The 72,089-nt window shown below is 45.1% G+C and overlaps 1 protein-coding gene, 2 long non-coding RNA genes, 1 other non-coding gene and 1 pseudogene across 4 annotated transcripts; 1 reads left to right on the top strand and 4 right to left on the bottom strand.

Moving 5' to 3' along the window:
* Positions 1-16,034: 16,034 nt before the first annotated feature.
* Positions 16,035-24,772, bottom strand: LOC135392407 (uncharacterized; annotated as a pseudogene).
* Positions 24,773-24,842: 70 nt separating this feature from the next.
* On the bottom strand, positions 24,843-25,483 carry LOC135393123 (uncharacterized). Its single transcript, XR_010422466.1, has 3 exons — positions 25,408-25,483; positions 25,218-25,334; positions 24,843-24,879 (listed from the first exon to the last, which is right to left on the bottom strand). It is a non-coding gene; the product is annotated as an uncharacterized LOC135393123 (long non-coding RNA).
* An 8,791-nt stretch (positions 25,484-34,274) lies between these two features.
* On the bottom strand, positions 34,275-34,347 carry Trnaa-ggc (transfer RNA alanine (anticodon GGC)). Its single transcript has one exon. It is a non-coding gene; the product is annotated as a tRNA-Ala (tRNA).
* An 836-nt stretch (positions 34,348-35,183) lies between these two features.
* LOC135393122 (uncharacterized) lies at positions 35,184-49,363 on the top strand. The gene is made up of 3 exons (XM_064623665.1): positions 35,184-35,415; positions 48,048-48,371; positions 49,142-49,363. Exons 1-3 carry the CDS (start codon positions 35,275-35,277, stop codon positions 49,322-49,324), a joined length of 648 nt encoding a protein of 215 aa, XP_064479735.1. The 5' UTR covers positions 35,184-35,274; the 3' UTR covers positions 49,325-49,363.
* A 12,050-nt stretch (positions 49,364-61,413) lies between these two features.
* Positions 61,414-67,127, bottom strand: LOC135393121 (uncharacterized). Its single transcript, XR_010422465.1, has 2 exons — positions 63,705-67,127; positions 61,414-62,421 (listed from the first exon to the last, which is right to left on the bottom strand). It is a non-coding gene; the product is annotated as an uncharacterized LOC135393121 (long non-coding RNA).
* Positions 67,128-72,089: the final 4,962 nt, after the last annotated feature.

Raw genomic sequence — 72,089 nt, 5'->3', positions numbered from 1 at the left:
CCGTATAACAATTGAAAAACAATATGCGTCAATATATGCGTAAAGAGCTAATACTCCAAGGCAGAGCTTCAGTTTATCCGTCAAGACGAAATCGTATGCGTCAGGATATAAGAGTAAATCATGTCCTCCGTCCCATTTACGCATAAAACTCCGCCCTTTACGCTTACAGCGAGCGCGTTTACGGGTACTAGGAATAAAACAGAGCTTGACGGATACTGCGTCTGCGATTTTGTCGAACTTTACGCTTAGTAAGGGTAAGATTGGACGTAAGCGTAAATTTATCTGTTTCGTTTATGAGAGTGTACCACTGTTCCACAGAAGGCTGAGATGTAGTCGATCAGCATTAGTATCCACTGCATTGTTTTCTTGTGATCAGGGTATTGTACTAGAGATTACGCTGCCTTGCAAGAGTTACCTACATTTTTTAGAAGAATGTGCGCGGACACTCGTTTGAACGTGACGCACATAACACCAGATTCCAAACAAAAATATTTCATATTCTTGAGCACGAGCTCTCTGGAAATAATTGCATTGTGGTTTGCTTCATGTATTAAAGACAAAAATTAAATTTATGAAATTAATATTACATTTATGAAAAAGCCACAGTTGCTTCGCGGCGCTAACACGGAATCAAACAAATCAAACCAACATTTATTAAATTACAGATGACTAATTGTTCTGTATGTTCGATGGGTAACGCGAAAGTACCGCCTTGTTGTATTCACGATAGGAACACCCCAGTGCAGATTATTTCTCATGCAATCCCAAAATTCGCGGTCCCCCCCCCCCCCCCGCAGGCGCACTCCGTCACTATGCTCAGCCGCTATGCGGGAAGCGACCTTACAGGATGTGAATTCAATGGGAGACAGCGTTTATGCCAATTAACAGCAAAACAGAATAAAATTTTTAAGATGTCATCCTCTAATAGAGAAGAACACCATGTAAAGAACCCCTGGAGACATGAAAGGCGCCAGCGGAATATAAGCCTTGTGCACCCTGGCCGAATGAATTTTAATGCATTGCGCCTATGAGGATTCCGTCTATCACATCGCCCATGTTTAGACTACGATTTTTCGACAAACGCAGTCAAATTCTGGAAATGTCATCGCCTATTTTCGTTCAGTACGTCCTCCAGGCCACATACCAGCCACGGGACGATGTGTGAGTGTTAATCATGATGCACCCAGGGCCTTCAAAGTTGCGACTCAGACAGGGTTCCCCTCCTAGGCGCTCGGCGGACTAAGTCCCAGTATTATCGTAATACGCATGCGCTGAGACTGTACGGCCGGTCTGAAGGAGTTCGAAACCAGAACGGTCATTTTTTCCAGAACTCGAAGGGGCTGACAGAACAGACAACTTTATTTTGAGTGAGTCATACGCAAATGGTACCGTTTTGTATTTTATATCGCTTTTATACAACTTGATAAAACTGTCCATTTCGAGTGCCGTTTTGGAAATGATTTTGTCAAAGGCGACCTTTCAGGGTGCAACAGGAGAACAAGATACGGGGTTCGAACCCCGTGATCTTACTTTCACATATACATATTACATAATCAGCTTAGGATATCTTTATTATCATCGTTATATCAAATGATATTAAGCCCCGAACTTGATGAAATTCGCCATTTGGCCGTTTTCGAAGCGATTTTGTCAAACGCGACCTCTCAGGGAGCAACAGGGGAAGATACGGGGTTCTAATCCCATGATCTTACTTTCACGTATACATATTACAAAATCAGCTTAGGACATCTTTAATATTATCTTTATATCAAATGATATTAAGCCCCGAAGTTGACTAAATTGGCCATTTGGCCATTTCGAGTGCCGGTTTGGAAGCGATTTTGTCAAACGCGACCTCTCAGGGTGCAATAGGGGAACAAGGTACGGGGTTCACACCCCGTGATCTTACTTTCACATATACATATTACAAAATTAGCTTAGGACATCTTTAATATTAACGGAAGGTATCAGCTTTTAGTCCGTTGCGCAACTCGTATCAGCAGCGAAGAGGAACGACAATTTCTTCTTTGTCATTGTTATTGCGGCTCGCACTATCATCAATGCGCATAGAAGCCAAGATGCGGTACCCGACGTGATAAGATGTCTGCGTGATTTCGAGTGGAGCGAACCATAGGGTGGTATATCTATATGGATACATATCTATGGGTAGATGCATTGGTGGCCAAGCTGTATCGGGAAATCTCATGAATTACAGGGGAGTGGTTGGAAAAATTCAGGGGGAGTGTACACCTCCCTGGGGAGTGGGGGTAATGACCCTGGAAAGGACCGCAATGATAGCAAAGTACCTTAGCGTAAACAGCTGAGCGGTATAGTTATTTGGCATTCGCATATACAATTCGTCAATGAAAAACTTCACTTGACACACCAACAGAAACAAATGAGCTTCTTTTCCAAATGAGACACTGAAAATTTGAAAGGCGTTGCAAGTTCTTCGTACATAGTTCTTCACGAACGATTATCCCAACGTTCAGGAGCACTGAAATTGTCGGTTTACACACTGTATTGTTGATTTTGCTTGCATTTTCACCGGAAAAAGAAGACAAAAATCAGGAAAAGAGAAATAATTAAAAATTTTCACACAATGACCCTCGTACATAACTGCTCCATCTATTTTTTTTTTTTTTTTCATGTTTTTCTCTGCGCCTTTCTGTGCTCCGTTTATAGTTTTTCGCGCATGATATCCGGAGAGGCTGCTGCTATGCTGTAAGCCCGTAAACTTAATGTAATAATTAAGATGATCTTATTCTCTGCACTTGTCTCCACTATTTCTTCTCAGTTATCATATTACTTACAGTGTAGTTTATCAAAATGCACGTCCAGACCAGATCGCTATAACTACTTGTTGAGGTTCATGAGTCACAAGAACTGCTCAAATGTGAATGTACTTCCTAACGTCGACAGGAGCAGCACTACATCGAGCAAGGGTAAAAACAATGCCTGAAAACCTGGTTTCATTCTAAATTCTTCATTATTGGTGTGTGCGTGTGTGTGTGGGGGGGGGGGGCAGCTTCATTCTATTTAGTGGTCAAGAGCCCTCGGGACACAGAATAGCTCACTGCAAGCCATACACATGCGGCCCGCGTGTGTGAGAGCCCTGATTGCCCTGATCTAAGCATTGCTTCATCTTAAGCGAGAAATAAATACTGTACTCGAGGGCGCGTAGCACTTGTTTAGCGTTATCTCCAAATCTGGCATTTAGTTCTGCTCCAAAATCTCTGTTCCAAAGAAGTCGCGTGTGATGAAATCATTGCCACTCGCAGACGCCACCACTCGCATCGCTACAGCACTCGCAGACGCCAAATTGTCCATATCTTCCATTTCATTTAGTAATAACTCTGGATATAAACGTGATATCGAAGATGTCATCACTTAATTACGTAGTCTGTATATCCATGCTTAATAGCCATGAGTCCGCGGCCCATACCTGTTTTCCTAGCTAGAGCCTGCGAAGTAGCGTTTGGTCAAATCATTCATTTTCAAGCGACCAAAGAACAAACAGAAGACAAGGTCACACACAAGTCGCTCTGTTGTTGTTTCGCGTTTGTTGTTTGGTCGCTTGTGGATTTACACCAACCAGCCCAATCTATATACTTCAGACATTTTGCCAAATCGTCGCCCAAGTGGCACTCACTGGCGCCAATTTGTCAGTTTCCTCTATTTTAGCTCGTAATAACTCTTGATACCAATTTGATACTGACGGCATCATCATAAAATAACGTAGTCTGTGTGTAGTCTGCGGACCGTAGCTGCTGTCCTTGTTGCACTCTTAGAACTCGCATTTAGTCAATTTGTCGTCCAGAAGGCTATCACAGGCGCCAACCTGCCAATTTCATCCGGCAGTTTCCCGATATCTGGAAAGTCTCATGCTCGTTCCCACAGTTATACATCACTTCTTATTCTTTATCTTACGTGAATGCTCCCGGGCGTGTTATCGGTGTTGTTATCAGGTCAGGGCACGAAAAGGCAATTGTTCGCTTCAGATATATCCTCCTCTCCCTGCCCAGATCTGTTCCTCCTCACGTACTCACGCACCACCCTGTAAACTTAGCTTCCTTGCATAGTCCTCTGCTATCAGGTCAAGCCGGGTTTCAGAGGGGGTGTCCCTGAATGCTGCTTTTGCAAACCATATAAACATGAAGATATCACGCCCTACTATACTTATCGCTTATCGACACCTGACAAGTTCGCCGACGAGAAACTAACCTTATCCCTTACAACGACACCCTCACACAACACCATCTTTTTTATCCACAGTTTCGGTGAAAGGCATTTAAACCCCAAAAACAGTCTTCTTTCTGACGAGACACAACACTCTTGTCCTAATGGACAAGAGGCTTCGGATGCGCCCTCAAAGCTATTTTGCCACTTTTGGACACCATAGGGCTTCGAACCCTATTTTGTGAAAGGGCTCATTATTTCATTCCCCACATCACCATCAGCAATGCGGTAGAGTATCGCCCCTGGAGATGATTCATCGTCTTAAGAATAAAGTTGTTGTTGCATCCTCGTTGTACTAGGCAAAACGCGGCTGTGTTGCCATCTAGGTTGGCTATGTACTTTCTACCCACCACCTCCATCGTCACTATGGGGTCAGCTTTATATACTAAGAAATGAGTAGAAAATGAAATTGCTTTCTTTTAATACTGCGTTCTACTTGTGTTCTCACACTGTTCTTCTATTTTTGAATTATTTTACAATTTACTAATTACTTACAACTTACTACTCTTTACTATTTACTTCAAGTCATGTTTAATAAAATATTTTTGCATGTACAAATGTGTATGCCTATTGCTTGCATGTGTGAGCGCGACAAGAAAAGTATGCTGTGTTAAGGGGAATCATAGGGAGAGGAAATGCTCTTCCAAGGAGTAGACCTCCTCGCTCGGGATGTAATGTATGTGAAACTGGCCGGATAGGGAATAAGATGGGCAGTCAATAACGTTTTGGTTGATGGTTGGTACTTTGCATGTTGATATATGCCCACGGGCGATAACATTTTGGTTGAGGGTTATGTACTTTGCATGTTGATGTATGCCCGAATGCGAGAAGGAAAGCTCTTTGGACGGAAGGAAACGCGCGGCCCCCCAAACCCGTGGACGGTCTGGCGTTGAGGCTGCTCCTCCTTGGCGCTGAGTATCTTGCTCCAAATATCTATCTAAATCAGACCATACACGCAATAGCTCTGGTTCTCTGAATCTTCCTATCCGTACTACTAGTACAACAAAGCCAACAACAAACAACACAAGGTTTATTACGTACATTGGACACAACGAAGCAGCAATGAGTCGCAAACAGCCACTCCGAGACCAAAAGCCACTGAACCCTGCCGCGCTTATTCTATTAACATCACCGAGTTCACTGATGCGCCCTTCTAGATTACGCGCGGCCTCTCTACCCATACGCAGTTAACGCCATCTTTCGACGCGTGGTGCCACCCGGTCAACCACATATGTCTTACGGATGTCCTGTTATTGTCCCAGAACAAACTGCCTGAATCGATGTCCATGTCCTATACCTCCTTATAACCTCCTTATATATGTCATCTCCTTAGGATACCCTTAAAGGATATCTAATGTCCCAAAATTATACAATGAACTACGGACGTCGGATGGGCAGATGACGTCGTGTGGGCATCTGTGTCAGTACACTTCGCAGTGAAATTCGATGAGAATTAGAGCTGCGACTTCAATAAGCATTAATCCGGTGTATCTACTTGTGATCCCAAAATGCAGTTCATTACCGCGACGCGTTTTTGACTGGGGTGGGAGATAGTGCACGAAATCGAGAGCAGCTCACGGCTGGCGACAGTGGGCAGGCGGCGGCGGCCGTGGCGGTTGGTTTTGATCAGTTTGCCCGTCGATGAGTGCGTCAGCTACACAAGTTGGTACTTGCGCTTGTTTCAGTTAAACTATCGCTGAAGCAGCAACGTGTACGACAGGTAAGCTATGCACAAACAGAACGGCTAGCAGAAGCAGCTCATATATATTCGTCTTCCGCAACAGATCAGGGAGCAATCCGCCTTTTAAAAAAGAGCTGGCGCCACCGCGCGGCTAACTCGCAAAATAAAATGACAGGCATGAGTGTAGCGCGTGAGCATGCTCTCTTCGTATCCACGATGGCCATGGAAGGTTATTCTCGTTCTGATATCAAGACGGTTGAGCCCCAGGAAGGAACATCGTCTACTTAGGACACTCACTGTTTCATTACAAGCTGGAGGAAGATCGTAAGCAGTTTTCTGTGGCGCAGCAGCGAGCAAATACAGGACTTCTTGCGTGCGCCGAATCTGCTACCTTCACGTCAAGCGAAGAAGCGATTTCCACTTACGAAGGGAGGAACACAGTTGCAACATTCATGCCAGTGAGCTGTGAAATAAGTTTTGTGCAACTTTTTAAAGTACGTCTCTTTTTATGCCTGTTACTGCTGAGTAAATACATAAACTCATTGCCGTTAAGATGTGAAGAAATGACGTTGACCGTGCAGGACGATTTTTATGGTGCTGTGCTGCTAGGATATACAATTATCTATACGGTTTATCAACGTTGGGGGAAAAGAAACGTTGTTCGACCTTCTGCAGTTTTGCATGGTTGTTGTTGTGCCGGGCAGTTTTCAATAAAAAGAAAGAAAAAAAGGGTACGGAGCAGAAGGGGGACGGAACAAAAGTGCGTATGTTCCGTGTCAGTAGGCGAGAAATTGTTGTGTCATGTGTCTATGTGTTATGTTATGTTATGTTATGTTATGTTATGTATGTTATGTTATGTTATGCTATGTGTGTCATGTGTTATTGTCATGTGTCTATGTTCACGTGATGTCGTCTGAGATATCATAACATGTATGTACCGCCAGGAAATAAAAGTTCCGCAGTCCGAACTGCCTTTGTGCTGCTGAATTAATGCTGGTGAGTGGTAGGCAAGCGGCATACACGGTTCAGGCGGGAGACGCGATCGCACTTTCAGGTTGAATGGTTTCGGTTGTGGTTAACTTCACACTGCCGAGCAGCATTTTTCTCCCTGCGGAGTGGGACCACAGGCACAAGTGATGGAACCTGGCAGCGACCTTTTCCCAGGTGCTTACGCGGCTGTAATCGACGGCTGGAATGCGAACTTCGCACAGGGTCCCTGCCCCAGCAAGGAGCAGGTGTTGAGTTTTCTACACACACTTGGAAACGCAACGGCACGGCAGCTTCAAAGGGGATTTCTTTTCAAGGAAGGAGGACTACTGAGTAATGTACACTACAATGGAATCTCCCAAGCGAGTGCAACGGGACTATTTAAAGCTGTTTGTGTCCCCTCCATGAGAAAGGGACTGTACCCGGCGTACGCTGCCGTCAACAAGGATGACCACACCATTGTTGGAGCGTACTGTCACTGTGCTATTGGGTAAGCCCCTCAACCATTCACGTCTTCAAAAGATCCGTGTAAAAGATGTCCCGTATGCTGACCGATATAAGGCATGTGACGAGTACATGCAGTATAGTGATCGACCTTTTTTGTTGTTGTTCTCGTCAGACCCTCGGAGACCTGCCATCACGTTGCTGGGCTTCTCCTGACGCTCGCGGACCAGAAAGGCGGCATTTCCACCACAGATGTGCTGTGCGAAAGGGCTGTACCAACAGAAGGTGAGAAACTGCTCGTCCACATGTATTGTCCATTCTTGAGCTCCTACCTCTCTGTTTTTGTGCTTGGAATGCCTTGTTCATGATTGTATGTGTGGTAAAGCATATATGTTGACTTGCAGCAAAACGATCGCCTCTGCAGAAAATTACATTCCGCAAGCTCACCATAAACAAGCCAGCACCGAGATTGAAGAAAAAACGAATCTACAGCCCCTGCGATACTCTGTCTACTGGAACCAAGAACTTGGTCAGTACCTTGAAATCTACCTTTCCAAATTGTCTCTGGCTTCGGTATAACGATCCTGATGACAGAGGAATAGGACATACAGGCATCAGTGCTGGGGAGCATGAGATTTCAGTGCAGCGTACCGACAAACACAAGGACATAATAAGACACTGTGACAGCCACTGGAGTGACAAGAGCGTAGCCCAGGTTAAAACCTGTCTCAAAGGTCATCTCCTGGAACGTGTTTTCGGACTTAGGTGCGTGACATTAGCTGCGTGCACGTTCCCTGCATGTACCTGTTCATGAACATTGATCGTGGTTGAATCATATGCAATTCATGGTTATGACCCCACAGCTCTTGCAATAGGTCAAAGTGGATGTAAATTGCAATGCGTGTTAGCACACATGGCTTTTTTAGCAAAATGAAGAAAGCTTCAAAAATATGGTGCACTGCTCATCGAACACGCAGACTGCACACTGTTTCCACTGGGAGGGTTCAATGCCCCTACCTGAAACCATACGTTTGGTAGCGCATTTGGGAAATGGAAAAGAGAAAAAAGCCTTCCTCTCCCATGTAAACCTACCACACCTCCCAATTTTTTTTTCTCGTTACGCAGCTGCCTGATGATACCCTGTCAACTTTCTGTTTTTTCACCTCCTGTTCCTTTTGGGAGCACTGGAGGTCGTAACCGTCAGACACGCACTGATGCAGATGCATTTTCGACCAGCTGCTCACATCTTGATCATTCTTTGACACGGAAAACAAAACTATTCATTAAAAAGGCCTTAACCAACATTTTTAGTGGCTACCTACTGTTTGCTACAACTATATACTGGCACTTTCGCTGTAACCCTAGTGATTGAGAATCTGCATACCTAACCGACATGAATTAACTATTTAATGACAAAACAAAAATTAATTGAGAGTCTTTGTACAACAGGAACGCTATGCAGTCGTTGTCTTTGATCTGTAATGTACAATTTTCCTCTAAACTTTTCATTTTTTGTGAATTGTGCATTATGATAGGCATTGCTATTCTGACTTCAAAACATTTGCCTCAATGATGCTTCTCTGTTACAGTCAATTGTACCCTAGGGAGGTGAGGCAAAAGTCCACACACGAAGATGTGATGTTATGTGAATGTGTTTAGAAGATGTGATGTGATGTGAATGTGATGTTTACTTCTTGACTGTGATGATGGGAATGACGCGCGAGCATAGCTTGATGGCAATGGCTGCTAGAGTAATTTTCATTGTTTTAAGGGTTGTGCCATTGGACTGCAGTACCAGAACCACCATCACAGAGAACACGAAAGGGCAAGCAATCAATGCGCAGTGGCACGCAGAGAGGAAAGGGAGGATCACCCCATCAAATTTCAGGAGGGCAGTCAAGTGCCGAAAACTGGAGGGTTTAATAAGAGATATATTGTATTCTTCACGTCGTGCATGCTCTGAAGCTCAGTTGTACGGCATGTAACATGAAAAGGATGCTGTAGCTGCGTACTGCCGATTAACGTCTGCATTCTATGACGAAGAGGTCTCAGTTGAAGAAACTGGATTGCATACTCATGGACAGCATCCGTTTCTTGCTGCATCTCCTGATGGGACTGTGAGGTGTGGTACAATGATTGGCCTTGTAGAAGTTAAATGCCCCTACAAGCATCGGGGGAAACGCCTGAGATAGCATGTAGTGACCAACAGTTTTGTTGCTATCTGTCTGAAGATGGTGTGACTCTGAAAAAGGCCATGCATATTATATGCAGGTGCAGGGGCGGCTTACCGTAACGTCGCTTGCTTGGAGCGACTTTGTACTGTGGACAAATGTCACCTGCGATGCATGCAGGGGTCAGGAACAGAAATGCACCCGATGTTTTGCAAAGTCTATTTCTGTAGAAAGAGTCCATGCTGACCGTGACTTTTGGGAGAATGAAATGATGCCAGGGCTCCTGTACGTCTACAGACATGCAGTTGTTCCAGAAATCCTTACACCACGTGTCAAGAGGAGAGCTTTTCTGCACATGCAAACTGACCAAAACAGTGACGGCTACATTCCATTTGATCAAGCTAGGAAGGGGTACCATGTGGCAGTGCCACTTGGAGCTTGGACTAAAGATAAGGAAGGTGGACTGTTAGGAATAGAGTGGATCCATGGATGAGCAAGTAGAGCTGGCACATTTTCTTTTTTACATTTTTATTGTTCAAAATGTCCAACAATATTCATGCACACATGTATTAAAGAAGCATGGAAATGATCGGAATAAAATATGACGAGCGAAGTAGAAGGACGATGAATGCATATGACGAGGACCGATAGCAATGCATATATGACGAGGACCGATGAATGCATAGCTGTGTAACATTGCGCTTACTATATCTTACTGATACCAGGAGCGCAACGTCTCCACAAGCACAACAACACGGATACCAAAATAAAGTCAGTAGAGTTCATCTGCTAGCGATCTGTGGGAAACCCCAAAACACATGGCCAAATAAGCATTTTCTTTTTTGAATGGTCATACGCAGCATACAACACTGGAACATGGAATAAATCTCCAACTGACAGGAATGTATTTAGTCGTATCATATATATGCTGCACTCACAGGCCCAATACTGTTCAATAATTAACGACACCTCAGCACAGTCAGAACAGAAACCACAACCGAGTACGATCCACCTCAACCCGGGCCGTCACGGCAACACAGAGGCCTAGCCACACCTTTTACACTGCCCGCAGTCTTGTTTTATGCAAAACGTACGAGGCAAATCATGTTAGAACGCCAAGTGAATGTCAAACGCAAATAAATAGCAACAGCGTCTCAGTCGGGCAAATGTACGAGGCAAATCATGTAAGAACGCCAAGTGAATGTCAAACGCAAATAAATAGCAACAGCGTCTCAGTCGGTAAGTCGCCACGATTCCAGAGCTAGCAGACGATTCTGGCGGGGAGCGGACGTTTCCGGCAACCAGTGAAGTGCTTGGCCTAGAGCCCTGCACGGGCCCGGGCCGGGCCGGGCTTGTTATTGGCTGTGTGCTCCGGGCCGGGCAAAGCCCGGGCCGACAAAATACGTCAGCACCGCGGGCCGGGCCCGGCCCCGGCCGACAAATATGTTCCCGAGAGTCAGGCCCGGCCGGGCCACGCAGCTAATTCCACACAATGGAGATGCATTAGTTCATATCATCATGCGCTTGCGTCATTCCTGTGCATATTTTGCAAAGACAAGCAAAGGATACTGCATTATGCATATGATTCGACCCTCTAGAACATTCTCAAAGCCACTTTACATTGCTCCTCACTCCTCACGTATTTCACAATCACTTGGCAAAGCTTGGTGAGAGGGGTAGGGACTGGGAGAAGCAATTTGTCGACAGCATGCTCTACCTCCGCAAAATCTTGACAGTGTAACGATAACGCCCATGCCCGCGTGCGTTCTGGATTTAATTTGGTCTCGTGCGGTTACGGTGTTAAACCGCCACATCACTTGTATGTTTGTCTGCTCTCCTTATAAATTTACTTATAAATTTGTTTGATAATCGCCAGAAACGCGTACGTCGCGGCTGGAAATACTAGGCCGGGATCTCCTCGCCGGGTCACCGTGCCGGGCCGGGCCGGGCTCTATTTGCTTAGACGCCGGGCCGAGCCGGGCTCTAGTCACTGGGTCACCGGGCCGGGCCGCATAAAAATATAAAGGTCCGGGCCCGGGTCGGGCCGGGCCATTTTTCGATGCGCCCGGGCCGGGTCGGGCCCGGAAAAGTCGGCCCGTGCAGGACTCTAGCTTGGCCGCCTGACGTCACCACACGCCAGACTCGACTTCGGGGGGACTGTCGCCGCGGAGCGCATTCTTGCAAACTAATTTTCTCAGGAAATTCGCGCTTTTCGAAGGAAATATTTTGCGTGACAGTTTATGAAGGTAGTATGTTCATATCAAGCGGTGAAAAAATATATGTTCCAAATGATTTCCATGCTCCTTTAAACTTTGCACAACATTGTGTGTGTGTGTGTGCATTTGCATTATTTATTGAGACTAATGGATATTCTTACAAGCTGTCACCTGTGTACCACTGTACCCTGTGTCACCACTTTAGGGCGGTTGAAGACAGAGATTGTACTAGATTATCGATTTTATCCTCGTCCGAGGTCCAGTCGTTCTCCTCACAAGCATGTACATACGTCGCGATCCAACGTGAAGCACTCATCCAGTGACCGTCGAAAGTGGTAGGACGCATGTCACCCTGGTGACCGTCATCCCGCGACAGAGACGTGACCAAGTGGAGCTGAACCTGCTGTTGTTCTGCCATCTGGGCTTGTTGGTTCTCAAACTGGAGGATGCTGACACCGTCGACCTCACCGGAGGGGCCTGTTACAATCGTACTTGGCGTGCCTCGAATATTTAGAGGTTGACGAACCAGATGCTCGAAGTCAGTCATCCTCATGTTGACGTTAAGGCGGTGCATCACCACCGACGCTCTATGGGAATCCCCATATATTTTTCAACTCCTGTAGCGCCGCGAAAATTTGGTTGATCTCCGTGCAACTGCTTTTAAATGGAAGAGGATGCTTAGATCTAGTGCCTGATCGAAGCAGATTTTGCGTTTTAGGCTCAGAAATTTTTATATCGTCGTCGAAAGGTTTGGGAAAAGCTATATTTCGAGATTCCGCTCGCTTACAAAATAGAGCCGCCCAAAATTGAAAATCTGGCTCGATCACGCACTAGAAAAACATATCAAGAACCAATACCAACAAAAAGATTTCATCTGTTAAGCCGTTGACTCGGCACACGAGTTTTTGTCAGGTATGGTCATCCGTGAAGTACGCCGCCTCAGAATGGGCAGCGCAGTGCTGCCATCTCTCATCGAATGTGTCATCACAAGCAACAACGACGATTTCAGAAAATGCCGCATGACGCCGCGTAGTGGCCTGGTGTGCACAGCCTCGCAGCGCATCATGGGAGATGCACTCCGGGCGGACGAGCGGCTGTTATGGTTTTCGCTTCGCCTTGGCAGTGTGTTTTCTTCGCTCGGTCTGAGCTTTCTTTGATTTGCTTCATCTACCGGACGTACTGGACGAAAACAGCTGATTGAAGGTAGGCGAATGGTGCTCTTTCCTCTATCGTGATGGTACGTGTGTGACTAGCGGAAATTTTGTCTCCGAATGTTAGCTAAAGGGGAGTCGACAGAGGAAGCTAAGCCTGACGATGAGTGGGCTTCGCGCAGAAGCTCGCCACAAATAATTTGTGGGTTGTATGCCTCGCTCTTTGCATTTGCAATCTGTGGCTTGTAATGTTGGCATGAAGTTGACAAACGGGAGATTGGCTTAGGATAGTGTTGTCCTGATTCGGTTCGAAAGGCGAACGAGTGACGTATTCAGTACTTCGAAGACCACCTATCACGATGTCTTTCTGTTTTATTATTCCCTTTTTTGTCTGTTACTGTACGAAGAAGTATTCCTCGGCGCGTGTTGTGCCCACTTTAACAGTTTTAAAAAAAAATTTTTTTTCGTTCTCCTCAGAGATGACATCGATCCCTTCGCGAGGGACGAGCCCGTACGTTGTACCCAGCTGCAATCATTGTACTGCGTACAACAAAAAACGGTCGTGGCACTACTTTCCCAAGAAGGATCCCCTGTGCAAGCTCTGGATACAAGCCCTTATCCAGAACACTGTGCTACCAGAGTCATGGGAGCCTAAACCCAAACAAAGGATCAGCGGCGCACACTTCAACACTTCAGGAAGAAAGGAGTACATGGACAAGTTGCCACGCTACTTTACGCCTGGGACTTTCATCCAATCAGGTATGGGAACTATACCATGTTCGTCAACAGGACAAAAAGGGTGATATTTCTTTATCTCTGTTCATGGCAACCATTCAGCCATGCTAGATACCGCTGTGGAGGTTACCGTGGAAACATCCTTTGAAGATGTCAGCTGCACATTGGAACTGTGCCCAGAAGTGGGTACATATCCCAGTGTGAGCCAAGTTGGGACTGGGGCGGTGGCATACGATCACGGTAAGAGTATTTATGTGCTCGGTTATTTCCCACCTCTACTTGCAGAAGCGAAAATAATGACATATCTGATTCCAGCACCTACAGACAGTGCCATGGTGGAAGCTGCACCTGAACATTCGAATGCGACAGATGGTACCAAGCCCAGGCAGCTCGAAGATGTAAATGCAGAGCTCACTGAAGAATGTTCACGGCTACGAGAAGCAGTTTCGAGCCTTCATGAAAAGAATGCAGCGCTGCAGAACGTGAATGTAGGGTTGGCACAGGTAAAAGACGACCTGCGTCAGAGGAACCAGCAGCTTGAGTGCCGTATCACTGAACTCGAAACAGCGGGTGAACTACAAAGCCATGAACTGGAAAAGCTGCATGCAACACTGGCCACAGCTGGTGAAGAGTTCTCCAAGGAACAGCAGGAGTTGAAGTCTTATGTTTGTGACTTGGAGATGAAACTAGAACGGAGCAGTTCCATTCAAAAGCTCGGTACCAGGTGCACCCCTGCCCGTGTTCTCTCCGACGATGAAAAGCTTCATTTTACACTGGGTTTAATAGTCTGGAGCGCTTCAAAAGGTTTTGCAGCTTTGTTGAGGCAGGCTATGAAGACTACAAGAACGCTTGCACCGAGAGTCCATCAAACAGAGGTAGGATTCGGGTTTTTTTCTGTGCAGGAGCAGCTCATAATTGTTCTCATCAGACTCAGGGTGGGACTACTGGAACGGGACCAGACATTTAGATATGATGTCAATTTAGGGTACGTGAGTGAACTGTGCTCATTTTGGACTGAATTCTTGAGCAACTACTTGGAACAGACACCGATATGGCCTTCCAGAGAGACCGTGAATGACTTTATGCCGGAAGTATTCAATGAATCATACCCAACAACTAGAGTCATCTTGGACTGCACCGAACTCTTCATTGAGACCCCGAGTGACCTGCGGGTTTAAAGTGATACCTACTTGTCATATAAGTCGCATAACACAGCAAAAGATCTCATCGGTATTGCTCCAAATGGGTTTGTTACGTTTGTAAGTGACTTAGCACCTGGGAGGATCTCAGGTAAGGCTCTGGTTAAACAGAGTGGACTGTATTAATTACTTGAACCAGGCGACAGTGTTATGGCGGACCGAGGATTTCTTATTGTTGAGGACCTTGCTGGCACTGAATGTTGGCTTAAATATTCCCCATTCTTAAATGGTGCTCCACAGCTGACCCTGGAAGATGAAACAACAGGATCGCTAGAGTTCCCATTCATGTAGAACGTGTTATTCGGAATGTGAAAACGTTTCGAATTTTGAAGTACGTTTTTTGTAACTCAATGTCAGGGTCGCTCAATTTTGTTTGGAAGACTTGTGCATTGTTGTGCAACTTATTAGATGAAACACTGCTGACAAGGAAATAGCTTGAGGGGCTGCCACTCTGTGCGCAGCATCGGTGGAAGATTACGTGTGTTTGCATGTTCCACGTACGAAACAAGATCCATCTGTTTCTGTAAATTTGAACAATACTTGCAGCGCATTCTCCTTTAATGCTGAAAAAGCACCTGCAGATTGTGTGTTTTAAATGTCGGGAGCTGTTACTTTGTTACGATTGAGCATATGATTCCTACACACTAAATCTGGTGACGCTTAAAATCACTACGTGACGCCTTTTCAGCGTTACAAAAAGGCACTTATTTTACGCCAAAGACTGCTTCTCTCCACTGAATGTCGGTTCCTCCAAATGAATCCGAACTTACGTTACTGGAAAGGCTACCCTACGGAGCAAACGTACCCGAAACATTTTGGCTCTATCTTATTTACACTTTGAATAATCAAACTCCGAAACACCCCCCCGAAATTCAACAGTCAGCGTGGGCTCTTTCTTTGAACAGCTCGAATAAAACACTATAACCTGCGGTATACAGTATACTTTACAAATTTGTCGGTGACGTCTTTGAAGTGTGTTCTTTAATTTCACTTAAGAAAATAACTGTTAGTTGCAACGATGTTTTTATTATTAACCAAATACTTTAGTGTCAAAAAAGGACTTTTTTTTAACGCTGAAAAGGCATCACCAGATTTAGAGTGTAGCCATTGAACTGCATTGAGATATGTACATAGTTACAAGAATTATCCTTCCGTACTCTGCATAAGATGTGCCTATTATTTACACAAAATTAAGTTACATGCATACATATCTACACGCATGAAACGTTCTTCATCACATCAGCAACCTGATAAAAGCTCAGCAATGTAGGAAGCATAACATCTTTCCAGAGATGCTCATCAAAGTAAATTCTGTCCACAAATGGCTCGCCTGAACCACTGTCAACAACCAAGTCGCACCACAACAGACCGGTTAAAGCCATCTGCCCCTGTATCTGATAGTAGTGTTTATGCGTTTCCTTGAGCTTTCCACACTTCAGGAACGAAGCCAGTTTGCTCGAAATTGCAGCACTGGTGTCGATGTTTTGTTCCTTAGCTTTTGCAAGCGTTTTGACTTCAACCAATCCATACTCCATGATAGACTGATCATAAACAAGGCCATCCAGTGACGCACCAAGGTCCGGAACACCAGGGTTTACACAAAGCCCAACTGGAAAAACTTGCACATTTTTGACAGCTTCGTATCTGCCCAACGCCGACTTCTCGGTTTCTTGTCCAATCTTCATATATTTTGTCGGATGACACCGTTTGGAAAAGACAGATTCTACGAAGCTTTCTGTAGGCGGAGCTTTCCTTCTTACGATATCTCCAAAGTGAGAAGCAGTTATCCTGGTAGCCCTCTCGGACGCCCATAGCTTGGCAGAGCTTTGCCCGCGCGTCTATTTCTCCAGCTCCTGTGCATTTTGCAAGCTGAGCTGATGATGCTTCGGGAACTTTCGACTTTCCTCTTCCCACATGACTCTGACAGGAAGGCTCACTGGGTTTGGACTGTGGGTTTGCTTTTCGGAAGCAGGCTGTTTCTTTGGAACCGGCTGGAAATTGTGTTCACGTAATATCCTGCTGTGCATCAGTGTCTCTCCCTGACTAGTCATGTTTTCAGCAAGAGTTCTCAAAGCACTTTCTGATGGTCTCACTTTAGCTTTTAATTTTGTCTTGCGTGGAGAGCGGTCACACTTTCCGGGTGTATGCCTGATGAATTTAAGTTGTGCAAGCTCCTGGCAGTTAAGACCACCCTTAGCACAGTCATGCCCCCACTGCTGTGGTTTTTGAGTGCACGACAAGCTGTCGGGGATGTAGAAATTGCCAGCACGAACGGCGTCGAGTACGAACCAGGCGACGGCACAAACACACTCTAAATCGTTTCACACCTTTAAAGGTGTAAAATAGGTGTATTAACAAAGATCACACCCCTTTCACACCCTACAACTTTGTTTTGGAAGTTCCTGAGGGTGTAACAACGGTGTACTACACTCTTAGGTAAAATATGATGATAGTGTGTCGCCTGGGTGTAGAAAGGGAGTATGTTTGTTTTCGTTCACATGAACAAAAGTAAATATATACAACAACAAGAAACAGGAAGTTACATTACAAAAGTGCATGGCCTGGATTTACAACACGTCTCCCATCTGGTAATACATGTAGATTTAGAAGATCTGTTGAGATAGTGCTTAAATTTCTTAAAACACGTTGCTCCTCATTGCAAGACAGAACAAATACACGCAAGTGCTCATCTTACTCAACTGTAGTTAATGTTTGTATGAGAAAAATGGTATCAGAGTTAATAACATGTATGCCTGCAATCTCAATGAACACGGGTATCCTCGGAAGATTCACAACAACAACACGTAGCCAACAGCAAATGTGTTATCATATCAACTGCACTTTTCACATAGACTATAGATTCTGCGTGAATATCACGGTCATGAATGTAACTCTGAATTGCTTCTGGGGCATGTTGAAGTAGTATCTCCTTGGAACCATCAGTAGATGTGTCATTTCTGATGAAGGGCTGCGACCACACATACATTTGATAAAATTGATGTCTTCTTGCTAATGAAACGGTTATGTTCTTAAAATATCGAATTTTTCTAGCAACATCTTTAAAATGTTGGTGTTTCCCTTCGAAACGCGTACAACCATACAGATAGGAAAGGACCAAACATCCTGGTGAGTCGCGGATAATGAACAACGTAATGCATTTTACAGGGGTTAGATATTTGTGGGTACAACACTGCAAAGCCTTGAAGAAACGAATAAATGCAGCGTTCTAAGTAATGAACATGCATATGAAGGATGGTGCCTGCTCATGACAAGGTCTACAGTTTCACGAAAGCTATATACAGCTGCCATGCTTCATTGCCATGCACAGCTGCCACGCCATACTGTCTGTATGTCGGCTGTGCATGTTTACACACATATTTAATCACCTTGATGTGCATACATATATGGACCTCAATGTGATTATACGCAATATGCTGGTAATTGTGAATACCCAGTTACCAGCATATTGCCACAAACCCAGCAGTTTTATTCGGCGTTACACCCTTTACACCCCAATTGCCATGAGGGTGTGAAAATACACCTTAAAAGGTGTGCGCCATGAACATTTTGATTTACACCCTTTAAGGTGTAAAACGATTCAGAGTGCATGCTTGCACACCCCTCCCTGACCGGCGGGGCACCCACACCAACCACCTTTTATCTTGCCTGTGGAGCTCACAACCAGTGAAACGCTGTATTCTTTTCGCAGGGGGGCTTCTACTGATGCTTTGACCCACGTATCAGATGAGTAATGGAGTAGAACATTCTTCACCCCCCTTTAAACATTGTATATCCTTGAGAGTAGTGCTTTTGGGCGCCGCTTTCATGTTGATAATCGGATATGGATGCCTCGCAAAATCCATCCGGGAAGTTCTTCATTTGCTTCGTCCATAGACCCTTTGGGATGCCCTGGGAATGTGGGCGAAGTGGTCTGAAATAACGTATAGAATGGGATAACTACTTCTGAGTTACACAAGATAGACACTGCAGTGCCTAGGGGTCTGCTAGGAGTTTGAGAGTCTGCACATTATTCATTGGAGCTCTGCACGTCCTGAGTGTAAAGCAGTATTGAAATCTAACACACTCAGGAAATAATTACATTTTAAAAAATGCCCCAGCAAAAATTCGTAACAATTCTCACGCCAGGATTGGAACTCGCGAACCTATGCTTCAGAACACAACATGTTACCACTAGGCCAAACTGAATGACTTTTTCTTTATTTCTTTTTGTTCCACATCAAATGGAGGAAACTAGCCATGCATGAGCAACAAAAACGCAAAGTTGTAGCAACGGATACAGGAGGTTTCCACTTGTATCCTTACATGGTATCCTTATATAACTGTTCAGTACAGTTCAGCTTTGCGTGCGACATAGACGGTGTCTTCTTTACTGGAAACACTGCGCCTCCTAAAAACAGCGATAAAAGCAAAACGAGCGCTACATTTCTGCTGTTTGAGTTGCGAAGAGGTGCTACACAGAAAGTACACTCTAAATAATTTTACACCTTAAAGAGTGTAAAAGAACATGTGCATGGCGCACACCTTTTAAGGTGTAACGGAACACCCTCAAGAAATCAAGGGTGTAATTGTGTGGAAGGGTGTAATTTAACCTGCAAACCATAGGAGAGGTAGCTGGAAATTATTACAGCTTCACTGCGAAAGTATAGTGTTTCTAGTTTTTACAGAAGCCACATGCTTGGTACTTTGGAGTGTCATTGTGGCTATCTTGGCATCACTCTTCGATCACAGCCATGCAAAATATTCCTTAAAGGCCAAGGATATACTTTTCTCACACTGAACTTGTAATACTTTCCAGGTATACTACTCAGCTGTACCCCCTGTGAAGCAAAAATACGACATTGCAGACACATGTTGCACAGCACACACATGTTATAGGTGATTGATGAGGATATATGCGGGCATCATACATATAAGGCACAATCACGGGATGCTTTTATTAGGTTGACATTAGGCCATGCAGCATACATATCCTACATTACGTATGCATGAAGGTATTCAAACGTATCACTTAATACAGCTTTATCACATAGTCCTCTAACCTTGAGGGTTTATATGACACTGTACCAAATGTTGAGTAACTGGGCATTTGGTCTTTATATCACAACTTGTATCACAAGCTTAAGTTTTGAGTACCACAAGCACTCCAACACTGCACAGGAACAGAAATACATTTAGCCTGTGTAATGGAGCCTGTCCCACCTCCAAATACACCCTTTGTTGCACCCTGATCACACCCTCCTGACAGTGTCTCATAAAAGGGTGTAATCCACCATAGTTACACCCTCGAAAATTTTCAAGCCAAGCTTCTAGGGTGTAAAATAGGTGTAATACATGAGAATACACCAATTTTACCCCTTTAAAGGTGTGAAAATATTTAGAGTGTAGCACCAGTTTCTAACTCAATAGCGTATAAATAGTCTCCAGTTTTCTTCTAGAGCTCTCTTCGTGAATCGTTACGCTTCCAATAAAAAAAGACTGTATATGTGGCTTCGTCGCGTTAAATTCGGTACATAAGAAATAGGAAGTTCGTAGGAAGTCCGACGCCGTTGGCATAGCAAGAACTCTTCAATAAACACCGACGTTCAGGTCATCGCTGGGCCATCCGACAGACCGCTACGCACTTCCGAAACAAGCACAGGCACTGAACGGAGTGCCATGTGCTTCCACCGTACGAGTGTTGAGTGCTGCGTTGCACAGCAGCCACTATTAATTTATTACCTATCAAGTATTGAACATGTATACTTACTCCATGTGAAGGAATACAATCCAGGGTATCGCCAAAGACGGCTGTCAGGGCGGTTATCCGTGTGGGAAGTTAGCTTGCGCAGTACATGGCGGCATCCAGGACAGAAACCGAAACCAACCTTCCCTCCAGCCCGATTGATTCTCCCACAATGCAGCGCGAAGACAGCGACTGTGCGCCGCCGCGCGGCGGTCCATATCGGTTAGTGTGCAATAAGGTACAGCGGACAATTTGATGGGCAAGTGTGCAGATATGCTTCGGCTGAGAAAAGTTATTCAGGATCGAAATTGAATCAGAATGTAAGCTGAAATGGAATCGGAGCACTTGAGACCCAGGTCGAAGTACGGTAAATAAATGGATAGAAATGTTGGCTCCCTCAGATTGGGAAATCTCAGCGTTACGACGTCATGAGCGAGCACTGGGATGGCAGAAGCGTTAAAAACCGGCGGCACGGCAAACCCACCGTGCCGTCTTCCTGACACCGTTAGTTACATGTCAATATTGTGGGCTTTAGTTACATGTCAGTATTGTGGGCTTTAGTCACATGTCAACGTTTTGGCCTTTAGTTACATGTCAATATTGTGGGCTTTAGTTACGTCTGTCTTCACTAATGCATCTGTTCAGTAGCTTCAAGGCGCTCGGAATCTATCACCCATTCAGTTGTGCACTTGCGTATATATATGGAAGTCGTTTCTGAACGCAGAAGAGGACTGCGCAGTGAACTAACACTGCAGTGCAAAATGTGCACACTAAAGGGTGTGGCTGACACTGAGGTTCCACCAGGCATCGGACAAGATCATATGGACGTGAACACCGCTGTAGTTTTGGGAGTTCTCTCTAGTGGAACGGCATATTGAGCCGATGCTCAGTTATGTGCAGCACTAAACGTGGCGTGTATGGTGACCGGAACATTCGCGAAATATCAGGACCAACTGGCGGACGGTAGCAAGCGTACAGGACAGAGTCACGTACCGGAACTGAGGAAGTGCGGTCTGTGGAAGTGCGCGCATGTCTACTGGTACCAGATCCACGGCCAACTCCACGTATAACCAACCGGCAGTACTGCCTCTTCGTTGTAGGTACTGGACGACGCCTTTCGGAACGAGAAAAGGGGGATGTACCTTGCGCGAATTTATAACGACTACCTCCTGCCAGAGCCTGTTGACCTTCGCTATCCTCGAAGCATGCGAATTAGAGTTCCCGATTACAGAAGGAAGTACGCTAAGCCAGAAGAATTGTAATCAGTGTGCCGTGTGCCTTTTGCTAATCGAGACAAGGTCATGTGATGTTGGCAGCCTCGACGAGGACGAGAAAGAAAGCTAGAGTGGATTTCTGGAAGTTCCTACGCGGATAGGCAAGATGACACTCACAATTACAATTTGTTATGAAATGCTCTCACTCCGAGATCCACGAGCTGAAGGTCACTTCCAGACGAATGGGACATCAGAGACCCAGTTCACGTCATGCTGATCTGTACTTGGGCGAAGTCTGGGGCCGTGGTTAGTGACGACCAGGATGAGCACAACAGACTCGAATTATATACTCGACCAAAATGGAATCCTCCATTCGCACTTTACGTTCCAAGCAGCTGTATGGTCCACGCACACACTTTTTTTTCCTCTACCCTGCTTTTCTTCCCTTTTCTTCTTTTCTTTTGCCTTTCTCCTCTTCCTCCACTGATGTCCAAGGATATGGGAAACGCTATGCAGCCCCTTTGCAGTTTTATTTCATTTCCGTTGACTGTGCAAGTAATTGAAGCGTTTTGCACCACCACAACATGGTCTGAAATTTGTCAGCCCAGGGTGACAGGAAATAAAGAAAACAGGTTGCGGTTTCGTTTCGCAATTTCCGCGTCATGTCGGTAGGCTATAACATGTCGACACCAACTTGTTTCAACCGCGTCGTGTCCAACCTAGGTTTTTTGTGTTACGAGAGATTTCGTTTATTATATGCGCAAGCATTGCAGAAATCACACGAAACGACTGGTGACTAACCCTTTGCCCGACAACAACACAGCACGGAACAGCAACAGATCAACGAAGAAGTTCAGGAGACAGCTCGACAGCCTGTGCGCATTCAAAAGCCGCGCCACTAATTGTTCCGTCTGGCTGAGCGCGATATGCGTGTTTACAGTATTGGACTTTGCATGGGTGAGCACGAGCGGTTATATGTTTGCACAAGATTTCGCTTGACCCGTCGCACGCCAAGAGAAAACAAAAATAACACAAAAAGAAGACGTTACATCAGCGGTACTGCATTTCCAAGCAAGCGCCAAAATGTTGTGAAGCGGTGACTGCGCGAACCATTTCGCTCGCTGCGCCATCCCTCGACTGTAGACGACGAAGTGCTGGCTATGATGCGCCGCCTTAATGGTCCCCTTTGATAGGAGAGTAGCGAGATCGGACTTTGTCCTTTCCATAATGTGTTGAAGTAGAGCAGGCACACTCGGGTGGTGGGAGAGGTCAAATGTATCTTCATCCACAGAGCACTTGGTGAACGTCGGGCTCTCTAATGTCCCTTGGAGTTCAAATTGCACCCTCATTGCTGAATGATCCTGTCGACCGCGCCAATGTAATGATCCTATTCCAACTCTCACTTCTACCTCTTCTTCTACCTTCCCCCCTCGTCTTCCTCCTTCTCACTCGGTAGCCCCCTATACAACCTGTATATGCAGTGGCATTGAGATACATTATAACTAGGGCCTGACTTTTTAGGGTTATACACGATTACACCCGATATTTACCCCCCACCCCCGACTCAAATCAGGAAAAACAGGGTTTAAACCGATATTTCCCCGAAAACTTCTAGACCAGGGGGATCCGAAGTCATCACAACTAACACAGAACTTTGGGAACAGTGTTGTAAATGCATAAATATGCTCATACAAACTGTCAAAACAGAGACCCTGCTGCCTTTTACATGCATGGACTCTGTGTCTATTGGTGTGCCGTGTGTATTACGCAGAGTAAATCGAAGATTTACACCTGATTCAACCAGAATTGCATTGAATCAGGTGCAGTTCAACCCGATTACACCCGAATTATTGAAACAAAATACAACCCAATGTTTACCTCCCGGTTTTGCTGAAAAATAAAACCCGAAAAAATCAAGCCCTAATTAGAACATGTACAGAATAGGGTATGCTACAATGCAGGCACTCCAAATATTCTTCTGCTCTGCAGGACTTGTACTGATGAACAGTGAAAGGCTACTGCACATCTTCATCGCATGGGTCACATTTGGGAGCAATGAATGGCATCTGAAAGTTGCTCAAAAAAACAACAGACACGGAACACTTCGGGGGCAATGTCCGCCATGTTTACAGGAAGGGGTCGATCAAGTATATGGAATTCCTTGACACATCCTTATAACTCTCTGTATGTGTATCCGAGCGCTAGCTATCTTCCTTGTATTGACAACAGCTTCTTTGGACATTTGTGTAGACCTTTTAAAGGGAGGCATGTATACTGTGGCTACATCTGACAGTGCCTGCACTTTGAATCCTTTGTCAACCATTATTGCATCTCCTGGGCTTGCAGGGCTTCCATGAATCCACTTTGTTCTATAATTTTGCAGTCACTGGCCTGTCCTCCCCAAAAATCAGATACAAAGCAGAGGTAGCCGTCTTGTGTTGCACCTACAAGCACCTTGAATGTGTTGAAGTGCTTATAGAATGAAAACGTGCTTCTGTGAGCCCTCAAGCCCTCAAGCTGTAGGGCTTCTGCATCCGAATCTCAGTGCAATCTATTACAACTCTGACATTTTCAAAGCCTCGAAAGCAAGTAGGAAGGTGCTTCTTGACCTCTTCCTTGGAAGGAAATGTGGTTATAGCTGCAAGCTCTTTGTCTAGTAGGTTTATCCAGGTCGTAAGAATACGACTGAATGCCCCCAGCGAAATCCCAAAATTTCTAGAAATTTCTTTTCGTGGCATGCCTGTGCGAAGCCTCACGAGGACCATGAAAAATTCATCCTCAAGCTCTTTGGCCTTCCTCTGTTCCCAGACATCATCTTACTTTGTGACGACCAGTATGTCATTTTATTGGCGCTTTCCTGAACTTGTCTAAACAAACCGTCAACCAGTGCCCTGTCCTTGAAACCAGTGTAGTACTTGAAGTCCTTGTCATCCAGGGTGTCGAGGCTTAATTGATGCTGCTTCAAGTCCAGATTTTCCTTCTCCACATTCATTATACGGAGCTGAAGGGCTAGGTTTTCCTTAATTAGCTTCTTGAGGGTGTCATCCTCCACATGAAGGTGGCCCTGTTCCTGTGTCGTCCTCTCATTCGGTTCTGGGCCTGAAAATTTGTCATTTATATCTAATGAGAGTTGCTAAGTAGTTTTAATAGGTGCCCAAATCTGTCGGTCGCCTATGTTAAAGGGAGCATGCTAAAGTGAAGATATCCCCACCTGGCCTGTCAGTATAGTAAAAATTTGTTGTACCAGCTGAACATGTATGATGCTCTTTTCCATGCACATGCTACACCATGCAGTAACTCGAGTGGAAACAGATGCAGAGCGTGTTGGTTACAGTTAAGCGTTACGTGATTTAATGGTAGTTCCATGCGACATTCAAGACTTATGTGATGAATATAGTGAAGGTTCCAGCTACACGGTAGGCTTTCAGCTCACCCACCATTAGTGAGTGAGAGGAGAGCTTCTGCAGCTTCGGTTTCATATGTGTCAGGAGATGATGCTGTTGGGTGGTACTGCTGAGGGGTTGTGTCTTCCGCACCTGAACAGCCCCCTCTTGCTAAATGACAAAAATTGGGCCAGTTGGTACGAGTTGTCATGCATAAAAAGACAAAGTGCAAAGCGAGACCTACACAGGTGGGTGGTGGTGGCGATGAAAGGGCTCGCCGTTGAGAGGACTTCACCTTCCTGTGTAGTGCTGGCCAATGCTCGGTGCTTTGCAGATGACCGCGCAAGGGCCCTGTTGTAACGGCCAACAGAGCTTGGTGGTGGTCCTGTCTTGTACGTGAAGAGCGAGGGCACGAAGTCTGGGCTTTTAGGTGACTTTGATGGCTTTCCTATGTGTTGGAATCAAAGACACTCGTTTTTCCACGTATGCATACCGCGACCACCGTGACGTGGGTACCACACCGACATGCATGTAACACTGCAAACTTGCTTAAAGGGACTCTGACCAGAAACTGTGGGAGCTCTTTCGTACTTGTAGTCGATAAAGCACCCAACAAGGACTCTCCATGCGAAAATTGATGCATTGAAACCCCACGGTTTCTCTAAACTCGAATTTTAAACATTCGACTTCATCCGAGTGCAGCACGCCTAGTGTCAAACCGAGAAAACATACGTTTATATAGAATATCCACCCCGGCCCACCATCAAGATGACGTCAACACGGGGGCCACTCGCAACACCCACAATTGGCTCAAACGCGTCACGTGGTCACGCAATACCTGTCAATTTCCTTCATGAAATGGCATTTCTACGTTAATATGTTTTGGTTACAGAGCCTAAAAAAATATACCCTGCATTTATCACCTGCAACAGTTTCTACGATTTTCTTTTCAATCTGTACACGGCGTTCCATATATGCTTCCGTATCCGGTCAGCTGTAATGGATGCCGTATGCCGAGCTTGCGAACTGCGAACTTGTGTGACTCCCGGTTTATCCTCTTTGTTCGGGTCATTGGGTTGGTGTTGGAGTTGGTCGCCACATTCTGAACGTTTCACCTATCGTTGCGGTGTACTGTTCTTGATCTGCTGCGAAGCGACGCACCGCAACGGCAGTCACTCGCCTCAGCGAAATTCTGTCTGCTGCATCTCAAAGGAGCATGGGGACCTGATGATACCTTCAACTAAAGAAACCAAGTGTGCTCTCGTGTGGTCCTGACGGAAAAGTAGTTTCAACAAGGTTAGCACATTTATTTTTCAGTTCCAAGTCTACGTACTGAAAACCATGTAAGTGCAGTCGCTCATTCTCGTAGCTGTTGTGTAACGCGTATGCTTTCTTACGTATCCCACAGAACCCTCCACTTTTTCAACCAAGTTATCCTTCTTCTTACTAGGCTATGCCGCTCCGAAGGATTGAGATGACGAAGCATCGTGGTAGCTGCACCTCCGCTTTCGAAAGATGAAACAGTCTTTCCACACTGTGCTTACTGGCTTTGTATAGAGTGTGGCAAATCCGACAGACTTGGACTGCCTTTTTCAAGAAAGTTTGAAATGTAAGTATGTGTATATTGGTTTCACATATCCACCACATATTGAGCGTGTGTATGATTGTACAGGTCCCGACAAAAGTTTACGGAACACGCGAGCGGTGTATTTTCTCCTCGGTACGACACCCTAGCGGCAAGCGGAAGCTGGCGAAATCAGGCCAGTTCACTGCCTCAGAGGGGTGGACGACTGCGCTCTTAGCGACACACAGCGGTACTTTTGGTATGATTACTGTTGCATGTGCACGCGAAGTGAGTTGAATTTTACTGTTGTGCTTGCCAATAACACGTGATTCAACGATTGTTGAGACAGGGAGCGCGCCGCTATCATCCTGATAACAAGGATGAATCATGGTGGCGACACTTTACGGTGTATTGCTTTCATTGGAAAGCTATGATATATAGACAAGAGAAAGAAAGATATCTTGTAAACAGTTACTTTATTATGGACGACGCGTGACGAGCTGATAAACAATTGACGCTGAATTGATAATTGATTGATTGATAAACAACTGACGTTAGTCACGAGTTGTTGACGAGCACAACAGTTAAATCCAACTCACTTCGCGGGCACATACAACAGTAATCATACCGAAACTACCGCTGTGTGTCGCTAAGAGCGCAGTCGTCCACCCCTCTGAGGCAGTGAACTGGCCTGATTTCGCCAGCTTCCGCTTGCCGCTAGGGTGTCGTACCGAGGAAAAAATACACCGCTCGCGCGTTCCGTAAACTTTTGTCGGGACCTGTACTTTATATGCTACAGCGTATCAGCGTACATTATTATTCAACACGTAGTGTGGCAAACTCGACATCAGTCACACAAAGCCAACAATTGCCTTTTCTTCAATTGCTTATTTTTATCATATCACGTTTTTGTCTATATCTCAATTTACCAACCAACAAAGTATATTATTTTAGTATAATCGTCTGATATTTAACAAGTCACAGTTTTACCATGGTTGTGGCGCACTATAGCAGGAGTTGCTTATGCGCCACTAAATTGAATCATCATCATCTTCAACTGCCATTATTCAATTGAAGTGCCAGGTGGATGTAATGATATGGCGAGATATATTTTTTGCTGTCATCCTGGAATTGCTCATTTCAGAAGAATAGTCACCGTGAAGTTTGTTTTCGTTTTCGGAAACATTAAGAGGACTAAAACCATGCACTTTTCTTTCAGAGCACCCCTTATGCACCTGCATTTCAATTCCAATCTGTATTACAAGAATGACATACCACTCAACAGAGATGAACATCTGAAAGTGAAAGAGCTGGAACGAAGATGCGTTAATCTGTGTGAAATGTGCTTAGTATGTGTGTGAGTCGAGGACATAGGTCTCAAGCTAATTCCTGTGTTGAGAAGAGGTGACAACTATGCTCCTTCTATCTATTAACCAGCTCCACTTTTTAGGGTTCCCTGTAAACTAATGGAGCACATCATGTACTACCACGTTGTCAACCAAGTTGAGTCTGTCGATTTCTTTTTTTAAATTCCAGCATGGCTTTAGAAAAGGGTATTCAGGCAAAACTAACGTGGTGGACTTCGTTCACAGCATTTTGAACTGTCTTGATTTCTGGGTCCACGTAGAAGTAGTATTTTTTTATTTTGTAAGGGCTTTTGACACTGTGCTCTATGCTCGCGTGTTGGCCAAAGTAGCCTAATTAAAATTTGATCCTGCTACCTGGATATGCAGTTTCTCAACTAACCGTAACCGTGGCGACAACTCGTGAGGAGAACCTATCATATCGCCACCATGCAGCATTTGTTATGTTACAATCGCTTCACATTTTAATCTAGTCAAAAGCAAGGCCTTTTGGTGATCGGTCTTCTATGATTACATGCCCCTCCGTTATGTAACCCCACACTTGGTTCATCAACCTATGAGAGATAAATAAATATATTCCCAAGTACGTACATTGTTTACAAGGCTCGTTATTCCATTTCGCCACACTACCACAAGCAATTGTTAGAGTAGTGGCCGAGGGTATGAAGCTCGCCACTAATCATCATTCAAACAAAGTTCATAATGTAAAATCCTTTACTGAGAACACCCGCTTAACACAACAATTAAGAATAAAGCGAGTAAACGTTTCATTGCCTATCCAGGTGGCATCATCCCTACAACAGAGAACAATCAAAAACAACATCAAAGGAGTCAAATCGGTGGTGCGCATTCCTTTCATCCAACGTATTTCATATGCTATTTGGAGGGCACTGTGCCCATGGGGCATTTTGACCGTGCATATCAAGTTGAGTGCATAGAATGTGATGCAACCTACATTGGCGAGATAGACAAAAGACGTGGGACAAGACTAAAAGAGCACACAAGGGACGTAGCCAGGGCTACTAGTGCTTAGCTTAACTAACAAGACCGAATTAATCTACCATTGCTGTCCTAAGGGACATATATTTTGAGGGTGCAGTAACCTTAGCACATGACTAGCGATGGGGCCCTAGAAAGTTCTTAGAAAATCCTGCTTTACCAGGCGTGATGCTTCAGCCTGTAATACAAACCGTGGCCCCCTATCGGATGTGTATGATGCCCTCTTAGATAGGCTGATGTGCTCGCCTTTGGCCTCTGTTGTACTGATGATGCCACCCGGATAGGCGACAAAACGTTTACGCTCTGTTTTTAATCGTTGTGTTGAGCGGTGTTTGCAGTAAAGGACGCTACATTATGAGGCCGTCACCCGGCTTTTGGAATATATTTTTAAATAAAGTTGTTGTTTTACAAAGCTCAATACATTGCAGAAATCATTCTCATTGCCTATTGTTTAGGGGATGCCATTCTTGCAGTCACATGAAGCACTCAAGGCCAATTTAAAAAAATAAAGACAGTTTGATTTATGTTCTTGCCGACATGGCAAAGCGTATATACAAGGTAGCTCCATTTCAGAAGCCTGAGAACACTCAAAGCAATTAGTGTGCTAGCATCAGATATGGTGTACAGCATTACATATTTGCTTTTGCTAGGGCAACTAAGAAGGGTGGACAGAAAGGCAGAGACAGGGGAAAGAAAACACGAAACACACACGAGATCGTGTGTGTTTCGTGTTTTCTTTCCCCTGTCTCTGGGTTCCCTTCGTATTATCATGTACCAGCTCGCCTGCGCCCTTGCACTTCTTCCGTAACTTCAGCATGCTTTCCCAACACGAATGTTAACTGGTATGAGGAGTGTTGTACTTACTGAAAGCAACATGAAATGCTGTACCTTGACAGGTAATGTTGATATCCTTCTTAAGACCGTAGAGAGATGTTCCTTGCTCCCTTTATTCCAAATCGTACTATCAGATGCAAGCCCACTTGCCACCAAGCCAATGAGTTGTGCCTCACAGTCAGTGCAATCAAGGGAATCTATCACTGAGGCCCAGAAAAGCTGTTTTCCATCCGGATCTGATCCAGGACTGAGCCGTGAGTAGCCCCGTAAAAGCACCAGAGTTTCTTCGAATTTTAGATGTGCCAGCTGTTGTTTTCCTCCCCCTCCTTCTTTTTGTGTAGTAGCTGATTACTTTAGCCTTGTACTGCTTTGGAGACTGAAGATGTGGAGATGATGTAAGAGGTGGAACTAGGCTTTAGGTAAAATGAGGCAAAGTGTGACTATGTACAAATCTTCTGAGAATGTTTATGTATCATTCACACAAAGAGAAGATAGGGGTTACATCTTTTTCCCGTTTTGATATTTATTTATTTATGAATATATCTCAAAGGCCCTCGCAGGCATTACATGAGGGAGGACATCAACATGTGTCACTTAACAAATACGGAGGTTACAAGGAACATACATATTTGGAAGACAGACTCTGTTTTTCGTTCGTTCATCAGTCTTGCTCAATAAATTGTTCACTGTAGCAATGGTACACAATGTCACGAAAGGAGTGCTCATCTATCGTTCCGCAAGACTCATTAAAAAGGACTAGTGTTGTGTTTCACACAACAACAACACAATGTGTTTCAACACAACATATTGAACTCATGAACCACGCATCATCCTGAGAGCTATAAATCATCCTAAATACAGATGCTGAATTATTTTAAATGCGATAGACGAGCTGTGCGAAGAGGTACCTCCAGTTAGGATCTTGGCAGGGATGGGCATAAATACACTTTTGGGGTATTTAAATATAAATACAAAATACTACATGTTTTCATGTATTTAAATGCTGCCTATAAATACTTTATGATGAAAGTAATTAAATACAAGATATAAATACATTAAGACAGTATTTAAATACTGTAACTACTTCCGTAAATACTTTGAGCCGCCCAGACACATTATTCTTTTAAATTAGTGTATAAATGGAGTCACCTGTGGATGCATGTCTGCTGCGCACAATGCCCACATATTTCTTTATTTTTCCGTGATGCACTGTGATGATTTCAGTATCTTGCATGGACCGAGTTTCCATTGAACGAAAACGTCTCCTTGAGTCTCAGGAGCAGCGAGAGGGGTACTAGACAGGACGGATACGAGACAAGAACCGACGGCGACTCAAAACCTCCTAATGAACTCGTTATCGCTTCTTCCACTTTCTCTATGTTGAATAAAGTGTTCATTTGCTGGTTTTCAGTCGTCGTTGTCGGTTCTTGTCCCCTGTCTGTCCTGTTCACCCCCCCCCCCCCCCCCCGCTGCTCCTCGGACACAAGGAGATGTTTCCGTTCAATGGTATACACCAGCTTGCTTGCCTCATCTACTTGTGTTCATCGGCTTTCCATCTTCAGCGACGATAGTGAAAAACAATCTAGTGCGCTGCAGCCCTTGTCCTGAGTTCCTAGTGTGTGGCTGAGTAGAACTGCCGCTAATGGTGTATTTTAAGGGTTCCCTTTAGACACCAGGCTTTGTCAAGTGACGCAAGAGGGTCCCGAATCACATTTTTCCCAAATTGGTGTTATCATTTCTCTCCCCGCTTCCAAGACTGAAGCAACGGGGATGGTGATTCCCTCATTCGCACATTGTGCTGTTTTCTAGAAGGACGGAAATCCCCGAACACACGGGATGAGTGACCTGTAGCCTCTAACCAAGACACCCTTCATCGCTGGAGGCTAACAATGTGGAACTTGAGAGAAGCACACAAATACGGGAGGATGAGATATGTGTATTTAAGTGTATTTTAAATATAAATACGCCTAGAACGGTATTTAAATATAAATATAAATAAATTTTTCTTGCCTGTATTTAAATACGTATTTTAAGTACATGTATTTATATTTTAAATACTATTTTAAATACAATGTATCTAAATACTGCCCATCCCTGGATCTTGGGTACCTGAAGCCTGTGGCATTTTCTGTGGGAAAGGCTTGCCAGACCCTCTTCATTGCACAGGCTGGGATGACCATGCTCTTGTTTTTCCCAAGCTTCTGCCATACTCACCTTGCAAACTGGCGATACGCAGTGTATCTGCATCGTCTACACAGATGTACATAAAATATAGTTTAGCAAATAGGTAACCGGTTACAGTACAGTGTGTGTGTGTAGTGTCATTTCTACATGTACCTGAGAGCAACTGCAGTTTACCTGCCCACACCCTGTGCATTACTACACATGCTGTGTCCTTTTAGAAACCAACATTGTTTTACTTTTCACTGAATCGACAATCAAGAACACTCAATGTCGCTAAAAACCTACGCTAAAACCTTATGCACAGGGCAATACATAAAAACGTGACTCAGGACACAGCACACTGACAATTACAAAATTGCCTATATTGGTTTTCTCCAGTTCAGAGTTGTGTACTGTATAGTCTTTTTATGTGCTGCGCCCTGTACTGGAGTTTTTAACGACTTTAATGCAGGACCAAACCAGTTTTGGGCGCCCGAATTTTAACATCGTTCGACAAGGACACATGTGACGTACTTGTGAATATAGTCGCTCATAGGTTCGCGCTGCCCACGGAGTTCAATATGCGACCTTCAGGACAGTCATATTGAAGCATAGGAGTTGGAAATCTTCGTGGGTTGTAATGCACTCATACTGCAGTCATTCGGCAGTGTTTTCGAGCTCCTTGCAGCACAAGCATTCGATCTCCTTCGGCATTATGACACACCAGCCACACCGGCACCATGAACAGCAAGTGCGCATTAAGTATCAGAACACGAAATTTCAGAGAACGTTTACATGTTCGATCACAGTGTGCGTTAAAAAGCTCATCGCTTACCTGTCTGTCGAAAACAGGCGACTCATGCTGTTTGCTTCATCTGTGACCGATGTTCGTAGAGCTCTAACTTCGTCTCGCATTCGCGGCATCGGCGACGTTTCGAAAGCCTACCGAGCTGTTCAGCACGCAGAATTTTCTTCTCGATCGCAGAAAGGTCAGAAAGAAGTTCCGGGCTCGAAGTCTCCGCATTTCTTCCTTTGGACGTCCATATTGAAGATCGCTTTCCGGACGGATGCCGGCGCTCTCACAAACTCACTAACAACAGAACTTCCGGTCCGGGCGCAAAATGAAACGTGGACCTCGTGCTTTCGTCACGCACACGGAAATTGGCGGATGTCCACTACAAAGAGGCTAGATTTTGACCCCGATTGCGTGAGTTGAGGAGGAAAAGCGAAGCCGGTTTTCAGCTCCCCGTTTGGCAAACTTTGCCGCCGCGCACAGCCAAAATATTTCGCGTGTAGCTTGGAGGCATATTATACCTTCGTAATAGATGCAAACGAAAGATTTGTCGAACTTCTGGTCAGAGTCCCTTTAAGAGGTACTAACAGTCAGGCTAAATTTCTGCGGGCTGAGGCGTGAAGCACGCAACATTAAGACTGCAAGTGCTAGCGACCAATTATTTCGATAAAGGAGGCCTCACACTAACTCAAAGTTATCACAACACTTGGGAACATCAGCTACGGATATGTCAAGCAACAAGCGGTGACATCGGTGATCGAGGTGGGTGTGTACACCTATCCTGTCAGAGTGCCATATATTTCGGATAGCAGAGTGTTTTCAGTAAGTATTTCTGATTTGAATGCACTAGCAGGTCGTACGCTGGTTCAGAGGTGCATTTTGCATTGTGACATATTTATCTGTGTAGGTCTAAAACGACGCATTGAATTAACCGACGCTGACAAAATAAAGCTATTCTCAGTGTTGTGAAAGCTATAGCTAGGATGCTTCAGAAAAATCTTGAACCTGTTCTTTTGCAGTGAGAAAGTGGAAGATGACTTACACGGCCAACTACATTCCGCAGGCTAAGGGACCGTAGCCCTCGCAGATGTGCCGCTTTGAAGTTTCTTATTGTGTAATAAACGTTCTTTGTTCTGTCTATGCTGTTTTTACTGTGTAACCATCACAAGTAAATAAAATAAAGAAATCAAATCAAATCACATACTACCTGTAGAACCCAATAAAAACCTGCCACAGTGTCCACACGATAACCACAGAACAGCCCCCCTACATGCCTCAAATTATTGAAAATGTGTCCTGTGTTCGTCGGCCAGGATGTCCTGTAGACCGGTTCGGGTAGTAACATTGAACAAAACATGTTAGTACAATGAAAGATGAAAGTCACTGAAAAGGTTAGCTAGCTGTAGGGCTCGAACCCACATCTTCTGGATTGCCGGTCCAGGGCTCTACCAATTGAGCTAAGCTAACACGCCTTCTCAGTGACTTCCATGGTGCGTCAGTTCTTTCATGTTAGCTAGTACAATTTCCATCCTTGGGAAGTTTGGGTGATCCGATCTCGTTACTCCATGGGACATCCTGAGGTTGTATATGGCTGACTGGGCACAATTGTTATTGCATGCAGAAGATTGAGCCGATTGATGCAGGCAGAAGGAAGTAGCCTGCGCGGTTATGAATTGATCATTATCCCATGCGGCCGACTGATGCAGACGGAAGTAAGGAAGATTGCGGTAAGAATAGCTCAGAGTTAGATGGTTATATAATGCTGCCAACTGATGCAGGCGGAAGGAACTAGCCTGCGGTAGGAATATGTTATGGTTAGATCGTTATTCCATACGACTTCGAAAGGAGCTGTGCCGACATATGTCTGACAGCGTCTGAGGAAAACCCAGGAAACACCCCATGCAGCACAGCCGGCACCGAAATTCGGACCCGGGTACCTCCCGGTCTTCCAGTGACCTCCCAGGGACATGGCCAGCACGCTAACCACTCAGCCACGGCGGGGGGATATGTTTAATACAAAGAAAAGGAAATGTCAGCCAGGCTAATGCCAGCTTGCTACTCAGTCATGGGATAGCTGGTAGCCGTACCGATAAGCGGTGCTCTAGTGGACCAGCCAACCAATAAAAATTGGTTACAACCAATTCTCCCCACGAAAGCGGTCATATGGTGTTCTTTGTTTTCGTATGACGGCGACAATGATTCAATGGCTGGTCGATAACAGTGTCGTAGTGCTACTAGCAAATGGCACGGATGGTTCCTCACGAAAGAAGAAGAAGAATACTGAATATTCCGCATCACTGATGTCCATATCGACACGCTCATCATCGGCTCTCTAAGGCTACTAAGGCTCGATAGCAGTTATTCGCTTTCAATCTGACTTGGGCGGCATTTAACATGATGTGGTTCTTGTTGCTCCTGTTGTGGCTGGGAGAGACCGGAGCAGAAGAGTTCGTCGATGCTCCAGAGGTCGGCCACACGTTTCGGGTTCTTCAACAATCGCCGAAGATCCATACTGCGCAGCCACTGGACGCACTCGTAAAGTTCCATTGTTATTGCACTCTTTATAATACTCCTTAGCATATTGAAGGGTGTAGTTCCGCAGACGGGCATTTTAAAAATTGGCGAGCGCGTTTGAAAGTGAAATAATGCGCGGGAACCGAACCAGGGTGTTTTCACATGACATCAAAGGAACGCGTTTGGCCGCCATGGTGGTGGTCACTTTTTCGGCACAGTTGCAGAGATCATCTAGCATTTGCTCGAAAACGAAGCCTTGAATGGTGTTTTGAAATCCGGCTACATCCGCACCCTTCTTTATCCCGAAGACAGTTCGTCATTGTCTTTTCACATTTTCTGTTATGAAAACTATGGTTGCTCGCATTAAAAAATAGCGCAGTTTGTCATATTTCAATGCCGCTAGCACGAAACGTGACCACCAGTGGGAGGAGCTTACGAGCATGTCACGTCACAGCCACGTCACAATATTACGTACGTGATAACTCCCTATACAGAGTCAAAAAAATATCATTTTGTTTCAGTTGTTTATGTCATCAGTTGTTGATGTCTGTGGGATTCCACCCCTAATCCTATGTGGGTGGAACAGCCGACCCGTCAGACCCCCATAACCGCCACGCCAGAAAGCACAAACAAGTAGCACGGCTTGCATAAAACACACTAAGCCCTTTTTTAATTCAGGAACGGCTAAAAACCAGAAACATGCTTCCTGTAAGCATAGCGGCTCCCGAAAAAACGTGCGTCCTCTCTCGATGCCACAGAACACAAAAAGCCCCAATTCGAAACCCTACCCGGTTTTATCGCTCTGCCTAGACGTCCGCCTCGTACACGCGCGGCCCCACATTGCGTCTGTGAAATAACATTTGAAGCACTTCCGCTACAGCATATCGACGGCCTTGTTAAGATTAGCAGGGGTGGAGACCGCCATCTTGTGTGCCACTGAGGGCCACTTGGGCTGGGGAGTCGTCTGGTAAGCAATTTAGGTTGAGCTATGTTAGGGTTTGAAAGGATGTAACATTTTCTCTTGTTTCCTGTAATACTGAGCAGGATTTGGGATTAGAAAATATGAATTTTAAAGGATACGGGAATTGTTTCATTTCACCAAGTACAGCTTTTAACCTCCGGATAGTGGAAGAAGCCTTGACAATTGAAAAAGGAAAAGGGAGAATGTTTGAATAATGTTTGAATTCAAAAAAGTGGTGCCTTGTGTTATGTGCAAAGTATGGTGCACGCGTTGCAGACTCTGCTGACGTATACTGTCCACTATCACTACAGACTGTGCTCACGTAGAGGGCCTGTTCATCATCAAGGTTAGGTTAGGCCGCGTTTTGCGCATTGCACTCACTGCAAAGTGGAGCCTGTGCTAGAGTGTCCATCTGTCACCAAGGTCAGACTATGTCACGTTTTGCGTATTGCACTCACTAGGGAATGTGCTCACGTAGAATCCATCGTCACCAAGGTCAGATCAGGTCACGTTTTGCATATTGCAGACACTGGAGACTGCGCTCACGTAGGGTGTCCATCCGTCACCAAGGCTAGGTAAGGTCACGTTTGGCGTATTGCACTCACTCGAGACTGCGCTCACGTACAGTGTCCATCCGTCATCAAAGATAGGTGAGGCAGGGTTTCGCGTATCACACTCAATGGAGATTGTGCTCAGGTAGAGCGTCCATCCTTCACCAGAGTTAGGTTAGGTCACGTTTCGCTTATTGCACTACCCTGGAGACTGTGCTCACGTAGAGTACCCACACGTCACCAAGGTTAGGTTAGGCCACGTTTTGCATAATGCCCACACTGGAGACTGGGCTCTTATTGAGCGTTCATGCGTCAACAAAGTTGGCATAGGCCGCGTTTTGCGTATGGCACTCACTGTAGCCTGAATAACGCTAAAAATTGGCGGTTTGGTACCTCATTCCTAGAATCGATTTAAAGGGACGGTCTCGTACAGCCAGGGCGATTCCGAAACTTTGCCACAACTATCTTCACGAGTACTGTACACATACAACCGTCAAAGTTTCTTTCAGAATAACCAAGTTGTTTTCGAAACGAGCCGTAATAGTAGACGACGGAACATGCGCATGACGTCGGCCTGCCGGTACGTCGCCGTTGCCATGGCAATCGGAACTTGCAAGGGGACACTCAGACATATATCTCTGCGAGCGGAGAATCTAGCCCGTGCATTGACTGTGGGGTCTACGATAATGTGGCACATAATCGGATACGCAGAAGCTAAGTCACGTGTCTTCTTTCCCCGAGTATTTAATGCGTTTTTTAAATAAACGTGCACTCCTTCTCCACGTACGTCGTCAGCGACACTTCATTTCGAAACATGATCAGTGTGCAACGGGGAGTGTAATGGAAGCGCGCGTAGTATATTTTTGGTCGGAGCTGTAATGCGACCGCGCGCGCAGATGGCTGCGACTTCAGATATGTGATTGTGAGTGAGGTTGTTCTGCGACTTTTAACTTGTCTCTGAATATTAACACAGTTGTTCTAAACCACCATGTGGGCCACTTCTTAGAATGTGCGTTTTTTGCCCGAGAACTGAAAGAAAATGTACAAGAGTTGCCGCGGTCCTCAGTAACTTCTGAAAGTTGTCTGCTCACGCAGGTGCACTGGCGCGCGCAAAAGCAGCCGACTTCTGTATCCTATCACGCACTTTCCCGCAGGGCGACGTAGCAGTTCGGGTTGTTGCCAACCGAGACCGTGGCATGCTCTGCCATCTTTATCAATTTAATTCGGCTATTTAATAACCGTGACGTGCTTTGTCGGATAAATTTGCGGTATTCCATTTTCAACAAAGGACAATCGAATGATACACTGTATGAGAGGGGCAGGGGGTACGAGACCGTCTCTTTAAAAATAACAGTCCTGTTGCGAGTTGCTGTCGTGTTGCCCGTCCTTTTCGTTCCCCAGCACTGGTTCTGTTATCGATTTTAAGAACGGGAGACTGTGCTCACGTAGAGTGTGTATACGTTGCTGAGGTTAGTTCAGGGCATGTTTTTGCGTGTTTGATGTGTTGAAGACTGAGGTTTTGGCAGAAATGTGAACTTAGGGGGTATGTCAATGAGTAAATCGCTGAAAAACAAAGTGTAGTCGCGGTTGATGTATTACATACATGTGAGAAATATGTAACATTGAGTACTCACGACAGCCTGCTTGAAAAGGGCATTTGTCCTGGACGGCGTATCGAAAAACGAAATCTGCAGATTCTTCATGTGATATTGTTTTAGTCCGAACCTGGATATGCGGCGCTAATATCTTGAAATATTTTATCAAATGTGTCGTGTTTATGGCACCTACATTCACAGCACCATAAAAGCTCTAACAAATGCTATCGTTCTTCGTTCTTCTGCCATGTTATCGTTCTTCACATCCCGTCTTGCCAATTCCTCTCCTGGGGGCTTCGGCTCCGTATCAATTTGGTTTGTTTTGGCCCTTGTGTCAGGATCAATGTAGTTTAAGCAATGGTTTCCTGTCAAGCGCCCGAATCCATTTTTATAAAGCCCCATGTACCCTTTCCAGCAATCAGTGATTATCACAGGTTTTTCTACATTGTTTTTGATTTGTCATAGTAACGTTCTCGCATCGCTCATGTTATCCCGACAAACATCCAATCGAAGATGATTCGTATGGATGTCAATCATGCCGGTCACCCATGTCCCTTGTACGGCCCTCCTTGTATTGTATTTTGGCATCCCAACTTTGCATGCATCTACTTCTGGTGGTGGTTCCGGTTCCGGTTCCGGTTCTCAAGCCAGGCAAAGACCCATCTGCTGCTATTAGTTATCGCCCCATCGCATTAACCAGCTGCCTTGGGAAGACTTTCGAGCGCATGGTAAATGCAAGGCTCGTATATGTTTTGGAAGAGGCAGGCATCTTTGACAAACACCAAAGTGGTTTTCGTTCGGGCCGAAGCACCCAGGACAACCTACTCCACCTAGAATCACAAATCAGAGAGGCTTTTGCTCGAGGGCAGTTCTGCGTGTCCGTGTTTTTTGATCTCGAAAAGGCGTACGATACCACATGGCGTTTCGGGATTCTGCAAGATCTACACGCATGTGGCATCACGGGGTGCATGTACAGGTGCATCGAGAATTTCCTCAGAGATAGAAAGTTTCGTGTCCGTCTGGGCTCGACTTTGTCTGACGTCTTTGTACAAGAGAACGGGGTTCCACAGGGGTCTGTGCTGAGCGTTACGCTATTCGTTGTGAAAATGAACACGATAGCGAGAGCCATCCTACCTGGCGTCCAGTACTCCCTTTACGTAGACGATGTCCAGATTTCCTACACAGCATCAAGTCTTTCGACAGCTGAGAGACAGGTGCAGCTCACGATCAACCGCCTTTCTAAGTGGGCTGATGAAAACGGCTTCAGGTTTTCCGCGCAAAAGACAGCGTGTGTTGTCTTTACTAGGAAGCGAGGCACATTTGCTGAGCCCTCGCTGCTCCTCGGTGGCAACACACTACCAGTTTCTGATGAGCAAAAATTTCTGGGGGTGGTGTTTGACAAGAAGCTGTCTTTTGTGCCACACATAAACTATATAAAACAGAAGTGCCTGAGATCCTCCAACATACTCAAAGTTTTATCCCATCGATCGTGGGGAGCCGACACAGTCACACTGTTGCGGGTCTATGACTCGGTTGTGCGATCAGTAATTGAGTACGGGAGTGTCGTGTATGGCTCGGCGCGGCCTTCGGCATTGAAGGTGTTGGACCCCATCCACCATGAAGGCATCCGACTGGCCACCGGGTGCCTTCCGGACGTCCCCTGTGAAGAGTTTGTATGTTGAGGGCAACGAATGGTCGCTCGAGAGACGGAGGCAATTTGAACATGTGAAGGCTGCGCTAAAGTACAGATGCCAGTGCGATGACCCAGTTGTACACTGTAGTGTGAACCCCGCTCTGGAGCGACTCTTCCTTGCAAAGCCCTCTGTTGTACCCTCGTTTCCGCTTCGCGTGCAGGCGGCGAGTTCCCGTCTGGGATTCAGTCCCTTTGGCGTTCCCCTGCAGCAAGCAGTCCTCGATGCTGCGCCTTGGCAGAGACATCTCATACAATCCAATTTAAAAATGACACAGTTTGACAAACAATCCACTGCACACACTGTCATTCTCCAGGAATTCCTGGAGATTCACCGTAACTTCGGGAACCACCATGCAATCTACACTGATGGGACCAAAGTAAGCAATGGTGTGGCGGCCGTTGCCCTTGAAGGTGATTCTATTATGACGGCACGCCTGAACACGAACGCCACAGTTTTCACCGCAGAGCTTTACGCGATTCTCCTGGCTCTGCGGCACATTCAACAAAACGACCTTCAAAATTCAGTAATTTATTCCGATTCGCTAAGCTCTGTGCGTGCGCTGCTTTCATTCTATGACAGCAAGAATCACCTCGTCAAGCGAGTACGAGCGCTTGCGACCCAACTTTGTTCCCGAGGCTTTTCAATCTGTCTCTGCTGGGTCCCCAGCCACACTGGGATCCCGGGGAATGAACGAGCCGACCGTGAGGCTCGGCGAGCGTTGGCACAAGAGGAGTCAGCTCTAGGACTACCCTACCAAGACATCCTGCCAGTGTTAAAGAGAGCTGTCTGCACACAGTGGCAGCAGGAGTGGGACATGGAAGAAAATAACAAGCTACACCTCACACAGCCACACGTTTCCCCCCCGCATCGGACTGAACACATCAACAGATCATCCGAAGTTCTTTACGCGAGATTGAGGATTGGACACACATGGCTTACGCATCACCACCTACTCAGAGGTCAGGATCCGCCAGCTTGTGCGCACTGCGGTGACAGCTTGACTGTCTTGCACGTACTGGCATCCTGCCCTCACTTCGAACACCAACGCCAACAGTATTTCACCGCATTCTACAGATACCATGTCCCACTCCACCCAGCCCTTCTACTGGGTGACACTCCTCTTGTGCCGTTTGATAACGTCATTAAATTTCTGACCACATGTGGGTTTCTTAGTCAGATGTAGATGATAAGCATTGCTCCGCTTTTATCCAATATCACTGAACTCATGTAAATATCTCATTGTCACACTTTTGTCACACATTGTCACACTAGCTTGCTTGTTGTCGTCATCCTCTTCTCTCTCTTATCCTCGTCAATCTCATCGCTCATACCTGTAGATAGATTTTAACTACCACACACTCACACTCTCTCTCACATCATCTTTCCCATAATCATCTCCGACACGCTCACCATGGTTTTGGCGCTCTATGGCCTTTGTTGCCTTTGTGCCATTAAACAGATCAATCAATCAATCAATCAATCAATCAATCTACTTCTGCGACATGGCCATCGCCCCCAATCTTCCCCATGTCTGACTAAGTACTTCTTCGAACGTTACCACATAGCTCCCTGTAGTAGTAGTTATGTGCGACTGTTTCTCGTTGTTTTTTTTTTTTGTTTTTGTTTTTTTTTTTTTGCCGTCGAATTATGTCGCTGTGACAGCTATGTCGTAGTTGCAGTCCCTAGCATACGAGAAAGTGATGCGATCACCTGTCTTGCTGACGTACGGGTCACGAGTTCCACAAGCCTTCTAAGTGCCAAGCCAAGCCAAATTCGCCGTCATTGATTGTCCGAAAAGCCGATTATCCCCGTGATTTTAATGCACCTGAACTTGCTGTATTCGGTTTCCAATAGGTTTACCGCCACGACCGTGCTGCAATATGGACGTCTTCGTGTCCTCGGGAGAATACCGTTTGCTTGCATCCATTGCAGCGAGTTCGTCGCGAGTGCGACTCCCACTTGCATGACACCAGGCATATAAGCGTCGTAGTGAAAAAAACGTTCGTGTGAAATGGTGAAGCGAAGCGTCCCAGCGAAAAGCGTCCTCTGCGTCCGATGTGCTCTGTGGCATTCGCGCCTTAGTTTCCCGCGCATTTAGTGAAAAGAGGGCACTGTCGCGTTTCCGGTATGGGACTTCCGTTGTTGTGGCGCCGCTCATCTGGGTCCCTCCAATATGGTCCATTTGGTTGAAAAAAAACACAATTAAAATACTTCTGTATACGTATTTTGCGACATTCGAGGCTGTTCTTTATGTCAATTGACGTTTAATTTTGCTCTCCTTCCGGTATTATCATTTCCGTATTTTTAGTTATTTTTTGTTCAAGAAAAAGTCATAAGCCCGGCTACGAAACTATACACATATTGCATTCTGGCATTCTATATCAGTAGGCAGTCACGGGAAGTATAGGGCTGTGCGAGTAGCAAAATTTTCGAGCTCGAGTCGAGTTCGAGTAATACCAAATCACTGTTTCGAGTATCGAGTCGAGTTTGAGTACTTGGCGTACCATTAAATGATAGATATAAAATGAGATATAAAATTGTAAAAATTTTATTGAAACAATGTGCCATCTAAGTACAAAACTGCTGAATGTCCGTTATAACCATAAGTATGAAGAGACAAGTTATTGTGTAAGAAAACTAGTTTTTCTACAAGATGTGGTTGAAGACATTCTCTTCTCGTGGTCAGGCTGTTCCCCGAAGAGGAAAATGCCCGTTCACTTGGAACAGAGGTGGCCGGTATGGCTAAGTATTCCCTGGCCAGCCTTGAAAGTTGCGGGTACTTGTGTGACCCTGTACACTCCCACCCCTGAAGAGGATCCTTCTCTCGTGGCAGAAGGCCTTCCTCACAATAGTCACTCATTTCTTTCTCGATGGGTAAACGTCCGGATGCAGGAACGTTCGAAGCTAGCTTGTCAAAAGCCTCCCAAACCCCTTGTGATGAGCTAGTGCTTGGTTGGGATGCACTTGTTGGGAGCTCAGAAATATCCTCCATAAGCTGTGCAGCATGCTGCTTCACATGGTCTTTGATCCATGTCAACTTGTGAGTACTTGTGACATACACAGTTCCTTTGTAGCGAGGGTCCAAGAACATGGACATAGCAGCAGTTTCATCATGATCATATTGTGGGAACCGTGCAGTAATAGCTCTGGCAAAGATTCCAGCAAAGATAGATTTGTATTTCTGTTGTGACAGGCATTCTAAAAGCCCATGAATTATGGGTATTTGGGTGGGTAACGTGGCATATTTCTCACCACTCAGAAGTGTTGTGGCATCATACAGGGGCTTCAACATCTCCACAAAGTCAGCAACTTCTCTCCATTCTGAAGATGAAAAGCATTCAATGTCTGCATCAGACGTTGCAAGCTCGACAGTAATGGCTTCTTTAAGCTCCAGGTGTCTTGAAAGCATCAAATACTGGCTATTCCAACGTGTGTCGACATCTTGCACCACATGGAGAGCAGGTTTTTTCGTTTGCAGCAACATATCATGCGACCTTTTTTGTGCTGCTGAACTGTGTTTGTAGTGTCCAACTATTGATCTGCCTTTTTTGCATAAGGTACTTAAAGTCGAGCACTCTTGTTTGGCATCATGAATTGCAAGCTGAAGCGTATGAGCAAAGCATGAGCGTTCACTCCATTTCAGTTTCGTTACGGCGGCACGAATGTTCCTTCCATTGTCAGTGACAATATAAAGTTTGTATTTCTCAGTGGGTATGCCCCATTTTTGACACAGTCCATTCAAAGCAGCAGCAATACTATTACCTGTATGTTTCTCGGGGAAGTGTCTCACGTTCAGTAAATACCTCTTCATGGCGAAGTCAGGCGTCAGAAAGTGGCATGTGAGGCTTATATATGAGTCATTAGCCCTCGATGTCCACATATCTGATGTGAACGCAAAGGAGCGCACTACATCGTCCATCGCCGCGCGAAGCTCGCTGTCAACGCGTTTCCTCGTGTCGTCGTAGATACGTGGAATCAGAGTGCGGGAAACAGTAGTACGCGAAGGCACGAAGCTGGCTTAAGCTGGTGAGCTCCCGCTTGAAGTTCTCCGTGAACGGGAAACGGCTCGGCACTACCTCCGTTTGCGTGCTCACATTCCCCGCCACCCGCTACTCAGGAAAATTCGATACCGCCCTGGAAGCGACTTCTATCGAGTAGCGCAGAGGACACGCCAGACTCTCACTGGCTTCATAACTAAGGACACTATACCGCCGGAAGCCCCCTGGTCTCTCCCGGTACCGCCCACGTTTGTACGCCTCCCAAACCTTCTGCAAAGAAGAGATCAGGTCCCCCCTCAAGTCCTCCGAGCCCATTTTCATGCTCTGGTAGACGAGAAGTTTTCTACGTTTACGGCAGCATATACTGATGGCGCATCCCGAAACAACAAGTCCGCCTCAGCCTTCGTCATTCCATCCGAAGGCGTCGTGCACGGAAGACGCCTTTCACATCCAACCTCCTCCACAGCTGCGGAACTCTATGCCATCCTTTTCTTTCTACAACACATCGCTGATTTTCCACCCCGGGAATGGGCAGTCTTTACAGACTCCAAATCTGCACTTCAAGCAATTGAAACTTCCGGCATACGAGGCCCATCCGCACCCCTAGTCACCGACGTGTTAATGGCTTACCACACTATCTACGCCGCAGGCCACAGGCTAGTTCTCCAGTGGGTTCCAGCCCATTGTGGTGTCGTGGGGAACGAGCAGGCCGACAGCGCCGCAGAAGCAGCACTCTCGTCTCGGAACCGGACCCGTATTGTTCTGCTCAGAGGAGACCGCCGTTCAATTCTGCGACGTCTAGTGACACCCCTGGCTTCCCGCCAACGGACAACCGACATTCTTCCCCCCTCTATGTTGAACAGAGTTGATCCCATGCTCGCTTTCCGCATGCCACGAAACACACCTCGTCAGGATGCTGCATTAATCCACCGCATGTGCCTCGATGTGGCCTTTACAGCTCAGTGGCGTTACCGCTTGAGACAAATTGATTCTCCCACCTGTTGCCACTGTGGTGCTCTTGAGGATCTGGAGCACATTCTTCTTAATTGCCCTCACTACGAACCTTCCCGAATGACACTCTCCGAGTCTCTTCGTCAGCTGGACTCTCGCCCTTTCTCCCTACCGAAATTGCTTGGTCCCTGGCCCAATCCAGCCCAGCAACGCTCTGCGCTCAAAGCTCTTCTGACATTTCTGGACACCATCGGACTTAGATCGTTATTGTAAAGGGGCTCGTTATTTTATTCCCCGCATTCCACCAAGCACTGGGGTAGAGTATCGCCTGTTGCGATGAAACTCCCCACTCTCCAAGGCCGAAAATAAAGTTGTTGTTGTTGTTACGCGAAGGCAGCTCGTAGTTGGGTACAGCTTCTTTCATTAAAGCACTGAAGCCCCTGTCTGCTACTATAGATAGCGGCTGAGAGTCCAAGGCTATAAGCTCAGCTACCTTTCGATTCAGGGCTTTCACCTTGCTTGCTGGAAGCGGTTCATTATGTTTCAAAATATCTGCTATCGTTGGCTGCTTCGCCGAACAGATGCTGTCCCCACTTTTCTTCCTATATTCTGCTATTGCTACTGGGTGAACATTCAAATGCCGCAGAAGGGCGTGAGCCTGTTGGCGTCTCCAAAGTGCTGGAGCACGCATTGCACGAAGCGTCCGTACTGGAAATTTTCGTGAAGTAGTCCCACACAAGGCTTTTAGCCCTTTTCGGTGGTTGTGCAGGTGCACTGTCGTCGTTTTTGTCAGACATTCCTGAGTTATCTGAGTAGAACCGAAAAACACTCAAAAAGACGCTTCCGTCGAAGAAACGAAACTACAAAATGCGCTCCACCCGCAGCGCGAACGCTCCATAGCGCAGTAGCCAGTTGAAGCCGGTTTGCCATTCATAGCCACTACTCAGTCGTTAGCCGAGTCGACGAAAGCCGAAGCTATAGTGGAAACAATGGCGGAATTGTTGATATGGTCTAATACACGGTAGGTGCATTATTTTCGATTGCACCTCCTGCACCAGATCTGAACTGGGTTATTTGCGTGCTGCACTTTCCTGTTGAAAAGAAAGGCTTTACTAATAAAGTTCCTTTCAGCTGGAAAGTGCAGCTCCCGAAAACCCGTCTTGCGTGGAGTCCAAGGTAGTGCAATCCAGTGCAAGTGAAAAGAATGCGCTTACTGTAACGGCGATGACGGCTGCGTAGAATGCGTGTTTCCAAATGGTGGAATCGTTGCAACAGGTTATAGGAGATGATCTGATAGATTTTGGATCTGGATCTAACGCGAGCTCGAAACGATATCGAGTACTCGAAAGTTGACGAGTCACCATTTGTCGAGTCGAGTTCGAGTCGAGTATGAGATCGACTCGACTCGAACTCGAAATTTCGAGTACTCGCACAGCCCTAATTTAAAGTACCAAGTACTCAAGTACTACTTTAAGTACATTTCCCAGTACTTGTACTTTACTTCAAGTATGTTTCAGTTTGTGTACTTTGTACTGTACTTTAAGTACTTTTCTTCGGTACTTTCCTTTCAGGTACTCAAGTACCCAATAGGCAATACAAACGGAGACCTTGGTTGCAAACTCATTGCTTTCGGTTCATAATAATGAGTCAGCTGTAAACTATATACATGTTTTCTAACTAGCATTTGCCAAAAATGCTTGCTAAAAGCTTTCTAAGGATAACAGTCGAAACATAATTACCTCACGTTTTATCACTTCGAAGTGTTGAAACGTCCAGCGATACGATCTAACCTTGTAATGTACTTGATGGGTACTTTAAAGTTCTTTGCCAAGGACTTTGTACTTTGCTTTAAGTACGTTTGTAGTATAGTACTTTGTACTGTACTTAAGGTGCAACATGTGCTAGGTACTTGATACTTTACTTTCAGTACAATTTTGAGGTACTTCGCCCATCACTGTCAGTAGGGAACTGCTCGTTAGGCATCACGACTGTTTGTTTGCAACAATCAGATATGCGGCCCCGTCTTCCACAAGCGACAGAATGGAGCTTTTCTTTCTGTCCAGCAAACGCATGCAAGATTTCTGTTCGTCCAATTTACGGCTAAATAGATAGCGTTTAGTAGTGAGTTTTAGTGCACTGTCTGCTATCGCCTTTGCGTACGTAAGGGATATCGTTGATGGTCCTGCGCACGCGCAGAACATAAGGATAACTTCGCGCATTGCGCAGAACCATTACGCTACTCCTTACGTACGCAAAGGCGACAGTGTACAATGCACTAAAACTCACTATTGACTACGAACGCTATACACTCTTCAGATGAAAAAGAAACGATTCACGAGGAAAGCACAATGAACTTGGGCAATGGAATGGATGAGCGTGAAAAGTTTCGTCCAGCCCAAGATGCCGTGCAAGCTAACTTTTTTTCAGGCTAAATAAAATTTCTCAAATTTCTCAATCTTTGGGCCTTTCGCAAAATCCGTTACGGTAGCTTTATGAGCGATTTCCTCTCAGCATTTCGCGAACAAAGTCTGGCGGTCACGTGGTACTGGGTCACGGCGTCCTACAAAGACTACGCCGTGTTTGGCCAGTGGTACAACAATATCTGGTGGTAGGATATCCTACATCCGGATATGCTGGTATCCGAGTTTGTGCAGGGTGTTTCTTATTGGTTGGTTTTAGTGGAAGTTCCATAGGGCCAACCACCACGTAGGCTTTATAGGGCGACCGTGTCTGTATATACTATGGCGCTTATGGTTCGTAAAGACTGCAAATGCAAGACCATCAAAGAAATGCGAAAAGCGTTTCACTCTCAAAAGTATAAGTGATGAATGAACGAGAGATTTTTAGTTTTTCCTTATCATCCACAGTCTGTACTCGTCTAAATGTGCAGTTTAACTCTTTAGGGTAATGCCTCTGGCGGTAAACCACTGAGGTTCTCAGAATTGGAGCAGATCATGGCTCTTATCGGCTTTCGAGAAACACGCCGTGAGGAAAACAGCAGCCATGACAGCAGCGTGAGAAGCTCCGTGGCAGCGCCCAACGCACTCTTGCGCGACAGTCGTGGCGGAACTGCAGGAAATGGAACTTCCACTGGGCATACGCTTTCACGGTTCGGGTTTCTGGCGGAGGTGGGCGTTGTATCACTCTTCGTGGGCGCAGTCATGGTCCTTCTAGGGTGTGTGGCTGTATCTGTCTTCAAGGACACATGTAGACGACTTTTGCCATCGGTAGGTGCCTTTCCTCTCTAACAGCCACGCAACACAACCAGCCACTGTATCCACAAGCTGTCAAATGTCAATATTTCCGCGACTATTTTTTTTCCTTTCCGTTGTTGCCTTCACGTGCGTTGAGCGAATGCTCCCTGTTTGTACGTCTCCTCATGCAGTGAGGCTCGTGTACATGACGTCACGCGCAGCCTTTGAGCGCTTTCGAGCCACGTGACTGGGGAAAACAGGGGGATGCGTCACAGGCGTCATACTGCGGGCCGAATGAGGCAACAGCGAGTGTTTTGCTGCATACCCTCCTACTGTGCGGCAATAGGTTATCCCGAGTCACGTGAGTGCACAAGCCTCATTAGTCACACGTGGCTCTATCAAAACAACTTCGAGTGTCAAGTGTATTTTAATTGAACAACCTGAAGTGCATACACGATACCGTCTCCTGCATGCGCTCTTCGGTTGTTGAATCATGTGTCACTAACTTGCCCTTATTACCAATTTTGTACTGGTGATATGAATTACGTTGGTTGTTCCAGAAGTGTGTTCTATGGATTGACGAGTCCCGAGTATGGTACATGCATTTATGACCATCAGATTTCGTAGATACAATTTTCTCATTAGCCATTCCGATACCAATGGCCGTTGCCGTTCTGCATAAAACGCTCGGGAGGGACATAGTGCGACAAGGATATTTTGGCAAAATAGTGTCGCACTTCAAATTGCAATACTACCGTCCCGAGTTGGTGGTATAAGGAGTGTAAATGAAAGTTTCATCGCAGGTCACTCGAATCCTGATGAGCGGCAGCGACGATACTACGGATCTTCTCAACGGCAGCATAATCGCTTCCACGTTGCGGTCTTCGAACGACAAAGGAGAAATCGAGAAGATGAGGAAAAAGCGCCTCCAGCGCGGCCCATTTACGATGATGCGAAATCTTGATTCAAATAATAGGCTAGTCTAGTTTGTGGATTAGTGCACATAAATACCGACTGTACCTGTATTATGTACGTACTGATTGTGTCGCTCCTAGAGCATTGCTATCTATCTGCTATATGCTCTATGCTTGCTATATGCTAGCACAGCTATCTCAAGCTCTATCAGCCTCCTTTGATCGAAACGTGCGTATATACTGGAACAGTGCGGCAATATTGGCGCAGGTGCTATAGTAGTGCAGGAAGAACAAGGTGCATTTAGCTTATGGCAACGGTCTTTAGCAATGTCCACCTGCGCGATCTAGAGTACCCCCTCACCAGCCGATGACCCCCCGCTCCAGTGCCCACGCGCACTAACGTGCAAAGAATAGACATACACGTTGTACGGGCTAGATATTTTCATTATCCTAGTGGAATTGAATTTAAACAGACAGATATCAGAGTCAGTGAGTCGGTAGGTAGGTGGCAGTGTAGGGAGGTGTAAGTCATAGCGAGCAATAATTACTCCACACAAATTTTGCACTATATGCATATTATTTGACAAGAGGCTGTAACTCTATGAAAAATATTTCTTGCAATTCTATCAACTGAATTCAGAAAGATGCTATCACAGCGATCGCTAATTATTCTAGCATATGTATAACAAACGTTTCTTACACACACATTTTATAGTTTGTGTATGTCTGAGGAACATAACCAAATCCAGCAATAATTATTTCCATCTGAAACCGAATTTGTTTGTTTTGAAAAGTTTTACACAATGCAAAATCAAACGAAAACAGAACAAATCAGCAATAATTGTAGGACAACCGAGAGAGACGGACAAAAAAGAGGACAACACACACAGATCTTCTGGATCCCGGATCTGTGTGTTTGTTCTCCCCCTTTTTTCCCAGTGCCTATCGGTTTTCCTGCATCATGATGAAGTACTAGCTTGCCTGCACCCTAGTAGTAAGTGTGGGTGTCGTAGTAGACCGGGGTCCACTGAGCAACATGGACACCTGGGCCCTGTGCCGTTCACCCCTGAGTCCTTCTCGCAGTTTTTCCCGCGTGGCGCGTGTGCGGAGGGTTGTCCGCGCGCTTATCGGCGGAGAGAGGGCTGCGTGCGCGTTTACTATAGAACATTTTTTAGTCTGTGCCGACTTCTTTCGTCATTTTTCCGCCTGGGCCGACTTCATTCGTATTCTTACCCGCTACAACAGGTGTGCAGTACGCGATTTACTGCATGCATAGACATGCAAAGGATAGCCATACTCAAAAGTACAAGTGAAAATATATTTATTAAAGCCAGTGCTGTAATGTCAACCTGTGAATGGGAAAAATCTAGCCGCAAAACCTGAAGCAGAGGAAACACAATACACGTGATAAAGAATATACTTATTACAGGTATGATGCTAGCATTGAAGAAGTATCACACATCATGCACAACATTTTTTATTAGTGATAATCACGCAAGTTTTCAATTAAGCAGAAGGGGTAGCACATTTTAATCAAAGAATATATTTTTTAATCAATATGATTACAATCAAAATTACAAGTTTTATTATAAAAAGTCTCACATTGTTATACGTGAGCACCATAGTTAAGTTCTAATTACAAAGTTCAGATAGATGTATGCAACTGCAAGCACAACAGCTAATATTCCAATATGGCACAATGAATCAGATTCTTATGAAGGGATCGGTGAAGTTGGCGGAGGGCATTCGTTTACCGTCGGGCATTTTTCAACTTGGGCCCACTTCATTGGCGTATTTTTTCCCGCTTATCGGCGGGCGGCGCGATGGTGGAGGGTTGTCCGTGCGCTTATCCGCGTGGGGGAGGGCTGCGTGCGCATTTACCCTCGTACATTTTTCAGTCTGGGCCGACTTCTTTCGTCATTTTTCCGTCTGGGCCGACTTCATTCGTATTTTTACCCGCTACATGGGCACCGACAACCCTACCCAGCAACGATGCCATCACACCTGGGCCGACTTCCTTCGCAATTTTTTCAGGTGGCGCGTGAGTGGTTTACATGCAAGTAAGGGCATGCACACTGACGACAACTGGGCCGAATTCATTAACATTTTTTCACCCTGGGCCGACTCCATTCGCAATTTTTTCAGGTAGTGCATGAGTGGTTTACATGCAAGTAGGGACAAGCGGGTGAGGCGCTGTCCGAGTGCCTACCAGCGAGCCGGAGCGCTGCGCGTGCCCTTATTGTGCGTGCGTTTTGTATTTGTTCACCTGGGCCGAGTTCTTTTGCGATTCTACCAGCGGGTCGGAGGGCTGCGTGTTCCCTTACTGTTCTGTATTTTTCACCTGGGCCGCAATTTTCATTCCACTCAGGCACTATAAACATTACCTTGACAGAGGTATATCCACCACGTAGTCAACCAAGCCAGCAATCTTTGTTACTTGAGCCTGATGGGGTCACTCTCTCTATCCCTCTATACAGCCCAAAGCATAGAAACCGCACGTCCTTTGTCAATCTATGGGGCGGGGACTCTCTCTCTCTTTCTTTCAAATTCTTTATCCAAATGGGAATATTCTGAGGACTGGTGCACAGAGGCTACATTTTTTTATCGATCAGCTATCGCAAATAGATGTTAGTATTATTCGATTCTCAACAACACAATAAGACATCTATCAAAACAAACAGTACCAATAAAAAAACCTACGAACAGACATCATTATCACTGCAAACTGCTTTTAGACAAATATCATCTAAGCAAGCCAGAAATATCATTGGCGGTAACAATACACAATCAAAACGAGAAACTTTGTGAATTGTATTTCAGATCAGACACCACTGTCATGCATACATTATTCTCAACTCAAAAAATATCAATCTAGTGAACATCTGAAGCAAAGAGAGAGAAAGTCACCTTTATTCAGTGATAGAAACAATACTAATTCGAAAACGAGAAACAAATTTAATGACATCATTTTTTATTAGAACTTTGCAACAGTAATTTCTACACGCAGAAGCCACAAACAAACAACTAGTCTGAAACCCAAATTATTGTAAAAGCTTTCTATAGCGGAAATCAATGCAAACAGCTCAAAAATACATTCACTACCTAGTAGAATATTTCTATTAATATCAATCGAGTGATCATCTGAAACAAAGTCAAAGCAATAATTAATTCAGGCAAACATTTTCCTAACCACGCAGTGCAAATACATCACAGAAACACGTCTTTTTCACTTCAGACCCACTAGTCGATTCGAAGTGAGAGAGGGAAGTCGCTAGCCATAAAGTTCCCGTACACTTTCGTTAAGGTTACGCCCGCAGGGAGTTGGGGAATTCTACAATGGTCTTGGTACACAATGTATAGTTGAAAACCATAAACTCGCTCCTGCAAGTCAAGTGAGGGAGGACTGTATAGCGTGGTCTTGTACGTAGAATCATTGAAAGCACACGTTTTTCTTACTCATCACATATTTTTCTATAATTCTCACAGCGGGATATTAATAACATTCTAAGCCTGATAACATAATACATTTTTAATAAATAAAATGAGCACCAATATGATTTAATTAGGTATAGAAGCACACTAGTAGTCAGAACAAGGAGCTTTCAACGAAGAGATGGATGGATTTTGTACTCGTTACCATAGGTCATGGGAGGACATGATAAAAAGCTGCTTCGAGAAAGAAGAGCAACGAAATGATTCTATTAGCAGCATTTCGATACGTCTTAGATATGGCCGTATTCGGAGATATGGTACAAATTATGGAATTGAAGGTGCAAGAACTGGTATGCCGAATCTACAATAGTTATAAAAATATTTGTACGTCAACAACGGAAGGGCTGCTGGGATTGATGGTGGAGTTTTTGAGGTTTGCTAACAAAGAATTGAAATACACTAGACCAGACGTAATTGTGTAATCATTGCAATGGGCATTGCATTAATCAAGAAAGCAATCAGATCAAATTATCATATACAAGTAGTCTATATCGCGCGATTCATTACGCATTTGTTGAAATTACACCTAACGGCTGAAATGGAAAGTACATAAAAAAGATCTTATCACGTGATATGTTCCACTAGTGCGTCTACACATTTATTTTCTTCTACCAGTTCTTGCAATGATGTCGAATGAAGAAAAGTTCAATATTGTTGTGCAAGGTCTGATGTATCATCACTTATTGAAACTCAACAAAAGCTGTTTTGAGCTGTTTGCGTTGATTTCCGCTATAGAAAGCTTTTACAATAATTTGCGTTTCAGATTAGTTGTTTGTGGCTTTTGCGTGTAGAAATTACTGTTGCAAAGTTCTCATAAAAAATGATGTCATTAAATTTGTTTATCGTTTTCGAATTAGTATTGTTTCTATCACTGAATAAACTTGACTTTCTCTCTCTTTGCTTCAGATGTTCACTAGATTGATATTTTGTGAGTTGAGAATAATGTATGCATGATGGTGGTGTCTGATCTAAAATACAATTCACAACGTTTCTCGTTTTGATTGAGCATTGTTACCGCCGATGATATTTCTGGCTTGCTTAGATGATGTTTGTCTAAAAGCAGTTTGCAGTGATGTCTGTTCGTAAAGTTTTTTATTGCTACTGTTTGTTTTGATAGAATTCTTATTGTGTTGTTGAGAATCGAATAATACTAACCTCTCTTTGCGATAGTTGATCGATAAAAAAATTTAGCCTCTGTGCACCAGTCCTAAGAATATTCCCCTTTGGATGAAAGAATTTCAAAGAGAGAGAGAGAGAGAGAGTCCCCGCCCCATAGATTGACAAAGGACGCGCGGTTTCTTCGCTTTGGGCTGTATAGAAGGAGAGAGAGAGTGACCCCATCAGGCTCAAGTAAGAAAGATTGCTGGCTTGGTTGACTACGTGTTGGATATACCTCTGTCAAGGTAATGTTTATAGTGCCTGAGGGGAATGAAAAATGCGGCCCGGGTGAAAAATACAGAACGATAAGGGCACACGCAGCCCTCCGACCCGCTGGTAGAATCTCCAAAGAAGTCGGCCCAGGTGAAAAAATACAGAACGATAAGGGCACGCGCAGCCCTCCGGCTCGCTGGTAGGCACTCAGACAGCCCCTCACCCGCTTGTCCCTACTTGCATGTAAACCACTCATGCACCACCTGAAAAAATTGCCAACGAAGTCGGCCCAGGGTGAAAAAATGTGAATGAAGTCAGCCCAGGTGTTGTCAGTGTGCATGCCCTTACTTGCATGTAAACCACTCACGCGCCACCTGAAAAAATTGCGAACGAAGTCGGCCCAGGCGGAAAAATCGTGATTGAAGTCGGCCCAGGTGTGATGGCATAGTCGCTTGGTAGGGTTGCCGGTGCCCATGTAGCGGGTAAAAGTACGAATGAAGTCGGCCCAGGCGAAAAAATGATGAAAGAAGTTGGCCCAGACTGAAAAATGTGCGAGGGTAAACGCGCACGCAGCCCTCCCCCACGCGGATAAGCGCACGGACAACCCTCCACCCTCCCGCCGCCCGCCGATAAGCGGGAAAAAATACGCCAGTGAAGTCGGCCCAAGTTGAAAAATGCCCGACGGTAAAGGAATGCCCTCCGCCAACTTCACCGATCCCTTCATAAGAATATGATTCATTGTGCCATATTGGAATATTAGCTGTTGTGCTTGCAGTTGCGTACATCTATATGAACTTTGTAATTAGAACTTCACTATGGTGCTCACGTATAATAATGTGAGACTTTTTATAATAAAACTTGTAATTTTGATTGTAATTATATTGATTAAAAAATTCATTTGATTAAAATGGGCTACCCCTTCTGCTTAATTGAAAACTTGCGTGATTATCACTAATAAAAAATATTGTGTATGATGTGTGATACTCCTTCAATGCTAGCATCATACCTGTAATAAGTATATTCTTTATTATGTGTATTGTGTTTCCTCTGCTTCAGCTGTTACGGCTAGATTTTTCCCATTCACAGATTGACATTACAGCATTGGCTTAAAATAAATATATTTTCACGTGTACTTTTGTGTATGGCTATCCTTTGCATGTCTGTGCATGCATGTAAATCGTGAACTGCACACCTGTTGTAGTGGGTAAAAATACGAATGAAGTCGGCCCAGGCGGAAAAATTACGAAAGAAGTCGGCCCAGGCAAAAAAATGACGAAAGAAGTCGGCCCAGACTGAAAAATGTGCGAGGGTAAACGCGCACGCAGCCCTCCCCCCGCCGATAAGCGCACGGACAACCCTCTGCACACACGCCACGCGGGAAAAACTACGCGAAGGACTCAGGGGTGAACGGCACAGGGCCCAAGGGTGGACCCCGATCTCCTACGACACCCCCATTTACTACACACCCTATCTCTACTCTCAAAAGCAATCATTATTCAATATCATAGCGCTCACCACATACTTTCACCCGAAATCAAAAGGACAGAATAAAAGTGAGTAATGATTGTTCTACTTTAATGACACGACCGACAACAGTGTTCGATTAATATAGTGCCCAATTACCCGCGTCATCTAGACGCACTCGCAGCGCGCACGCGTCCCCGTTTCGCGATCCGCGGCCACATGGGCGAAGGAGTAATGTAAACAAACACTGCGAGGCCATACTTGAGGCTTGTGTTGTTTGTGTTTTTTTATTTTACCCTGGCAACGTATTCGGAGTCACTTGAAGTGGACAAAAAATGACCAGAGTTGGCCAGGGTAGCGGAAATGAAGTCATAGCTCCCTGGCGAACAATTGCCAGAGCAACAACTCTTCCCTGAACAGCAACTCTTCTTGACTCTCTTACGAAGTCGTGTAGCTGGGGTTATGACGTCACACGCATGCGCATGTCGCTTTGTCGTTTGCTATACACACGATATGTTAATCCTCTTTAGCTTGGTCTTAACCGAGTTTTGAAAGCTTTGCGTCTAGAGTCCTAGTCAACCACATCTGTCCTACGGATGTCGGTTATTATCCCAGAACAAACTGCGTGAATCGATGTCCTATAGATCTCCGTAGGATACCCTTAAAGGATATCTAATGTCCCAAAATTATACAATGAACTACGGACGTCGGATGGACAGAGGACGTCGTGTGGGCATCCGTGTCAGTAGACTTCGCAGTCAAATTCGATTAGAATAAGTGCTGCGACTTCAATAAGCATTAATCTAGTGTACCTGGCTCGCAAGTTTGCTTTGTTGGCGCTCGTGATCCCAAAATGTAGTTCATTACCGTGACGCATTTTTGACTGGGGTAGGAGATCATGCACGAAATCGAGAGCAGCTCACGGCTGGCAACAGTGGGCAGGCGGCCGTGGCGGTTGGTTTTGACCAGTTTCCGTCGATGAGTGCATGAGTGTGTCAGCTACACAAGTTGGTACTTGTGCACGCTTCAGTTAAAGTATCGCTGAAGCAGCAACGTGTACAGGTAAGGTATGCAAAAACAGAACGGCGAGCAGGCGCAGCTCATATTCGTCTTCCACAACAGGTCAGGCAGCAGGGAGCCGACCGCCATATTGCGGTCTCCAAGTTATCACAACAGTTGAGAACATCAGCTACGGATATGTCAAGCAACAAACGGTGTTCGCTCAAGCGGTAACATCGGTGATTGAGGTGGGTACTGGGTACACCTGTCCTGTCAGAGTGCCATATATTTCGTATAGCGAAGTGTTTTCAAGTATTTCTGATTTGGACCAGGTCGTACGGCTGGTTCAGAGGTGCATTTTGGGTTGTGACAAATGTATCTGCGTAGGTCTAGAACGACGCATGGAATTAACTGACGGTCACAAAATAAAACTATGCTCAGTGTTGTGAAAGCTATAGCTAGGATGCTCCAGAAAAATCTGAAACCTGTTCTTTTGCAGTGAAGAAACGGAAGCCGACTTACGCGCGAACTACATTCCTCCGGACTAAGGGACTGTAGCACTCACAGATGTGCCGCTTTGAAGTTTCTTATTGTGTAATAAACGTTCTTTGTTCTGTATATGCTGTCTTTACTGTGTAACCACCACAAGTAAATAAAATAGAGAAATAAAATAAAATCATATAGTACCTGTAGAACCCAATAAAAACCTGCCACGGCGTCCACAGTCCGAGGTCGTTACTCCATGGGGCATCCTAAGGTTGTATATGGCTGACTGGGGTTAGTTTAGGAAAATGTCCCACTGTTATCTCTGTGACCTACTAGAAGATACTACCTAGATAGTTTCGGTACTGATAAGAGTGCTAAATACACAAACACACTTACACAGGGCACGCATACACACACCACAACCGAGCGCTACTGACAACAGTTTAATTCCTGAATGCATTCCTTTAATCACATTGTGCGTGTGTTTTAGCGTTCTTATCTGTACCGAAGTTATGTACCAACAAGCCAAAAATACTTATTAGTGAAGCTAGATAGAAGAATTAATAAGAAATGTAGAGCACTTTCTAAACGTGCACAGCGTGCCCGCGTCTCCATTAAATAGAGCGTGTTTTTTGTTCAACTTGAATAGTAAGTATTTTGCAATACTGCAGGATAGGTTATACAGGGTGTTCAAAATTATGCTTTCACTAGCAGTTTATAAAATAGGCGAACAAAAGAAAACTGGTGCTATTTTTCTCTTCCTTGAGTATGAAACAGGTGCTACATAATTAGCAGCACCTGTTTCTTACACAAGTAGCGTAAAGTTATCATCCGGTTTCCTGTCATCGCTGTGTTTGCGTAGCGCTCGTGAAAGCTTAATTTTGAACACCCTGTATTTATAGCACGTGGTTCTTATTCGTAGGGTATGATCATTTGAGAGGGCCTCGATATTCCAGGCTGCGAAATTCCTGATCTCACAGAAATTCGCGGTTTGAAACAAAGATGATGCTCTATTGCTTCGTAAGATGATATTCCGTGTTTAAAAAGTGTGTAGCACTGATAAACCTCTTAGCTTCATGAGTTTTCGATATCTGTCGAGTTTTAACAAATGAAAGCCACATTTGAGCGGCCGTTATGCTGAGCAGGGCGGACTCGCAGCACAGCATAGTTTATATCAGATTAAGTCGGTTGTTTGCATTTTTGTCCATGTTAGTGTAAGTGTGTGTGTACGTGTGTAAGTTCGCTTTGGCAATTTCCCGCGCGTGTCTGTACAATTTGGGCGGCTTATTTTCAAGCGAGGCACCACAAAACATTTATTTCAGCAGTTTATTTTGCGACGAGGATGTCGACCACTGACTTTCTCTAACAAAAGAAAATGTCGAGGTAAACAGTTATAGAATGGTTACAGTTGGTTACACAATGAGCGCCATATCCCAGACGGAACATATCCTCCCCCGGACATCCGAGATTGATCCTTACGTCCGTGTCCGAGGCAGGACACCCACAGGACGTCCCTCGGAGATCAGCCTACGGACAACAAAATTTTTTTAGCCCACGGACGTCCCTAAATAGATGTAGAAAGTTCGTGATCCGTGGGACGTCCTTCTATGGATATTTGAACAGATCCCAGGCAGAACAAATCGGTCCCACGGAAGTCCCACGGACGTCTTAAACGGGATATTAGGACATCCTGCGGAACGGGTCTAGCGGGACAAAAGACGTCCCACGGACACCGTTTTGTCAGCTCCTCGATCATCCCAGTGACTTCCTACGACGGTCCCATTTGAAAATGCGGGATGCGTGACGGACGACGGACGGAAGTACCCTTTCATGTTGGAATTGAAATGATTTGTTTATTTTTAATCACTATATGAATTAAATCACTATAAAGGACAGAAGTGGTTTATTTTTACGTATGATACATATACAAGGCACTTGTGTTGCAATGACGCTTACACCCCGCAGCAGTACCGTCCATCAGAACATGTGCTACAATATACAGGTGGACAATTGTTGAAAAGTTATGTTCAGTCTCAAGCAGCACACAAAATGAATTTGTCGAGTGGCTGTACAGCACACAGAAGTAATGTTATGAGTTCAGCCTAACCTAAGCCTTAAACGTTTCAGGGAAATGCATCGCGCAATGACAACACGACAAAGTTGTCGGTGGCGTAAGTCGAGAGGCCTGCCTACGAGTGTCGCGGCATGTTCCTGGGCAGATTTTACAAGTAATTGTTAAGATATTTTTCCTCGAACACTTGTGGGACCATGATATAAAAACATGCAAATTCTCATTCGGCAACCCATACGCTACATTTTTACACGAGTTGTAAATTTGATTCGAAAATTTCCGTTTTCCAAAAATCATGAGGACAGTCACTCACACAGTTACACTGTTATGCATAGAGAACATAAGATATAGGTACACGAATATTTTACAACCCCGTAACACGCCAAATTTGGGCAAACTCCACAGTATATCGAACAAGTAATCATGAAAGGCAATGTTTGAATGGGCCTTTTCTCAGAGCGTGGGAGCTCTCAGACAAGTGACAGAACGACATACAGCAGCACAACTATATTCCCAGAGCACATATGTCACATATTTTTGCGGTACCACACACAGAAATATGCATAGAATGTTCAGTAATGAAGTAAATTATAATCAACTGCAAATTCTACCTCAACGTATCCCAAACTGAATCTGTGAAAAGTGTAATGTGAGCTGATTCAGAACAAATGGAAAAACCGTAGCACTTCCAAATGCTGAACTACTGATATTATGATAGATCATAAACGTGCTCTTCAATCCCTTGAATGGGACAAAAACACTTTACGGAAAATTAAATGCTTAATGTATGCTAAACACTAAGCATCAATTCTGCAACACCCAAAATTACTCGATCGAAAGTGTTTTGTAAATTTCTCAGAAATAAGGATGTTGGGATGGGGCAAAACAATTGGAGTAGTCAACATGCAAGGCACATGCTGCTCTGTACACACACATACACCCACAGACAAACGAATATATGTTGTGAAACACTATTTTCAATTTGTGCAGCTTGATGCTTCCTTGTAGGGAACTCATCGAATCTTTCGCAACAGGTGTTCTGATGCATCCTATAAACCACGACTTGATTGCTTCTACGTTGCGTTCTACTTTGTGCTGGAATCGTGTCGTCATGCCAGGTAAAGCAACCTAAACATCAAAGGAAAGTTGACAGCGCTTGAGATTGAACATTTATTGTTGGTACATTGAGCTTCAAAGAACATGCATGCTAATCACATTATCAAATCTGAAGCACATGCACTTATATTCCTCCAAAGTGGTAGATTGGAACATAATTAACTTACTCAGTGTGCCAAAATTTCAGTTTTTCTTGTGTTGCTTCCGATGGGAAGAGTCGTTTGCCTCAACTATATATGTCGGCGGCGTCACAACTGTACGCAAGGTGAGACGAGATCCGAGATACATCCTTGAAAGAAGATTCACACAAATCACATTAAGAAAACTGAAACACACTTATATTCCTCCAAGGTGAAATGTTAGTATCTAACTTAGTTACACAGCGTTACTCAAAGAATGCCACGATATCTGGTTTTCATGTATGCCTGTTGACGTGAAGAGTGAGCAGACGCTGTTTGCCATGAGCACTAAAATCATTCTGCAGTACCCTTAAATCATGCGTCTCAAGAGCCGTGCAGTATGATCTTCCGATAGAAGAAATTCAAGGAAAATCGAAGCAAGTAAAAGATGCACACCAGCATGAAGTTAAGCATAACTGACATTAAAAACAGCAACTGATGGTGTAAGGCAGGCCACTTAAGCAGGCGCTAAGAATAAATTTGACCACCACAAAGCATTACGCCAAACTGATCTTACCTTAGCAGTTTCGAGGTATGCCCTTTTCATTGTGGTTGAAGCTTCGCACTACAGACAGATGGCCTGACAAGGGAGAGTCACTCGTGTGGCATGAAATCAGTCAAACGCCGCATGGATGCTAGCGGAAAACAACTCACCTGAATTATCAGACTCAAAAGCGGATTACGAAACACATCGGTTCAAAATCGGAACATTCAAAATCAGGCTGTCCAGTCAACATTTCCACGGCGGGACGCAGAGACCGCTTCACCATCGCAACTCAAACCCAATCAAACAGCACGGGCGGTTGGTCTAGATTAGTAGTATATAGGGGTTGGCAGGGAAACTGGATGAGAGTTAGCTATATGGACCTCTGGGCCCTGCCCTGAGCCCTGCGCCTATTTTTCCCTGCGCGGCGCGTGTGCGGAGGGTTGTCCGCGCGCTTATAACATGCAGAGACATGCAAAGAAGGGCCATACACAAGAAGTACAAGTGAAAATATATTTATTAATGCCAATTGTAATGCCAATCAAGTTGAGATATATTTATTAAAGCCAATTGTGCTGGGAATTGTGCCAATTGTGATGCCAATCAGGTGTAGGAGAAAAACCCAGCCGAAAAACCTTCACGACCTGTAACAGAAGAAACACAATACACATAATAAAGAATATACTTACTCATTACCAATTTCACAGCTTCCATATGGGTATGTCTCAATGGCATTAAAGAGGTATCTCTTATCATCATATGGCATGAGTGCAAGCTTAGTTGTTTCCATTGTATACATACATTGGCGCTTACTACATATGGTCCTTTGTGGATGACTTACCTTCACACTATTAAACAAAACATCTTTATATACATCGTGATGCAATTCCCTACGAGCAATACTTTTCTTAACACCTTTTGCTCTAGCAATTTGACTATCGTCACTCAATCGGATAGAATACATTTTTGCTTTCAGAGCAACCACCTCTTCAATTATCCTACCTCCAGTCTCATCCTCGAAGTAGAACAATGCCCCTTTATTTTTATTGCTATAGAGTGGATGATCAGTGGGATAGGACGAAAGATCGAGGTGATCATCAGTAGTAAGTACTGACCACGCTTATCCGGAAACGCTACAAGGCTTCTGGACGCCATTAATTAGCAATTAGAGCTAATTGGGAACCCCCACATTAATCAGCATCATCCAATGAGTCATCACACTAATTGGGGAGCGTCTAACTAGTGTCCAGACCACCCTGTGCGTTTCCGGATAAACGTGGTCATAAAAAATAAAAAAATAGATAGAGATAGAGTGGAGAGAAGGAGTTTAGTTGAAGATCAACGACGCCATCTTGAAGGAAGCGGCCCGGAAAGGCCGCTGACCATCGCCGGGCGACGGAGCACAGAGGCAGGTTGCAAAGCATCCCAGCTATGACCACAAGTTCCGGACATCCTGTGACGTCAGCTGTGACGTCATCATGGCATGTCTGGGCAAGTTAGGACAGCTCTGGACATGCAAGGAGAAAAACACTCATAATACAGAGGCTGGGAAAGCAAGAGTATGCAAACCATCAATAGCTAACAAGAAAAAACAATTAGTTACACAACAAATGAGCCCACCAGAACAGGAGCGCAGAACCATGCGACTGCTCCATCCGAGAGGCAGGCAGAAACTGACTCGTAATGGTTTTTGTCCTGTATAAACCCCGCAGCTGCACCCCCTAGCGGTTACTTTCTCAACTAATCTCACAACAAAATTATTAAGAATCACGCCAGCGCTACTCCCGGTCCCAAGGCAGAAGATGATAGAAAATGGCGGGAATGCCCGGACAACAGCAACCAGCACCCGACGTGCACGGGCACGAAAATCGCAAACAAAACGGGAACAAAGTTGGCGAAAGCATTAGTTACACAACAAATCACCTCACCACAGTAGGAGCGTAGACCGATGCGACTGCTCTCGTCGACAGCCAGGGATCAAGTGACGACGGAGCGAACGACCGCACGTCTTCTCCCAACGAGAGCCAGAGGTGGACTGACGTAAGCGCCACTCTACGGGTGCTACGCATGCGCGCGCTCGTAGCGCCCTCTGCGAGAGGCTGAGAGAGAAGAGCATTCCTGCGCCCTCTTCTCTCGTTGCTCATTGGTCGTGAGGCTAAGTGAGAAGAGCATTCCTGCACCCCCTGCTGGCCGTTCTCATTGGTCATGAGGCTAAGTGAGAAGAGCATTCCTGCGCCCCTGGCAGTTCTCATTGGTCCAGACATCATCCTATTGTCTCAGGGCTACACTGTTTTTTTCCACTAATGCTCCTTTGCTCAATCTGCAGTGAAGCCACGGTATGACGTCATCATGCAACTGCGTGGCTCAAGGCCGCGTGCGCTCTAGACAGGGGACCTATTGTTTATTGAATCACTATCCGAAGATTATTTCCTTTATTATTCTATAACAACTGAATAGGAAACTATTGCAGAAGAGCACCATGCATGAAAGCTGATCGTAGGAATTCCAAAGTCTTACTAAATGAGACTTGCAAAAGAACAAAATATCCTAACACGTAACTCCATCAACGGCAAATAAGAGGACTAGGTACTCAACAAATCAACGCGCGCAGAACTCAGGGCAGCACTATCATCAAGACAACAATGTTCCTTGTCAAAAGAGAAAAATTACAAAACGTCAACACAGGAAAGCATGCATATCGGGGCATGTCAGAACACGTCAGCACAAATTGTACGACTGCTGGGCAACAGAGGAAAACAAACACTTGAACAGAGTGAAAAAGACACTCACCATCATTTTTCCCGTTCACAGCATTCCCTCATTGTAAATCCGCTCGTCACAAAATCCACCTGCATCGTCGAACACCATTCACCAGTGACGAACCACACATCCGCACCCCATCAGCGGCAGACAGAACCCCACCGAAGCTACGCTCTTCCACTGACGGCCAACGCCAGGAGCAGAATTTGCGTGTCGAGACCCGTCAGTGTCCAAGAGAGAAGTGAATCCTTGCGCCCCCTGCAGGCCGTTCTCATTGGTCGTGACGTCATCCTATTGTCTCAGGGCTACACAGTTTTTTTCCACTAATGCTCCTCTAGACAAGGTCAACCTGAAACAATAGTCTCTCGGTATGCGGTCGTCATGCAGGTGCGTGGCTCAAGGACGCGTACGCTCTAGACAGGGCACCTGTTATTTATTGAATCACTATCCCTAGATTATTTCCTTTATTCTACTATAATGATTGCGTAGGGAACTATTGCAGAAAAACACCATAGACAAGAGGAGATTGTAGCATTTCATTCCCAAAGTCTTACTGTACAGGAAAAAAAATGGTTCAGCAAGACATAAAGTCACACACCTGTCCCCCTCGCGGTTACTCTCTGAACTAAATGAATCGCAAAATTATTAAGAATAGCTCTACTCCCATTCAAGGCAGCACTATCGTCAAGAATATGCCTTGTACAAAAAGAAAAAAAACTACATGCAGAAGGAAAGCATGTCAGAACAAGCCCAGGCATGTCAGCACATGTTTGTCAGACAAGGGGGGAAAAAGCGAAAAGAAACAAAGAAGGAAACCAGCATCAAACTATTTCCAAGCACACGCACTCCTCTTGTTCAAAAACAGTGCACATCATAAATCCGTCCAGGGCAATACACACCATTTTTCTATTGCTACACTTTTTTTCCAGTGACGGTCAATGCATTGCTACAGACTGCGTGACGTCATCACATCCTGTCTGAAGAAGAAGACAGCGGCAAAGACTCCTATTAATTATTGAACCGCAAGATTATTTCCTTTGTCCTACTCTTAATGACATTGATCCTCTCATTAAAATTCAACAAAAAGCACCCCGCATATTAACGATTTTCACCCCAAAGGCTCATCATGGTCATTAGAATTACAGTAAACTGCCACTGCTCTTTTAAAATAATAAGTGAGACCACTCAACATCACCTCCAGGCTTATGTAATACATGACCCTTTCTATGCTCATACATTCGTTGTCTGAGGCTACACCTGCGAGCAAAAAAGGCGCGGAAGCCGGGTGGGCAAAGTTCCATTCGCGCATTGCGAGCATAAAGGCGGGAAAGGCTGCGAGCAAAGTTCTATTCGCGCATTCCAAAGCACAAGACAGAACGCCTTTACGGGAACACGATAGCATTCCTATACTATATTAATGATTATTGCATTGCAGTTTAGAAAAACTACTACAAAACTATAATCTTAGGAGCCCAACTTTCTATGGAAACTATAATTGCCCTATTACTTGGATCGCTATTAATGAAGCGCTCCAATTTTTTCTCTGTTCCCATTTCAGCCTTGTCATGCAGTGAAGCAGACTCACATCCAAAATAATTAATTTACACTGAGGGTGCCGTGCTTCAGGAATTCCTATCCTGCGCTCAGGTGCAAGCATTTCTTCACGGATACCTTTAACAGCTGACTTCCTCAACATATCGAACACCCAACAAAATCAAACAAACAATCAGAGAAACCCTCTTCTCAGCTGTACCATGCGACTTTCTTCTGCGTAAAATCGGTGATTTGAGGAAGAGAGCAGCGAAAAATTGCGCGCACTTGTGCTTGACTTCAAAAACCTGAAGCATATGCCAATAAACCAAGAAAAAGACACTCATGTCTGCTATCTGATAGTGCCACATACACAGACGCATTGTCGCAAAGAAAGCACAGGACAGGGATACACAACTTTCCTTAGGTGAGCAGGGAAAAGGCTTAAGACCTCAGGAATAATAGCAGAGTCACTGGACATCGCTACGCGGCTAACACAAATAATAAGATAATAGCGGCGGGTAAAATTGCAACACTGCTAAACAAGCCCCAACATGTCATCATGACGTCGCAAACCAGGAAAAAGAAGCACGCGCGCACACACAGCAGCTCAGGAATGCACAAGGAGAGGTGCTTTATAGGAATTTCTACTCCACACACTCAGATACCAGCATTTCTGCACAAATACCTATAACGGCTGACTTCCTCAACATATCGAGGAAAGCGAATACTGACACTCAACATATAACAAAAAAAAAAAATTCCATTCTCATGAACTCTCCTCTGCCGAGCGGCTTTCTCCTGCTCTACCTGGATGCTGACTGTTTCCCCTCATCTACATTCTGAGTAAAAGCCTTGAAAGGAGAAAAGAACCGCGAAAAATTACACGCATTTGTGCCCCAATAGCTGTAACTGCAAGAAACCGTAGCGCACGCCAATACACTGAGAAAAAGACACACATGTCTGGTATCTGATAGTGCCACATACACAGACGCATTGCCCTTGCGTAAAGAAAGCACAGGACAGGGATACACAAATATCCTTAGGTGAGCAGGGAAAAGGCTTAAAACCTCAGGTCACCACACATCGCCACGCGGCTAACACAACATGACACCAACAACATACTAGCGGCGGGAAGAACTGCAACACTGCTAAACAAGTCCAGACATGCCACGATGACGTCACAAATCAGGAAAAAAAGCACACGCATGCACGCACAGAGGACAACGCATTAAACACACGGAGCGCTCAGGAATAATCGTAGCGTTACCGCACATTGCTACGAAGCTCAACGTCTAACACAAGACGGCAGCAACAAGATATTAAAGGATAAAAATTGCAACACTACTGAACAAGTCCAGACATGCGACATCGCATACAAAACACTGCTCATCGGGGAAAAGGCCTAAGCCCGCGGCGGATCATCATAGAGCATACACAACTTCATTTTTCTATTTCGCGTAAACTAAACGCGGTCGGCTTGGAAAACGACGTACAAATTTTCTTAAGGAGCAGAGAAATATATCTACTCCGTGCTCAGATACCAGCATTTCTGCTCAAAAATCTGCAAAATTAAGCACTGCTTACTTCGTCAAGATATCGAACAAAATAAAACAAACAACCCCACTTCCACTGGTACAACACTATTCAGCTTTTACGCAGGAGGCTTTGTTCTACATAAAAAGTAGAGAAAATAAGAAAAGAGCAGCGAAAAATTACACGCATTTGCGCTCCAATAGCTGTAACTGCAAGAAACCGTAGCGCACGCCAATAAACTGAGAAAAAGACACTCATGTCTGGTATCTGATAGTGCCACATACACAGCCGCATTACCCTTGCGTAAAGAAAGCACAGGACAGGGATACACAAATTTCCTTAGGTGAGCAGGGAAAAGGCTTAAGACCTCAGGTCACCACACATCGCCACGCGGCTAGCACAACATGACACCAACAACATACTAGCGGCGGGAAGAACTACAACACTGCTAAACAAGTCCAGACATGCCACGATGACGTCACAAATCAGGGGAAAAAAGCACACGCACGCACGCACAGAGTACAACGCATTAAACACACGGTGCGCTCAGGAATAATCGTAGCGTTACCGCACGTCGCTACGAAGCTCAACGTCTAACCCAAGACGACAGCAACAAGATATTAGCGAAGAGTAAAAATTGCAACACTACTGAACAAGTCTAGACATGCGATATCGCATACAAAACACTGGTGATCGGGGAAAAGGCCTAAGCCTGCGGCGGATCATCATAGAGCATACACAACTTCATTTTTCTATTTTGCGTAAACTAAACGCGGTCTGCTTGGAAAACGACGTACAAATTTTCTTAGGGAGCAGAGAAATATAGAAATTTGTACTCCGTGCTCAGATACCAGCATTTCTGCTCAAAAACCTGCAAAATTAAGCACTGCTTACTTCGTCAAGATATCGAACACCGAACAAAATCAAACAAACAACCCCACTTCCACTGGTAGAACACTATTCAGCTTTTACGCAGGATGCTTTCTTCTACATAAAAAGTAGAGAAAATAAGAAAAGAGCAGCGAAATATTACACGCACTTTTGCTCGCATAGCTATAAGAGAAAAAAATAAATAAAAGAACGACGCACACGCTAATAAACTGTGACAAAGACACCCATTTCTGCTATCAGATAATTATTGCATAATGCTAAATACTCATTTGCATTGGCCCTGCGTGAAGAAAGCACAGGACAGGGATACACAATCTATCTTAAGCGAGCACGGAAAGTCACTTCTACTCGAACAGCTTAATACCATAAAGTCTGAATTTTTGCAAAGAAAATAAAGCTTGAACAACGCTACGAAGGTGACAGACACATACTAACAAAAAACAAACAAACAAATCCCTTTCTGATGAACTCTCCTCTGCCGAGCGGCTTTCTCCTGCTCTACCTGGATGCTGACTTTTCCCCCCTCACCAACATTCTGAGTAAAAGCAGTGAAAGAAGAAAAGAACCGCGAAAAATTACACGCATTTGTGTCACAGGACAGGGATACACAAATTTCCTTAAGTGAGCAGGGAAAAGGCTTAAGTCGTACCGCTCAGGAATAATCGGAGAATCGCCGCTTATCTCTAGGCGGATAGCGCTTGAACAGCGCTACGAACGTGACAGATACATACTAACAAACAAACAAACAACAGCAGGACCGGCGTCGGGTACTCATAAAATACCCTGCCCAAAACAAAGACTTCAACAGGTTCGCGAGGCAATTCCATTAAAAACGCTCGTCCTATCCTACAGATAGCAATGCAAACGCGACTGCCCTTATTTTTTAAAACCACTATTTCACGCAATAGTACATAAATGTATCACTCGTGTCACACGAAAAGGCAAACACTTACCTGTCAAGTGGGGTCCCAGCGCGTGCGCGCGCGCACACACACTAACATTTTCACACTCACAAACACAAAGTCTATTTTCACAACCACATAAATCCATATTATTCCTCAGGTCAATAATTATCCCGCCACCGCCAAAAGACGGCACAGACATGTATGCTTACGCAAGACAATCGGTCCTCGTTCCGGATGTAATAGGATATCGCCACTCGGCCGGCGCGAACCAATAAAGAAAGAAAGGAATGCATGTTCGCTACGAAGAAAACGGTGCCGTGCTTCTACGCAGCGATCATTATACAGACGCGTAAATGTGAACATCATTCGCTACACACTGTAGCTCTAATCATTTTTAAACCAAACCAAACCGTGTTCATAGGTCTTCACTAAATAGGTGAGCCGATAATGACTCAAAATAAAATAAAATAAAATAAAATAATCATTCCATCATCGCTGGCTGCAAGCTTGGGTACCCAACAGAGCAGCGCGCTCCTATCAACACGCCTTGGGCTGACCTTACACACCCGAAGCCTTTTCTGAATACATTCTGCCAGCGCTGGAATAAAAGATTTATCGCGAGGGTACTACGATGTCAGCTCTGTTGCTGTTTAAGTGATAAAACAGTGCGCCCGAACCGCGAAGCGCACGCGCGGGCCCGGTCTCGCGGTTTGGACTCGCGACGCGCGCGATTCCCCGCGGCGCGAGCGCAACGCGGACCCGTTCTCGCGGTTTAGACGCGCGCGATTCCCCGAGTGAGCGAACTGTTTTATCACTTAAACAGCAACAGAGCTGACATCGTAGTACCCTCGCGATAAATCTTTTATTCCAGCGCTGGCAGAATGTATTCAGAAAAGGCTTCGGGTGTGTAAGGTCAGCCCAAGGCGTGTTGATAGGAGCGCGCTGCTCTGTTGGGTACCCAAGCTTGCAGCCAGCGATGATGGAATGATTATTTTATTTTATTTTATTTTATTTTGAGTCATTATCGGCTCACCTATTTAGTGAAGACCTATGAACACGGTTTGGTTTGGTTTAAAAATGATTAGAGCTACAGTGTGTAGCGAATGATGTTCACATTTACGCGTCTGTATAATGATCGCTGCGTAGAAGCACGGCACCGTTTTCTTCGTAGCGAACATGCATTCCTTTCTTTCTTTATTGGTTCGCGCCGGCCGAGTGGCGATATCCTATTACATCCGGAACGAGGACCGATTGTCTTGCGTAAGCATACATGTCTGTGCCGTCTTTTGGCGGTGGCGGGATAATTATTGACCTGAGGAATAATATGGATTTATGTGGTTGTGAAAATAGACTTTGTGTTTGTGAGTGTGAAAATGTTAGTGTGTGTGCGCGCGCGCACGCGCTGGGACCCCACTTGACAGGTAAGTGTTTGCCTTTTCGTGTGACACGAGTGATACATTTATGTACTATTGCGTGAAATAGTGGTTTTAAAAAATAAGGGCAGTCGCGTTTGCATTGCTATCTGTAGGATAGGACGAGCGTTTTTAATGGAATTGCCTCGCGAACCTGTTGAAGTCTTTGTTTTGGGCAGGGTATTTTATGAGTACCCGACGCCGGTCCTGCTGTTGTTTGTTTGTTTGTTAGTATGTATCTGTCACGTTCGTAGCGCTGTTCAAGCGCTATCCGCCTAGAGATAAGCGGCGATTCTCCGATTATTCCTGAGCGGTACGACTTAAGCCTTTTCCCTGCTCACTTAAGGAAATTTGTGTATCCCTGTCCTGTGACACAAATGCGTGTAATTTTTCGCGGTTCTTTTCTTCTTTCACTGCTTTTACTCAGAATGTTGGTGAGGGGGGGGAAAGTCAGCATCCAGGTAGAGCAGGAGAAAGCCGCTCGGCAGAGGAGAGTTCATCAGAAAGGGATTTGTTTGTTTGTTTTTTGTTAGTATGTGTCTGTCACCTTCGTAGCGTTGTTCAAGCTTTATTTTCTTTGCAAAAATTCAGACTTTATGGTATTAAGCTGTTCGAGTAGAAGTGACTTTCCGTGCTCGCTTAAGATAGATTGTGTATCCCTGTCCTGTGCTTTCTTCACGCAGGGCCAATGCAAATGAGTATTTAGCATTATGCAATAATTATCTGATAGCAGAAATGGGTGTCTTTGTCACAGTTTATTAGCGTGTGCGTCGTTCTTTTATTTATTTTTTTCTCTTATAGCTATGCGAGCAAAAGTGCGTGTAATATTTCGCTGCTCTTTTCTTATTTTCTCTACTTTTTATGTAGAAGAAAGCCTCCTGCGTAAAAGCTGAATAGTGTTCTACCAGTGGAAGTGGGGTTGTTTGTTTGATTTTGTTGGGTGTTCGATATCTTGACGAAGTAAGCAGTGCTTAATTTTGCAGGTTTTTGAGCAGAAATGCTGGTATCTGAGCACGGAGTACAAATTTCTATATTTCTCTGCTCCCTAAGAAAATTTGTACGTCGTTTTCCAAGCAGACCGCGTTTAGTTTACGCAAAATAGAAAAATGAAGTTGTGTATGCTCTATGATGATCCGCCGCAGGCTTAGGCCTTTTCCCCGATCACCAGTGTTTTGTATGCGATATCGCATGTCTAGACTTGTTCAGTAGTGTTGCAATTTTTACTCTTCGCTAATATCTTGTTGCTGTCGTCTTGGGTTAGACGTTGAGCTTCGTAGCGACGTGCGGTAACGCTACGATTATTCCTGAGCGCACCGTGTGTTTAATGCGTTGTACTCTGTGCGTGCGTGCGTGTGCTTTTTTCCCCTGATTTGTGACGTCATCGTGGCATGTCTGGACTTGTTTAGCAGTGTTGCAGTTCTTCCCGCCGCTAGTATGTTGTTGGTGTCATGTTGTGCTAGCCGCGTGGCGATGTGTGGTGACCTGAGGTCTTAAGCCTTTTCCCTGCTCACCTAAGGAAATTTGTGTATCCCTGTCCTGTGCTTTCTTTACGCAAGGGTAATGCGGCTGTGTATGTGGCACTATCAGATACCAGGGGCCCTATCCAGGTCAAAGTAATCTACCTCGATTACTTGAAATTTCTTCTGTCATTGGTGCACAATCGAAAAAAGCGTGAATATTAAAAGTGGTTGATACCTTCTATCAACCAATCGCCCCACGTGTTATCTTGGAAAGCGACCCGCCTTATCGGTGTTTCCTCCTGAGAATCCGAAGACCACACCTGTGATCTGCCTGCCCTGCCTTGTTGCTTCGGTTCTTAGGTGTCGGAAACAGAAAACTCTACATGCGTAAAACTGAATTTCGTAGAAAATGCGTGGAAAAGCACGCTCGTAATTTCCTTTTTTGCTGTTTGTCATTTTTCTTGACGTACAGGTGTGCAAGACGGTAATGTATGTGTGACACCGTGATTGTACTTGGCATTTATAATTCGGTATGTACCCGTGAGATGGCGCTGATGGCACGCAACAAAACTGACAAAACGATAAAAGCGCGAAGGATCATTGCGAAGGGTCGAACGGTCAGTGTGGCGCGAGCCGTAAACGCGTTTATGAGAAATCGGTTCGTCCTTTAAATCTTGAGCT

Source organism: Ornithodoros turicata, chromosome 4 (genome assembly GCF_037126465.1).
Source record: "Ornithodoros turicata isolate Travis chromosome 4, ASM3712646v1, whole genome shotgun sequence".
Taxonomy (NCBI): domain Eukaryota; kingdom Metazoa; phylum Arthropoda; class Arachnida; order Ixodida; family Argasidae; genus Ornithodoros; species Ornithodoros turicata.
The sequence above is the reverse complement of the archived record's forward strand: the minus strand, read 5'-3'. Positions and strand labels throughout refer to the sequence as shown.

Excerpts from the sequence above, each read along its gene's own strand:
- LOC135393122 (XM_064623665.1), top strand. The coding sequence starts at position 35,275 with ATGATGTGGTTCTTGTTGCTCCTGTTGTGGCTGGGAGAGACCGGAGCA. Across the intron at positions 35,416-48,047 it reads CGCAGCCACTGGACGCACTC|GGTAATGCCTCTGGCGGTAA; the intron begins GTAAAGTTCCAT and ends TTAACTCTTTAG. Across the intron at positions 48,372-49,141 it reads GTAGACGACTTTTGCCATCG|GTCACTCGAATCCTGATGAG; the intron begins GTAGGTGCCTTT and ends GTTTCATCGCAG.